The sequence below is a fragment of the Lynx canadensis genome, chromosome B4 (assembly GCF_007474595.2).
Source record: "Lynx canadensis isolate LIC74 chromosome B4, mLynCan4.pri.v2, whole genome shotgun sequence".
Taxonomy (NCBI): Eukaryota; Metazoa; Chordata; class Mammalia; order Carnivora; family Felidae; genus Lynx; species Lynx canadensis.
The window spans coordinates 78,362,955-78,432,671 of NC_044309.1; the positions used below are offsets into that span (position 1 = coordinate 78,362,955).

At 47.1% G+C, this 69,717-nt stretch overlaps 4 protein-coding genes across 4 annotated transcripts; all 4 read right to left on the reverse strand.

Annotated features, from left to right (window-relative positions):
* Positions 1–877: 877 nt before the first annotated feature.
* Positions 878–13,408, reverse strand: LOC115519018 (keratin, type II cytoskeletal 5-like). Its single transcript, XM_030322681.1, has 9 exons — positions 12,929–13,408; positions 10,916–11,124; positions 8,129–8,189; positions 6,961–7,056; positions 4,754–4,918; positions 3,857–3,982; positions 2,957–3,177; positions 2,360–2,394; positions 878–1,080 (listed from the first exon to the last, which is right to left on the reverse strand). Exons 1-9 carry the CDS (start codon positions 13,406–13,408, stop codon positions 878–880), a joined length of 1,596 nt encoding a protein of 531 aa, XP_030178541.1.
* Positions 13,409–15,062: 1,654 nt separating this feature from the next.
* On the reverse strand, positions 15,063–25,637 carry LOC115518122 (keratin, type II cytoskeletal 75). Its single transcript, XM_030321432.2, has 9 exons — positions 25,070–25,637; positions 24,350–24,564; positions 23,162–23,222; positions 22,711–22,806; positions 21,700–21,864; positions 19,689–19,814; positions 19,326–19,546; positions 17,943–17,977; positions 15,063–15,768 (listed from the first exon to the last, which is right to left on the reverse strand). The coding sequence occupies exons 1-9, from the start codon at positions 25,565–25,567 to the stop codon at positions 15,530–15,532; spliced, it is 1,656 nt and encodes a 551-aa protein (XP_030177292.1). The 5' UTR covers positions 25,568–25,637; the 3' UTR covers positions 15,063–15,529.
* An 18,009-nt stretch (positions 25,638–43,646) lies between these two features.
* Positions 43,647–48,918, reverse strand: LOC115518133 (keratin, type II cytoskeletal 6A-like). The gene is made up of 9 exons (XM_030321461.1): positions 48,379–48,918; positions 46,878–47,092; positions 46,485–46,545; positions 46,236–46,328; positions 45,947–46,111; positions 45,334–45,459; positions 44,267–44,487; positions 44,012–44,046; positions 43,647–43,900 (listed from the first exon to the last, which is right to left on the reverse strand). Exons 1-9 carry the CDS (start codon positions 48,916–48,918, stop codon positions 43,647–43,649), a joined length of 1,710 nt encoding a protein of 569 aa, XP_030177321.1.
* Positions 48,919–64,461: 15,543 nt separating this feature from the next.
* LOC115518127 (keratin, type II cytoskeletal 6A-like) lies at positions 64,462–69,682 on the reverse strand. The gene is made up of 9 exons (XM_030321447.1): positions 69,143–69,682; positions 67,731–67,945; positions 67,323–67,383; positions 67,070–67,165; positions 66,784–66,948; positions 66,162–66,287; positions 65,082–65,302; positions 64,827–64,861; positions 64,462–64,715 (listed from the first exon to the last, which is right to left on the reverse strand). The coding sequence occupies exons 1-9, from the start codon at positions 69,680–69,682 to the stop codon at positions 64,462–64,464; spliced, it is 1,713 nt and encodes a 570-aa protein (XP_030177307.1).
* Positions 69,683–69,717: the final 35 nt, after the last annotated feature.

The window sequence follows — 69,717 nt, forward strand, 5'->3', positions numbered from 1 at the left end:
TTCTAACACAGGCCAACTGGACTCCCTTACCTGGTGCACCTTCTGCCTCGCTGCCTTCCCACAGCCTGGCGTGAGCCTGCCTCCCTCCCACTCAGCAGCAGGGCGGTTCTGTGTGGGGCAGTAATTCTAATATTGGCTTCAATGAGGCTGATTTGAAGGCGTTTGGCTATGAACAATCATGGAACATAGTCCTAGGCCATGGACAACTTTTGGGTTCTTGATAAAATTATTCTATTTTAGCATGAATAATTGAGTTGGTAATGTTTTGTGTGGTGTTGATTTCTTATTCCAATATTCTGATGGTGGGAGTTGTCAGGGGAAGTGGCTGGTGGCTGGGTGGGGACAAGAAGGCAGGAGGTGAGGACACAATATGCCGGCCAGTTTGGCAACATTCCCTGGTGTGAGGGGGGCATGTAGGAGATGGTTCTGTGTGCAGTGAGAGAGCACACACGTGTGAACTCTGTCCGAGATTACACTCAACTTCTTTGGGGGTACCAAGGTCAATCCTAAGCTCACCCCTCCCCCATAAAGGAGTATGGGTGCAGTGGACTCGGCTTGGATGGGGAGAGGAAGACCCTACTTCTTCACCCTTGCTCTGGAAGCCACCGACGGGCAAAGTCCTAGCCTGGGTCTTGGCACAGAGCAGTTGAGTCAGCGTTAGTTGGATTGGATGCCTGGGGACTTTGGAGGGCTCTGGGATGAGGAGAAAGGGGGGTACCTCCTTGAGACAGAGGGATGGGCAAGGTGACCTTAGAACTCACAGACCACTCCCCTCGCCTCTGGCTGTTGATTGTGTGCATGGAGCATCAGCAAAGCGGCAGGCCTTAGGGTTGGGCATTGGGGACCTTGAGGGGGCAGCCGAGGCTGGCGGGGCCCTTTAGCTCCTGTAACTCTTCTTGGTGGATGACGTCTTGGAGATGATACGCATGCTGGAGCTGCTGCCACTCATGCTGCGGCCACTGGTGGAGCTAAAGCCGCCGCCCCCGCCGTAGCCCAGGCTGCTGCTGTAGCCGCCTCCGGCCACACAGAGGCCACCGCCACCTGCACTGTAGCCTGTGCCTCCGGTGGAGGAGACCACGGCTGTGGAGAGAAGGCACAGGGCACGCTGGCACTCTCCTCCGAGTCCCCAAGATCCCCTCCCTGGCTCTCAGCCCAGGTGGGCTCCCTCCTGTGGTGCTTTCTTAGGGAACAGGAATCTCCTCGGACCCGGGGCAGGGGTCAGAGAGGGTGGGCACGGACTCGCTGTCCCCGTCACACACTGCTCCACACTGAGCATTCCAACTGAGGGACTGCGCAGTTTTCAGAGCACCTTCGCAGCTGTGAGCACGTTGATCTCAACGTGCCCGAGAGGACACTATTACTCCCATCGCCTCCGTGCCACAGAGGAAAAACGGAGGCACAGAGACATCAGGCAGCCTGTCCAGGGTCACACCTGCTCTGTGCTCCTTCCTCCTCTCCATGGGCCTCTCCTATTGGATGGAGCACGAGTTCTCCTCTCCTAGGCGGGATCCTAAGCTCCCCACTGGAACAGGCCCAAAGGCCATCCAGATGAACCTCCCCCACTTGGAATCACCTATGCCACATCACTGAAAGTCAATGGTTTGTAGTACCTGCTCAAATATGTTCAGTGATGGGGAGCTCACTACCTTGGGATGTGGCTCCCCACCGCCTGTCAAACATTTGAAGATGCCTCTTTGACCTCCCCTCTGTGTGTCCATTTCTCCAGGTGAAGCAAACCCGTCCCTGTTATCAGCTGGGTTTGAGCTCTCCCTAGCCTGGCTTTCTGGCCTCCCTTGGTGGCCTGAGCCACACGGGGCCCAAGGAGACTCTAATTCTCGTGCCCAGGACTCAGTGCTCCCTGAATGTCCCCTCATCCTACTGGACTATTCTGTGAGATGATTCTTCCTGCTCTCCCCTCTGCGAGCCGAGGCCGAGCCGGGTCAGTCACTGCTCTACTTGTTTGGTGAATTTGCTTCAATTCTAGATATGCCTCCTTCCATTTAATCAGCTTGGTAGCCTCTTGTTAGCTGGGTGCGTTTGATTTCCTGCCAGAACTCGCTAAGCCATCACTCTGCGAGTTGTCTGTCCTGTCCTGTAGCTCAGGTCCTCTGAGACCACAGTAGAGTCCTTCCTGTGGACACGTGACCACACTGGGACAGGCCCTGGGGGGTGAGGTATCACCACAGGTCTCTCTTGACCCCCCAGAAAGGAAAGGCCAAAGAAGAAAGGGGTCTTCACAGAGCCCTTGAGAGTGTCTTAAAGGCATCCCTGCCCACATCTATCACCAAATCCCTGGTAGTGATGCTATTGCTTTCTGTTTTGACTCCCACTTTTCTATTATCCCAAGACATTTACTCACAGATGTTCACAGGTCCGACACCTTCCCCAGTGAGTCTGTTGCAAGGGGGAAGAGAGAGAGACATTTTAATTTGCTGAGAAGCTGATGAGCCCTGGGCTCTTTGCATTTATAGCTGTCAGCACGGAGTGCTTTCTGTATGCCAGGCCCTGTGCTTAGCAAGCCTTTTGTTCATCTAGCTAATATGAATCCGTGAGGGAAATCTAGAAGACAGACCAAGGGAAAGTGCATAGAGAAATGGGGAAGGACATGTGTTCACTAGAAAGGGGCAGTCAGATTGTAGGTATCTCTGGGCAAACACAGAGCCCCTGAGGTTCAACGACTGTGTGGCGTCATTTGTCATGGGTGTGGGCTGGAACGGCTCTGCTTATGGCCTTCTAGGTAGTCGTGGGCCACCTCTCCCCGACACCTGTCTCCTTGACCCTCTGCCGTGGGTCCAAAAGGAACTATAGGAATGGCTGAGACTGCAGGGTGCCTCTGGGGAGCAGCTGCGTTTTAACCTCGTTTCTGCCCTTGTACTTTCTGTCTGGGGCCGACACTGTAGGGGTCTTGGTGTCTGTGGTGTTTGTTGCCCTAGTGGCATCTGTTTGAGCCTCTCACCTGCACTCCTCGCCCTCCAGCAGCTTGCGGTAGGTGGCGATCTCAATGTCCAGGGCCAGCTTGACGTTCATGAGCTCCTGGTACTCCCGCAGCTGCCGGGCCATGTCCTGCTTGGCCTTTTGCAGGGCATCCTCCAGCTCGGCCAGCTTGTGCTTGGCGTCCTTGAGGGCCAGCTCCCCGCGCTGCTCGGCATCAGCGATTGCGTTCTGGAGTGTGGTACACTGCCAGGAGCACACAGGGGTTTGTGAGCTCGCCCATAGACAGTGCAGTAAGATGTGCGTTTTAGGTTAAAAATGTGGGAGGATTTCCTGAAATGGATTTCATGCAAAGGAGGTGGGAGCCTCATCATCTTTAAAAATAATTGGGGCATCTGGGTGGCTCAGTCGGTTGAGCGTCCGACTTTGGCTCAGATCATGATCTTGTGGTTTGTGAGTTTGAGCCCCGTGTTGGGCTCTGTACTGACAGCTCAGAGCCTGGAACCTGCTTTGGATTCTGTGTCTCTCTCTCTCTCTCTTCCCCTCCCCCACTCATGCTCTATCTCTCTCTTTCAAAAATAAATAAACATTAAAAAATTAAAATAAAAAATAAAAATGAGAGCAATCTCTGTCCTCCTTGGATAATCTGAGACTTAGCTATAATGGATAAAATGATTTGGGGGGGGGGGGTCTTTTCCAATGCCACACTTCTCTGGATAGTTTTGTTTTGTATGCCCCCAGAGGACAGACTCTTCCCTAGAGGGGGGCCCAATGTCCCTGGAGTGGCGGAAGACTGCACAGTTACATTCCTGGGCAGTCACGTATCTGGGGAGGCTTCTCTGTGCATGGGCTGAATTGGGACCAGGCCCAGGTCTGCCGGCGGGCAGGTACATGGATAGACTGTCCTCTGGGAGCTCAGCTTTACCTGTTTCTTCAGGTTATCAATCTCAGAGCGCAGCCTCTGCATCACACGGTTCAGCTCGGAGATCTCCATCTTGGTGGTACGGAGGTCGTCCCCGTGGCGGCCAGCAGACCGCTGCAGCTCCTCGTACTGGGGGCAGGGGAGTCAAGAGGCAGGGGCCGTCAGGCCAGAGAAAGGATGGCCGTGGCTTCTCAGGGCCCAACAGGCTTCCAGCACGCTGCTTGGCGGTGTCTCCCTTTGCCCCCACTGCTACTTTCCATCTAATTCCATCTGCATGGTCTCTTGGCTCTGCCCTTCACTCTCCATGTCCGCGGGCTCCAGCCCACAGCTGGACCCTTCCTGTCTGTGCCTGGAAGTCCCTCCACATCAGGGGTCTTATCCTCAGAAGCTCAGCAGCATACAGGCGTGCGTGTCACTCTCTGATTTTAAAGCTTTTTTCACATTTGTGACCCCCACCCAGCTCTAACCTGGAAGATCTTATTGTATAGCCCATGTCCAGCCTTTGCTCCCAGTCCCTCAGCCACTGCCAGCTGAACCTCTCTTCTCTGGATCCAGGAGACTAGGCCTTGCTCTTGTTCCCACCTTGCCTGTCTTGCTCCTGCTGGCACTGATGGGTGGTACCATCCAGCTGTCCCTTGCTGTCCTCCACAGGGCATTGGAGGTGTGTCTATCCTCCTCCCTGGCAGAGGACTGACCGCCTCCTGGCTGCATCTGGCTGTTCCCTCAGGTCCTGACAGTGCTGCCCAAGGGGTGCTCCCGATGGAGGGACAGCCCCAGGCTGAACGCATATCCCTTTGACCCCATCAGACTGGGACAGAGAGGACAAGGCTGTTGACCTAATTCGCCTTTGAAATCCCAGTTCTCTAAGATTATTTCATGGACTTGGCCTCGACCCCTCACCTTGATCTGGTACCAGGACTCGGCCTCGGCCCGGCTGCGGTTGGCGATGTCCTCATACTGGGCCTTGACCTCAGAGATGATGCTGTCCAGGTCCAGCTTGCGGTTGTTGTCCATGGACAGCACCACGGAGGTTTCTGAGATCTGGGCCTGAAGCTGAGCCAGTTCCTGTGTTGGGGGCCAAAATAAAGAGCTGAAGCAGGGTGTGTGTGTTGGGAGATGGTGGCCAGGGGAACAGACCCCGGCATCAAGGACCTCACTTGCACTGTTGGGGTGCAGCACCTTGTTTAGGCCCGAAGGGATGGGAGGGACATTAGGAAGATGGCTGAGTTTATGCCATAGCCTTATCATTACCTCATCTGCAGGCAGAGAGCAGCCTCACAGTAACTCTAGCCAGCATCCTCCAGAAGTCACTCCCACTATCAAGGGAGTGCACCTTGCTGTGACCTGTCAGTGCCAGGATGTCTCATGTTCTGAGAAAACACAGCCTTTCACACCAGAAAAAGAAATCCTCTCATGACAGAACACTGAGTCAGGAGGAGCCAGAAACTCTGCTGCGTCTCAATCCTGTTTCCCAACTTGGCTCCTTCCTCCCTTCAGGGATGGGAAATGGAAATCAGCTCGAGACAGCTGAAAGGGCACCGGAACAACACATTCGAGTCTCAGGTCTGCCAAGCAGGTTAGATGGCTTCTCTGAGTCTCAGAGGGGCTCATCCTAGAATTGCTTCATATGCTTTCCGTGAGGATTAAATCAACTCATATCCACATAACACGATTTTTGAAAAGGTAAACCACAGTTTGTTAATGATCACTTTCCAGGATCATCTAAGGTGGTGGTTCCCAAAATGGGATCCTCAGACCAGCAGCAGCAGCAGCAGCAGCAGCAGCAGCAGCAGCATCACCTGGGAACTTGCTCGAAGTGCAACATTTTGGGTCCCACCCTAGACTTACTGAATCAGAACTGGTGTTTTAACAAGATGTCTAGGAGATTCTGACATACTTTGAAACCTGCGAGTCATCGGTCCAAAGCAGAAATCTAAGTGAAACTATTCCTTTCCTTTGTTTATTAAACAGCGCCGCTGCTCCATTCTCCCCGCTCATGTATTTCCTGCTTTAAGAAATTATTATTTCATTGTTGTTTCACAATCCGTTTTTCCCAAGTAGTTTTCTGATAGCTGACCTAGCTCAGGGGGTCTCAGCCCACATGCTTGCAGCTGTCAGCATTGAAGTGAGTAAAAAAAAGAGAAAAATGATGCCTTTGTGCCTTATGTGGGCTGCAGGGTGGTCATTGAGCCTGTCCAACTACATGGAGCCCATGCTTCTGCTCCCAGAACATGACCAACTTCTGTTGGGCACCAAACATATGCAATGCACAGGCATATCACGGGTCCTTACCAGGCCCACTTGGAGGCACACAATGCACCCTGCTCCCCTGCCTTGACATCACTGACCCCATCTCTACCACTCTACCTCACTCACTCTCCTCCAGCCACCATGGCCTCCTCTTGGCATTCTTTGATCCTCAGTTCTTCAGTTTCTCTTCAACTATCACCCACCTCCTACCTGCTACGGTTCCTTGTTGTTTCTTTCCATTGCCCCTGCTATGCCTTAAATGGTATAGTTTTCGATCCTCTCTGTGCTGCCTGTCTCTCTTACTGTAACAGAAGCTCCAAAAATGTAGACGCCTTGTTGTGTCTGCTCAGCACTGCCCCTGTAGCCCCTAGAACAGTATCTGGCATACAGCAGTGCATGACAACATGTGTCTTCAGAAGAACCAGGCAGTTGTGCTGTGTGCTTCTAGAAGCACCCAAGGGCTCATTAATTGCAACCTGGTTTGTGAAATTGCATCACCCTACAGCCTCTCTAGGAAGAGTAGCTGATAAGTCTGAGCTGGACTGGGTGAGCCTGGCTGCTCAGATATGTCTGTGGAAATCACGTATAATTCAATGATAGGGATTTTTTGTCTGACCAACAGACATGTTTGGTCCAAATGGTCAAGGTGGAATTTCTCACCTCATCTGAGCCCCCAGCTGCCCTAGGGAACCTCATTTTGTTCCTTAGTAGGGAAGGCAGCCATCTGTTCCATGAATTCCAGCCCAGGGATGGGGTGGAGGGCAGAGAGAAGATGAAGGAAGGAGTTGTCAGTCTCTGTGTCCAGCCCAGGACCCCAGCCTCCAACGCTTGTGGGGAGAGCACCTGGCACTGCTTACCGCATCATAGAAAGCTCTCAGGAAGTTGATTTCATCCATTAAGGCATCCACCTTGGCCTCCAACTCCACCTTGTTCATGTAGGCAGCATCCACGTCCTGGGCACAGAACATGCTGTCACTCTGAATCCCATCCTTCGTGGGTCAGCCAGCCTCTCTGACTGGGAGTTAGGCTGGAGAAGTTCATCTCCCGGGGATGAGGGTGTTTCTTTGTTCCAGGATATGGGGTGGAACTTGCAGGAGGGCCCATACTCTGTGGGGACCAGGGCTCTTGGGGAATGCCCACTCACTCATCAGCTGGTGCCACATGAACAGATGTCTTTTGTCACCTGCATGTGATCAGGTCAACCCCATCCTGGCTCCTTGGGCCTCTGCTGCCTCTGGGCTCTCTCAGCCTCTCCCCACGCCTTCCGTGGCCTCCCCCCTTCCTCACACTCTCAGCAGCTCCCTGCACCTTACACACCGCTGCTCCATTCTCCCCGCTCTGGCTGGTATCCCTTCCCTCTGCCTGCCCCCGCTGAGCAGAAAGATCATACCTCCATGGAGCTGATCCCTGTCCTGCCCCTGTCCTCCTGAGCCTGACTTGATGTCCTGGAGACTCAGCTCAGCACAGGGTCCATTTTGCTTGTTTCTCCCCACAGGGACTCCACATGGGGAGGAGCTGGTGTCATGATTTACAGCTGGGACTTTGGAGTCCCAGATCCTGACTCACTGCTGATGATCTGGGTAAACTTGGGCAATTTACTTAACCTGCCTGAGCCTGAGTTTTCTCACTTCTAAAGTAAGACCTGCTTTGGGGCCCCTGGGTGGCTCAGTTGGTTAAGGGTCTGGCTCTTAATTTTGGCTCGGGTCATGATCTCACAGTTGGTTGGGTTGATCCCTACATCTGGCTCTGCGCTGACAGCATGGAGCCTCTTTGAGATCTCTCTCCCTTTCTCTCTGTCTCTCCCTCACCCACACGTGCACGTGCGTGCACATGCAACCATGAGTGTGCACACCACACACAATCTCTCCCTCTCTTTAAAAAACATTAAAAAATGAAGTAAAACCTGCTTCAAAAATTAGTTGCACAGATTAAACTTGTAAGGCCACTGGCTTCAGTGGCAGCTGTCACTCCCAGGAGGCGCTACCTGGGCTTCAGCGTCAGGAGGGAGAAACCCTGTCCCCTTACCTTCTTGAGCACCACAAACTCGTTCTCTGCTACCGTGCGCCTGTTGATTTCTTCTTCGTACCTGTGGGAAGGATCAAGAAGTGGGTTGTCAACGGTGACCATTTTGTAACATATAAAAATATGGAATTAACATGTTGTATACCTGAAACTAATATAATATTGTATGCTAATTATAAATCAATTTTAAAAAAGTGGATTGGTGTTAGGAGCAGGGTTCTGGGAGTGAGGTCAAACAGTGGGGGCTGTAGGTGGGTAGATAGTGTGGGTCTCCAGAACGGACATGGAGAACGTGCTACTGGAGCATAGCTCCCCTGTTACACATGCCCCACTCCCATCCCAGATCAATCACACAACCACCTCTGCCCAAACAAAAGTCAAACCCAAAACAACAATGAAGCAAAGTCACCCCCTCATTCCTCCTGAGATTGCATTTCTCAGGGCTCTGATCTTTAGAGGGCTGAGGCTGCATAAAGGGGCCAGCATGCCTCCTTTTTCACCCCCTTGGTATCGCCCCAAGCCAAACAGAAGAGAAGAACAGAGAGGATGGTCTGACCCAGGGCAGACAGTCCCAGGCCTTGGCTGGCTCCTGCGGCCTGTGTTGCCCTCATGTGGCCTTGCCGCTCTGTTCTTAGTTGCACTGAACCATGGAGAGGAAGCAGTCCCTCCCACCAGCAGCTGCCCAGGTTTCTCATTCTTCAGTTTGGCCCTCGAGAGCAGCCCCACTCGCCCCGCCCCCTTGGGACACTGGCCTCTGGGAAGGAAGCTCCCCTTCTGCTCTAGGTGATCCTTTTCCTCCCAACCCTCCTGAGCATCAGTGAACCCCACTCTTTTTAGCAGCTCTGGGCAGCTGGGGTTGGGGCTTTATCTCCTCCACCTACCAGCTGAGTCACCAGGGGCAGGTCACTTAACCTCTCAGAGGCTTTTTCTCATCTTTGAATGGCTTGTCCTTATTTTTTTAAAACCACCAAGCACTATCCTGCCTTATGTATATAACCAGAATCTCCCCACTTCGATGTTGCCTCAGCTGTCCAGCAGGATCTGAGGGAAGCTTTTTCCTGCCATTGAATTTCCAATACTATGCCTTCTCCCAAGTCCTCTGGGAGAACTCTTGTGGTTTTCCTTATTGCTTCCTCGTGCTGCCTTTTAATTAAATCTGAACATGTTTTCTTTCTTTTTTTTTTATTTTTTAACATTTATTTATTTTTGAGAGACAGAGAACGAGCAGGGGAGGGGCAGAGAGGGAGACACAGAATCCAAAGCAGTCTCCAGGTTCTGAGCTGTCAGCACAGAGCCCGACATGGGGCTCCAACCCACAAACTGTGAGATCATGACCTGAGCCGAGGTCAGTTGCCCAACCGACTGAGCCACCCAGGTGCCCCTGAACATGTTTTCTTCACCTAACTCCATGCAACTGTCCTTGTCTTCTGTGTTTCCCAGCTCACAGTCACTCTCCCTTCATGGGCCTCTTAGATACCTGCCACAGGAACATGGCTGTCCATCAGCCGGGAGCATGCTCTTCAACAGATCCCCAGCCCGCCCGCCCCAGTAGTTCTCCCCTGTGTCTCTTTCCTTCTCCACCTTTCTATCTCCTCCTCCGGGAAGCCTTCTTGGACTGAAACACGGTTACCTCGTGTTTGCATACATGTTATAAATTAGCCATCTGCAATTGCTTCTCTTGCCTATGTCTGCATCATTACATACCTAATCATCTCTATAATAAAAATAGTTAACACTTACTATGTGCCAGGCACTGGTCACCCTACCAAGTATTTCATATGCAAGTTTTGATATAATATTCTCAATTCCTATGAGGTGGGCACTATTAATATCCCCTTTAACAGACAAAGGACCTGGGTTCAGAGAGTCTGAGATCATTCAGTTAGTAAGCAGTTGAGCCAAGATTCTAAATCCACTGACTCTAGAGTCTATAGTGTTGTCCAGTAGAACTTTCTGCGACAATAGAGATGCTCTATATCTGCATCGGCTACGGGGCCCGTTAGCCACGTGTGGCAACTGAGCACTTGAGATGTGGCTAGTGTGACTGAGGAGCTAAATTCAAATTTTATTTAATTTTAATTAATTTAAATTAAAATAGCTGCATGCGGGTAGTGGCTACCATTTCAACTCAGTTCAGACCTGAACTCTCATTACATTATACAAAGCATAACCAAAACTGCTTATGAAATTACTTATTTTGTTTGGACCAAGAACATCAGAAATAAATGAAATCAATAAAAATAAGGAGCTGCTTGAATGTACAGGCATGAACATGCCATCATGTTTAGTGGTGTGTGCGTGTGTGTGTGTGTGTGTGTGTGTGTGGTTCTGTGGAGGAGGCAGAAGATAGGTCTCCTCTTGCTTTGATCCTGGCCTTGGCCAGGGTTGGGGTAGATGCCCAAACATTGTGCAAGTTAGCCGTGGGACTGAGTGGAATAAATGTGATGGTGAGATTCTAGAGGTTTAAGTCCTAACTCATGAGTTGCCACTTGTATCACATTGGATAAAATAGTTGCTATGTCAGAGCCTTACTTTCCGTCTGCAGACTTTACCAGATTGTTGTTCAAATCCTGCTGTTTGTGACCATGTCAGTTACCACCCTCTATAGCCCCACCCCTCCCCAGAGCCTCAACATTCTTGACCACAGGGTCCCCTTGTTTTTTCTGATTCCATCTCACTGCCCTGAGCCTGTGTCCCCTTTCTCCGCTGGACTGGACACTTCTAGAGAGCAGGGCCTCCCAGGAGCCTCAGGGCAGGGACCTCCCAGAAGCTGGTGGAGGGTCCACTCACTTGTTCTTGAAGTCTTCCACCACATCCTGCATGTTCTTGAGCTCCGTCTCTAGCCGTGCCCGCTCTCCACCCAGGCAGTCCAGCTGCCGCCTCAGGTTGCTGATGTAGGCTTCAAACATGGGCTCGATATTGGCCCTGGTGGTTTTATGCTCCTGCAGGAGGCTCCATTTGGTCTCCAGGACCTTGTTCTGCTGCTCCAAGAACCGCACCTGTCCCAGCCAGAGGAGAGAAACTGTGAGGGCTGCCCTGTGCAGCCTCCCCAGAGGGCTCTGGGATACAGGACCCACCAACAGTGCAGAGAGGCCCTGAAAGACCTTGGAGTCCAGGTAGCAGGCTCCTCTTCCTCATCCTGGAAGGAGCCTGGAATGTCAAGAGCCACCCAAATGTTGGTGCAATGGCCTGGGAGGCAGGTGGTGGCTTGGTTTGGAGATGGGAGAAGTGAGACCAGGACCAGAGAGGCTAGAAATCATCCATATACACCAAATCATGCTGATGTGTGGTAGCTGAAGGAAAGAACACTCCACCACCATGTTCCTGGGTGGGATTTTGATTCCCCTTAAATGGGCAGGAGGTTCTTGGCAGAAAATGTAATCTGTCCACTTCCTTTCTTACGTGATTTCTCTAGATCTAGAATCTGAACTCAATTGCCCATACAGTCCAAGAATGCTGAAATGGGTCACTCTAATGTCACGTTGAGGGGAACTGGGCACAATCCCAGCCATGTTGACAGCCAACTGTGTGGCCTTGCCAAGCCCCCTCTGCACCCAGGTCCCTTGTGGTCTTGTGCTACTTATTTGGTTTTCTTAAGTTACACTCATCTGCTCCTTTGTCTGGGAGGCAGTCCTGTGAATATGTAAATACTTTCTCGCTAAACAAAGTCCTTCCTTTGGGAGCAGCTGGAATGACACGCAGTCTCAGAATGAAGGAACAGAGGAGCTTCCCAAACAGAGAAGATGGCAGTGTGACTACAGAGAGCCTCTAACAAACACCCTACTTCCCCTTCCCACCTTTCTCTTCCTTTGTCACAGGCCGGAGGGCAATCCTGACTCCAAGTCCCTCCATAGCACATCCCCTTTTCTCCACTATCCTCCAGATAAACCAAGAAAAGGAGGGCCCACGGTTCCCCTCAGAGCCGGCCTCCTGGAAATCTCACATCTGTTGGTGCAAACCCCAGGCCAAGTGGGCTGGCATGGGTGATAAAACTCAAGAAGCACTGCTTCAACAGTCCCTTTGGTTAGATATGGGACCATATGATGAAGCATTTCATAGCCTGTTAGACATGCACAGTCACCTTGGAGTCTGTCTGTCCAACCCAACCAAGGCCCAAGAAGTTAGGGAACGTTCTCCTAGTAGTAGAGCCTGGGCTGGAAGAGTCTGGCACTCTTCTTTCCAGACCCTTGAACAGCTTCTTCCCAAACAAGAGCAACCAGCTCAGATGTAAACCGGTGGTGGTGCAAAACAAAATAGCTTCTTTCCCTGGACCTGGGGAAACCCCTAAGAGTCCAGGCATCCAGCAGGGTGCACTCAGGGCTGACATCACAGCTTAGCTCTCACCAGAAGAAAAGTGGGAAAGCCGGCCCCTCACCAGTCACAGACATACCCAAATCACCAGGGAGGCCACCACAGGAGGAACTGCCTCTATCAACTGCACAGGATAAAGTGACCCCAGCCCACTTCCATGAACTGAACTCATAACCTTTCTTTCCTTTGTCCTTTTCCCTTCAAAATGATCCATTTTTGCTGTCTAATTTTAAGCCAAGTATACATTCATTATCCATCAAAAGAACAATGTCCTTGCAGTAGGTCAGACAGCTCTAGAGTGTAGAGATGAACATTTTTCTGCTCCCACCGCAACAGGGTGGGAAATCACTCCCTCCTTCATCTGGCCGGCAGTCTCCCCAGCCCCCAGGATCACAGGTCCTGGGCAAGTCACAGTAGACCTCAGAAAAGCACAGAAAGGACACATACCCTGGGCACCAGCAACTTTCCCAGTGGGGACCACTTGCCTCTCACCTTGTCAATGAAGGAGGCAAACTTGTTGTTGAGGGTCTTGATCTGTTCCCTCTCCTCCTTTCGTACCCGCTGGAGAGAGGGATCTATCTCCAGGTGGAGGGGGGTCAGGAGGCTTTGGTTGACGGTGACCTCCTGGATGCCCCCAGAGCCAGGCATCATCCCAGCTCCAAATCCATACCCACCGAAGGCTCCCCCAACCCTGTAGCCCATGCCTCCGAGACCCAGCCCATAGCCAGCGCCCCCACCGCTGGCCCGGTTGGAGCGGTAGCCTCCACTGATGGAGATTCTCTTGCTGCCTCCAAAGTTGTGGAGGCTCCTGGTCCCGAAGCCACCCCCAAATCCACCCCCGAAGCTCCTTCCACCCTGGGAGACGGAGACAGAGCTGAAGCTGGGCCGGCAGCCTGGGAGGAGGCTGGCCGAGGAAGCACTGAAGTTCCGAGTGCCTCCTGACTTGATGGTGACAGAAGATCGTTGGGTCATGGTGGGAGCTGGTGCCAAAGAGGCAGAGGAGCGAAAGTATCAAAGGAACGAGGAGCCTTCCAAGTCTAGCTGTCCCAGGCTCTCCTTCACTTTTATGCCTTTCGAGAACTGGGCTTGGCCGGAGAACATCAAAGACCACTCTGTTGAGTTCATCTCAATGGCATGTCTGGTCACAGCCCATCTTCCTGCCCCCTAATCATCATGGGGAACACCCTACCCAGGGCAGGACCAGGCCTGGTCCAGGTCCTGCTCAGGACCAGGTCCTGAGCCCCCCACCCACCCAGGTTCTCAGGCTCACGCTGCAGACACTCCCACTCTTTCCCAGCTGCTCCTCTCTTTGGATTCCCAGGTCTTAGACTCTGAACTTGATTAGGCCCTTCCTGTCACCGGGAAAGGAAAAGAAACCTCCTTTACTGAGGATTCCATTTGTGCCAGGCCATGTGGTTGGTTATTGCCAGTGTTATGTCACTTGATTCTCATAATAACCTTGTGAGTGTGGATGACAATAATAATTGCCAATGTGTATTGAGCAGCTGCTAGAGGTGGCTGCTTTACACCTGTCTTCTCATTTAATCACCATGCAGCACCAGGGGTAGCCGTTATTATTCTTGTTTTGCTCATGAAGCTACTGAGGCATAGAGTCATTGAGAAACTTGGCTGAGGTCACGTGGCTCATGCCTGCTGAGCCGATGTTAGGGCGCAGTGGTCTGACAGCAGGTTACTCTGGATCTTTGCACCTGACACTGGTGGAAGAGAGATGGCTTATCTGAGGGTGGCAGGCACAGGATTTCTTGCCACATTTCCGTCCCCTCGTCTTCTCTTGTCCGTGAGGACCAGGGACATTTAACAATTGCCCTCAGAGTCATTTCTCTTCTTCCTGCCATCCCTCCCAGCCCTTCCTGATTTTAGCCCCTGGTTTTAGACTCGTCTTCTCTTGTCTTGGTTCATTTCCTCTCCCCCCTGCCACTTAGCTTCTTGTACAGCACCCTCATTGATTGTGGTTCAGACTCCCAGTTCCTAGCTCCCGCCAGTCCTTAGCGTGGTCCTGAGCCTGGAGCCCACTTCCTCTGAGCCCACATGGGCTGTCCCTAGTCTGGGTGATGCCGGGCTCAGGCCTTATGGGAGGGGTTCAGCAGACTAAACTCAGGAATGTGGGTTAGACATCCTGGATGTCTCACTGCTGCCTGCAATTATGGGCCTAAATGGCTCCCCTGCTTGGTGAAAGCATTGCCCCCAGGGCTGACTTTTAACTCCTCTCCTGGCCTGTTATTTCTCTGCTCAGGTCTGCAAGTTTGAAGCTGTCAGGGAACAATCAGCCCCTTTGCTGGAGGAGGGCTGGGCCGCCCACCCTACGTCAGTGTCCTCAGAAAACAGTCTGGTTTTGGGAGGGGATGGTATCGCCTTGAATGACATACAGAGTAGGGAGGATGGACACAGCTTCTGCCCAGGGGCTTGGGCTTCTCAAGGAAGGCATCCCAGCATGAGGCCAGAGGAAATGGGCAGAAAGACCAGGAAGGAATCTAGCCAGCAGTTGGTGCCCCCTCCATCCCTCCCATCTCCCAAGTCCAGCATTCTCCGTTCTGAGGGAAATGGGGAGGGTCTGATGTGCACTGGGGACTGCATCCCCATTCCAAACAGAGGGCTGGACACCGAACACATTCCACATGCATTTAATAGACACATTCCAGGGAGGGAATGTGTCTCACTCCCAGCAGGCAGCTCATAAGCACCATGAGACAGGTGGGGCTGACAACCTGGCATTGAGATGGCCTGGAAAACACTGACTTCCCTAACTCTGCAACCGGAAGGTGGGGAGAAGGAAGGAGGAGCTGAAGCAGGGGAGGTCTCTGCACGATAAGCTGAATGTGAATCTTGAAGGAGGGCGGCAGTGGCACAGGGAGGGGACAGGAGCACTGTGGGGACTGCCAGGAGGGCAGAGGCTGGCTTAAGTTGGGGAATGGGGTTTATCCAGGGCACCAGGCTTCCTTCCCAGCAGCATGGGCAGGCCTTGTGGAAGGGGAGAAGAAGAAGGACCCAGGTATCCTGTCTGTGAGTGCAGGCAGGCCAGGTCTGCAAGCAGGCAGGCTTCAGGGCAGGGGTGAGGAAGCGAGGTGGCCGCACTTAATGCTTGTAGCTCTTCCGGCTGGAGGATGTGGTGGAGACAAACTTGACACTGGAGCCACTGCCCCCGAGGCCCCGGCTGCTACTGGCACTGAAGCTGGAGCCACCCAGGCCTGCCCCCAGGTTGTGCCCGGTGCTGGTGGTGAAGGAGTAGCCGCTGCCCCCACCTAGACCCAGGCTTCCACCTCCAGTGCTGCTACCACCGCCATAGCCACTGGAAACGGTGGAGGTGACCACAGCTGCCAGAGGAGAGGAGACATAGTCAGAATCAAGGGCAGGAGAGAAGACACCTAGGGTGTCAGGGCCTGTGCCCTTAAGTCTGTGGGTGGGGGGTGGGGGTGGGGGTGGGGGTGGGGATAGGGTTGTCTGGTCAGGCGGCTGCTTTATTCCCTGCCCACTTGGTGAGATCTCTGTTCTGTGCTCAGCCTCGTTTTCCCTGGGCTGTAATGCCAGGCAGCCTTCCAGTCTGGAATGTCTTCCTGCCTCCCCTCTGCTATTTGGTGCCTCGCTTCCTTCCAGAACTTAATGGAGACTTCTGTCCTCCAGGCTGCTATCCCATCACACTCCCCTGTGGCTCTGTCCCTGTTTCTTTCCGTGGGCCTGGCTCTGGTGTCTCCTTTCCTTCTCAATGGCATGTACATGCCTCCTTTAGTGTTCGAGCCCCCACACCCTGAATCCCAGAGTGGGGCTGGAGTCATCTTGATAGACTGAGGGACAGATGACCCACTGGCTGGCCAACTCTGCTCCCATTCTGCCCCCAACCTGTCTTTTCCTAACTTTTATAACCACCCAATCACCTTCAATATTCAGTACACTATCTGGGGCTCTTCAGAAGGGAAACTAAAATAAAAATGGACTCTGTTATAGAATGAGTTGTGTCTTCCAAAAAAATGTGTTGAAATCTTAACACATGGCTGTGAATGAAACCTTATATGGAAATGGGACCTTGCAGACAGAATCAAGTTAAGAGAAAATCATTAGGGAGGGCACTACCCCAGTATGACTTGTGTCCTTCTAAGAAGAGGAAAGGCATCCATGTGAAGACAGACACATAGAGAAAGGGCCAGGTGATCACAGAGACAGCAATCAGAATGATGCAGGGCAAGGAACACCAAGAGTTGATAGCCACCTCTGGAAGCTAGGAAGAGGTGAGGAAGGAGTCCCCTCCAAGTGTCAGAGGGAGCAAGGCCTTGTCGACGCCTCTGCTTTGAATTGCTAGTCTCTAGAACCGTGAGACCCTACATTTCTGTTTTAAGCCACCCAGTTTGTGGTACTGTGTTGCTGCCCTAGATAACAAACAGAGACCTTCAGGTGCATTCAAGAGAAAAGAAACTTTAGAGGTTATACCATTCATCCCCAAAACTGGCTTTGAGGGTCTCTGGAGCCACTAGCCAAGGGTATCAGCGAGGGAGGACACCTGGGTAGTTCAGAGGGCTCTGGCTTCTAGAATCATCGGTTACAATAATCAGTGCTTTTGTGAATCCCGCATTAATGAAAACCAAACTCACTCATACACTGTGAAAGTCATGTCTGTTAGCCTCACGATGCCAGCACTGAGCTCTGTGAATGAGTGTTCTTCACACTGCCGGGCCATTCCAGCTTGCCAACACCCTTCCTTGTTCCTGAGCAGTGGCACCCAAATGCCCTGTCTTATGTGCTCTCACTACCTTGGAAAACCTTGGTAACCTTCTGTCGTTTATACTCTGCAGAGCATAACTGAGCGGTAGGGCTTCTCTCTACACTGTTCTGGAAAGGGGCTGCCTTACAGCAAGGACCTTGGACCCAGTGCAAAGGCTCCCTTTGAGGGCCAAGGGCAGACCAGGGTTTCATAAATCCCGTCTGTGCTAAATGCTCATCTCTGAGCTAGACCTGCACCCCCAGCAAGAAAGGTGTGGAATCCCGGGAGGTGGGGGGTGGAAGCTGTGTGTTTTCTAAACCCATGCAGAAGAGTTCCAGCAGACCTCCTATCACCCTCTCTGTGGTGTCTTTCACTTGCAAAGAGGTTAGACTTGGGACATCAAAGATTCTCTCTTAAAAAAAAATTGCAGGGGTGCCTGAGTGGCTCAGATCGTTAAGTATCTGACTCTTGGTTTCAGCTCCGGTCATTAACTCATGGTTCTGGAGTTCAGCCCCACACTGGGCTCTCTGATGTCAGTGGGGAGCCCGCTTTGGACCCTCTGTCTTGCTCTCTCCTCCCCTCCCCACCTTGCATGCTCACACACACTTTCTCTTAAAAAAAAAAAAAAGACTCCCAATATGGCTCTCATTTTAAAGAAGTTAAGACCTCAGACCTCAAAATGAACCTGATTCGTGGGCTCCCTTCCAATGCCACATGCACGCCCTCCACCCTCCCACACGATGCCTGTCCCCAACCACATGCACACCAAATGACGTGAGAGGATGTCATACTCACAGATGTTAACTGGAGAAACACCCTCACCACTCAGCCTGGTTGGGAGGAAGGGGGAGAAGGAAGGTTACTATTACGTCCAGCAGCTTGTGGGCATTTGAAACAACATTTCTGCAATTAAGTGCATTCAAGAACCCTTTATTATTTTTATTGCAGAAGTAATGGAGTTTGAAATTATTTAAATACTAGTAGTATTGAAAACAATAATCTAATGAATGAAATAATGTGGAGTTTGAGGTTCTTAGGAGTAAACCCTGTAATCTCAAAGACACATTTTTTTGGTTCAAACTAGGTAGACACCTGGAGAAAATTAAAGCTAATCATACACTAGGGTCAGTTGGAAAGGCAGGGCTTGTTAAGGAACAAGGAGATTTCTCTCTCAACAATGGACTGTTGTCATGCACTGGGCAGTGCTGAGGTGATTATAGGTGTGGAGAAGAGTCTGAGTCATAAACATAACAATAACAATAATCAGCCTATTATTGTAGCAACTAGAGTAATTTTGCTTTACCATGCTAAGGACAGAACTGGCATTCATTCATAAACACATACTTAGAACATTAAAAGGACCTGTTACCTACATTATGCTGTTTAATTCTCTCAGTGACCCCATTAAGTAGGTATTATGATCTCAGTTTGATGGATAGGGAAATGGAAGCACAGAGAAGCTGACAAAGTTGCCCAGTTTTGAAGCCAGACTCATTTGAGTCCAAAGCCCGTATCTCCAGCCACGAAACTGAGTGATTGCTAAGATTTTCTCAACACTTACTATGTACCATGCATTGTTCCAAGAACTTTATGTGCATTTCCTTGTTTCAACCCTCTGAATAATGTACGAGATAGAAACCATGGTTATCGTCATTTTACAGATGAGGAATGGAATGGTAAAGTAATCTGCCCTCAGTCACACAGCTGGTAATTGGCAGAGCGCAAAGGTCCCACCAAGCTTTGGGGCTCTGATGGTTTGGCCTCTTTATTCCATCACTGAATAAACTGAGGACCAGAGAAGGCATACTGACTTCCCTAAGGTTATGCGGCTAGTTTGTGGTAGGTCTGTATGCCCAGATCCCGGGACAATTTATTCTCAGCCCAGAGCCTTTCATACCACATATCCAGAACTGCCACATAACCCAAATTCTCCTTTGATAGAATTTGATTACCTAGGACCTGATCAGATCCTAGATTTCTACGGGGTGCCCAAAGCAGTTGTACTTCAAATAATGATTTACTGGCCTGGAAAGAAATTATGCCTGTTTGCTTTTTCTTTCTCATAGTCCAGTTCCACCTGCATTTTGCTCCCTTTTCCAGGAGAGAAGGGGGCCACAGCAACCCAAGCCCCTAGGAATGCTCCGGCAGCTGGAAAAGAGCAGGTGCATAGCCCCCCACCTGCATTCCTCGCCCTCCAGCAGCTTGCGGTAGGTGGCAATCTCCACATCCAGGGCCAGCTTCACGTTCATGAGCTCCTGGTACTCCCGCAGCAGCCGGGCCATGTCCTGCTTGGCCTTCTGCAGGGCCTCCTCCAGCTCTACTAGCTTGGCTCGCGCGTCCTTGAGGGCCAGCTCTCCACGCTGTTCTGCGTCAGCAATGGCCGTTTGCAGGCTGGAACACTATAAGAAAAGGAGGAAGCCGTGAGCTTTACTGACAGCCCCTGGAGGTGCAGCGCTTTTTGGGCAGGGGTCCTGGAAGCATGGCAGAACGACCCAGGAGAAATGAGTGTGCAAGGAGCTCTTGGCTCTGCCCAAACTCCACCTGCTTCTTGACGCTGTCGATCTCGGCTCTCAGCCTCTGGATCATCCGGTTCATCTCCGAGATCTCTTGCTTGGTGTTGCGGAGATCATCCCCGTGCCGGCCCGCTGTGACCTGCAGCTCCTCGTACTGATGGAATTAGAGCAGACTCAGTCACTGCATCAGACGCCTGGGCTGGGCACTCCCTGTGTGCACAGCCTGGCTCTCAGTGCCACCAGCAGGCCCACCCATTCACTGATCATTCACACATTCCCTCGCTCATTCACTGAGGTGCTACTTCTTAGGCACATCTACTTGCCAGGCATGTGCTAGGCTCTGGGAATATCAAAGAGAGCATAATCCGACCCTTGCTTAGAGTTTATTGGGGGAGATAGACCTTAAATAAATTAGCATATTATTGAGTTGATATTTCCAAATTGGGATAAGTTCCCCTTAGGAAGTGAACAGGGGAGTGTAACAAAGGAATCTGACCCAGATATGGAAGTTGTGGGGATGGGCCCAGGGAAGTCCTTCCAAAGATAGAGGTGCTCTGGCTGCGTGTTGAAAGATGGAAAGGGGTGACCTAAGTCACAGGCTGGGGAGAAAACATTCCAGACAGGGGAAATAGCCTGTCTGAAGACCCTACAGCAGGAAGGAGCATGGTGAACTGTAGGAGTGGGAAGGTGACTTGGTCACTGTCCTTGGGGCTTTCAGTCAAGGGGCATACATCCAGACCAACGTGACCGTGAATTTTGGTAGCCCTCCAGATGTCGGTGCTGGGGGAGCAGGGGTGTGCTGCAGGGAATCCGTGTTGGATGGAGCCGGGCCGGGGGGCACAGTTCTGAAGACTTTGTAACAAAATCCCGCATCTGAGGGAGCTCTCCATCTGGTGGTGCATATCCAGGATGCACTCATTTAGGAGAAACAAACGCCCCCTGTCTCTTGCCCACACCTTTACCAAGGAAGAAGAGTCCCTGCTGGAAGGAAGATCTGTCTGGCTTTGAAAGCGCTGAGTGGCCCAGCTGCTCTGTTTCTAGACATACACGGTTAAAGGGAACAACAGGCCCCGCCCCCAAAGAGAATAGTTCACTGTAAATCAGCTACTATGAATTTCAGCTTAAGTGCATCCCACCTCCACTCACTGTCTGTCTCTGCCTCCACTCTGTGCACACGTGGCACCTGACACCCTCTTCCTTCCTTCCTACCACGTTGCAGGGATAGGGGCTAAGGCAGTGCACTGAGCGTGGCACAAGATGGAATGCCACATGCAAGTGAGCTCCTGAGTCTGAAAGGGGTCTGGATTTGTCAGGGAGCTGATCTCATGGATTGGACCATTCAGTCTACCACACCCTCCAAAGCCAAACCTTCTTCTGGCCATCTGTGACTTTGGACAGTAGCTCTCCATGGTCATCCCCACACCCCTCTTCCTGATACAACCTCTCTTGCTTGGCTAAGTGCCCATTTCTGCCTTCTAGCCCCACAGGACTGCTTATTCAGCCTTAAATACCATCTCCGTCCTTGGTAAGCTATTGTCCCTGGATGCTTCCAAATGGACTGAAGACCCACCTCTTCTTGGAGGCTTTTTATTAACATGGTCTTTTCCCTTTCTTGACGCCCCCCCCTCTTCCATTTACTTCATGGTCTCTCACGCCAAAAATAAACTGCAGTTTATTTAGTTACAACTCTGTAACCCTACTTGACATACATGTGTCGAATGAATAAGCCATTTAGAAATAGCTTTATGACTATTTCTTGGTTGTTTCAGAGTCTCACCCAGCCCCAACGAAATCATAAGTGACGTGGGGACGATGGCTGTCCTGAGCACTGAACAATGCCTGACCACATATTAATGTGTATGGTTGGGTTTCCATACGCATTTCAGGTTGACTTTGCATAGCACCAGACACATCTGCCATGTTGAAATGAACAGAAATGCTCATGTATTTCCTGAGGTTTGTGGCTAATAGTTACATGCTTATTTGGGGCTTCTGATAACACTAGTCCCGGAACCTATCCTAGAGGTGCCCACACTCACCTTGGTCTGGTACCAGGACTCAGCCTCGGCCCGGCTGCGGTTGGCAATGTCCTCATACTGAGCCTTGACCTCAGCGATGATGCTGTCCAGGTCAAGGCTGCGGTTGTTGTCCATGGACAGGACCACAGATGTGTCACTGACCTGGGTCTGCATCTGGGACAGCTCCTGCAGAGCCAGTAAACTCAGTGTCGCCAAGGCATGAAAAGGAGGGATCTTGAAATCACACAATTGGCTACCCATCTAGGTCAGGAATCCTTTCTTTGGCATCCCTGGCAGGGATTCTTCCAACCCTTCCCTGGGCACTCACAGCTATTTATGGACTCCTATGCCAATCGCTGAGAAGCTTCTGGGTCACAGATCAGTGTGATGGGGGTGTGTCCCCCAGCATAGCTTCCCAAGACCCCTACCTGTGTGTTTTCCTTGGGCATGAAGGGTGGCTCAGTGTTCTCTGGTCCAAATTATACTAAGCTGAATATGACATGTTGATTGATATGCCAGCATAAAATGTTTCTTTAGGATAGAGTGAGGTTTAGGACCCTGTTGCCCCCCATACAATGTGACTTCATCACTCTCTACTTCTCTCTCCCCTTTAAAGACCCAGGTCTCTGCCTTCACAGTGGCAGTGCTGAGAATGAGGCATCTTCAGAGGGCAAGAAGCACCCTGACCAATGAGCTGAGGGGCAGTTGGCATTTTTGAACTTATTTGGGAAGGGAGAGGGAGAGGTGGTCTTAATTCTGTGGGAATGCTACCCAGGGACTTGGGATTCGAGAATTGGCACTCCCTCCTTGTTATGCTATGGGGTGGAGGTTTGAAGCCTTGGAGCTGGAGTAGGGTTTAAGGTGGCAAGATTTCAAGCAGTTCTCCCAGGTCCCCATGATCACCCCAGCCCCATCTTAGAGTATCTGGGCAAGATGCTGGGTGGAGTCCCTATATAGATAAAATTGTCTGCAGCATCTTTTTCTTTCCAGGCTCCAGACCCAGGAGGGACAAAAACATTTGCAGGCTCTTACCGCCTCAAAGAGCATCCGTAAGAAGTTGATCTCGTCTGTCAGAGAATTGACCTTGGCCTCCAGTTCCACCTTGTTCATGTAGGCTGAGTCCACGTCCTAGAACAACAGCACAGGATCCTTCTCTGACACCACAGCCCCAAGCAGTGAGTCCAGAAGAAGTTGGACGGACTCCTCCCTGGCCCTTCCAGGTTGGATTTTAGCAAACTCTGAGTCTGGGGTTTGGGGTTGGGGTGGGCGACTGCAGAGAATGGGAGCTTGAGTTCCCTGAGCTCACAGAAACCCAAGCAGGGTCAGTGGGGCCATAAATACAGAGGGAGCCTTTTGGCAGGTTTGAGCTCTCCAGATCCTGTCAAGGGTTATGGGACATTTCTTGGGAGTCCCAAGGGTTGAGTCACCCCACACTCCAAGATTCAGTTTCGAATCTTCTCCTTTGAGAGACTTTTCCACCTACCTTCTTCAGGGCCACAAACTCATTCTCAGCAGTGGTGCGCTTGTTAATTTCATCCTCGTACCTGTAAGCACAGAGAAGAGGAGGCGTGATGTTGAGCAAGTGTTCGGTTGAATTCTTCCAGGCTGAAATCTTCCCTTGCTTCTGGTGTAGCAAGAGTTCAGAGACCTCAAAGCCTTTCCAGCTCTTCCACTGACCTGTGTGTGACTTCGGGTGATTCACTTAACCTCTATTTCTCCTTCTATAAAAGGGGAAATCATTTCTTCTGCCAGATGTTTTTTTTTTCTTCTTTCTTTTGTAAGACTAGAAGGTGAGCATGGAACTTATAGGAATAGAAATGTGTACTTATGCAACTCCATCGTCTTAGAGATGCACAATTCCAATATTTAAAAAAAATTTTGTGGGGTAGGGGTGCCTGAGTGGCTTAGTCAGTTGAGCATCTGACTCTTGATTTCAGTTCAGATCACGATCCCAGGGTTGTGGGATGGAGCCCCGCGTCGGGCTTAAGATTCTCTCTCCTCTCTCCCTTTGCCCCCTCCCCTGCTTGTTCTCTCTCTGAAAGAAAAAAAAATTAATTTTATGAGGTAAAATTTGTCTGTTCAGGAAACTGTTCTGGAAGATTCTGATGAATTTTCACCAAACTTCAGAGCAGCCGTATAAGTAGTATGCTTTTAGTAAGTAGAGTAGTAGCTCCACCTCAGAAGCCAAGGGTAAGCCAGCTAAAGGGTTAGGGAGGATCATCCCTTTTCGTTGGATACCTCAAGTACTGCAGCCTGGATGATGGCCAGTGAAATTTTGCCTCCCCCAGGAGGATCGCCTTGTTTACCCTCAAAAGCGTTTGCCCTGGAAATGCACCATTTCAATAGTAGAGCCCACATCCAGCAGAACTAAAGAATATGCTGGCTGTGAAATAGTATTATGCTTTCCAGAGTAGCAGTGTTGTGTTTGATGATGCACACATCCCTTTGAGGTCATGTGGACAGATTAAAATAGACTTCTTGTTAATAGTGATGCATGAGATGGGAGTCCGTTTGTTATCCCACACCATGCTGTCTTCATCTCATGGGATATTGACTGCAGGTTCCAAATCACCCTGATGGCACTGGCATTGGCTCCTTTGCACCCAGCTGGTCCTTATAAATAGGAGCCCTGGGATGACTGTGTGTGACCAGGAGCCCATCTCCCACTTACCTGACTTTGAAATCTTCCACAATATCCTGCATATTCCTCAGCTCAGCGTCCAGCCTGCCCCTCTCAGTGGTGACGCTGTCCAGCTGCCGGCGGAGGTCATTGATGTAGGCCTCGAAGAAGGGCTCCAGGTTCTGCCTCACCGTCTTGGAGCCCTGCTCTTGGAGGAGCTCCCACTTGGTCTCCAAGACCTTGTTCTGCTGCTCCAGGAACCGCACCTGCAGGGAAGGAGCAGGACATCTTGAGAAACTGGGGAGGCAGAGCCAGACCCTCCAGTTAATAAGGGGGAGAAGAAAAATATGCTTTTTACCTGATACCCATCTGTCAGCTATATAACTGACATCTCCAAATGGAAATGAGAGAGCCCTTGAAGCTACCCCCACAGTTCTCTGGGGCTTCCATAGAACTGGTGTGCTCAGCTCAGAGGTCTCTTTGGGGAGACTCTACTCTTGGGTTGAGGGTCTGGACAACACTTGCTCTGGGTTAGGTTAGTTTGCTCAGTGGAAACTTCCTGTGGAGAACAAGTTAACTCTTTCTTCAGAGTTGGCTGAACCAGCCAGGTGGCTCCCAGGGAGGATGAGGGAAATTTCCACAAGGACCTGTGGGGTGATCTGGCCCCACTCGCAAGGGACCTGTCCAGCGGAGGGCTCCTCCATAGGGTGTCCTGGTGGGGGCCTGTCCAAGAGTTCCTGCTACCCTGCACAGATGCAGCCCCCGCCTCACCTTGTCAATGAAGGAGGCGAACTTGTTGTTGAGGGTCTTGATCTGCTCCCGCTCCTCTTTCCGCACCCGCTGGATGGAGGGGTCAATTTGTAGGTTGAGGGGAGTCAGGAGGCTCTGGTTGACGGTGACCTCTTGGATGCCTCCAGGGGGGCAGACGGGGAAGCCCGAGGCCCCATAGCCTCCTCCGGCTCCGCCCCCATTGCCAAATCCACTGGCGACCCCAAACCCGCTGCCGGCCCTGCCGCCAAAGCCACTCCGGAAGCTGCCGCCGCACCCCCCGATGGAGACCCGCCTGGTGCCCCCCAGGTTGTAGAGGCTGCGGCTCCCGAAGCCTGCCCCAGCGCTGCTCATTCTTCCCAGCCCCGCGCTGCCTCCCGTGGAGCGGGTCACGGAGACGGAGCTGAAGCGGGAGCGGCCGGTGGCAGGGGTGGTGGCCGAGGCTGTGCTGAAGCCCCTGCGGCTGCCGGTCTGGAAGGTGATGCTGGACTGCCTGGACATGGTGGCTGAGCGAGGCTGGCAACGAGAGCTCCCGACACGGGTGCGCGTGAAGGGGGATGGAAGAGACCGGGCATCTGGGGCGCCCCGGGCCGCCTGGGCTTTTATGGGTCTCGGGGAGGGGCGGGCACTGCTGATGGAGGCCTCTGATGGCATCCCCCAGGCATTCGCCAACCCTGAGCTCACCCTCAGCGCCCCTCGGAAACACCGGCAAGGCCACTGGTTGGTTCCCCTGGCATCCCTCCCCCACGTGGAAACTGCTTTCCAGTCGCAACTTGATCAGCAGACGAATGAGAGGCACGCTAATTGCTTTCAGTCATGTCCTAATCATGCATCTCCTAATGGGCTTTAAAAACACCACCTCATTTCTAAACCGCTTTCTTAGGCCTGGGACCCACTCCCTCCTGTGCAAACATTGTGTGTCAAAACAAGTGACTGCGATTCCCCTTCCCCGTTTCCCAGGCCTTCTTCCTTGGCCCGGCAGTCCTGTTCCTGAGCGTTTCCTCGGGAATTACCACCTGCGCCCCCTCCCGCAGCTGGCCTTCCAGGTCCTGAAAGGCCCACTGCACACATCTTTCTTGGGAAAGCACCCGGTTTTGGTTGCCCGTTCCTTTTCCTCAGAAGCTGCCCTCTCCATTGTGCAGGTCACACCTGACCTTCTGGAGCAGGAGCTTGTGCATGCACGCACACATACGTCCTGTCTGTTCCACTATGGTGCCCTCGGGAACAGACCCTCTGTCTGCTGGGGAAGGTTGTGGCTGGACCGAGATAGGTTTGAATCCCGGCCCGCCACTTACTAGTTGTGGCACCCTGGGCCAGTCATGAACCTCCTCCGAGCCTCAGTGCTGGTATCTGTGAAGTGGGGTCTGTGATGAGGATTCATGTGCGAAAACAGCTTCTGCAAAGCCTAGGGGCGTGCAAATGCTGAGTGAATGCTTGGTGAGTCTTCTCTCCCTCTGGGACCATCAAGCACAGATGAGAGGAGAGCCCATCCCATGGCAATTCTGGTGGGGATTCAAAAGGAACACAATATACATTCTTTTTCTTTAGTAACAGGCCCGTGGTCCTGCTGGGAAGACAGAACTGAAGCACATTAATGTATAAAAAGGTGCTTTTTCAATAAAAGTGTTTATAAAGCTCTCCCCCCCCCCCCCCCCCCCCCGGCTCTGTCTGAGGCTGCCTTATTCCAGAAGCCTCCCAGACTAGCCCCTGCTCTCTGGCACTCAATCTTCACCAGAAGAGCTCCAGTGGTTGCAGCGTGGAGGGGGCCCAAGACACCTGTGTTGTTTCCCCTGTTCATCTTGTTGACTGAACTGCACCTTCCCGTCAGTCTAAACCAATAGGAAGTCTCCAAGCTCCTTATCTCCTCCTTTCCTGTGCCTCATCTCTCTGCCTCTACCACAGGGGGAAGCCAGACAGAGAAACTGTTCGATTTTCTTTGATCTGGATGGCTTCTTGCTACTTGAAGTGGTTTTGAGAGATAGCACAGCGAGAGAGGAACCGAAATGCATTCAGTCTGCTTGAAACTGAGCCCCTGAATGGTAAATCGAGCAGAACCTGTGGTGCCTAGCTATGGAGAAGCAGATCCAGATTCCATGATCTTCCCACACAGGTGTCCTTCCAGAGACACACATGTGATGATGGCTTGGCAGACTCTCACCTGCCTGGAATGGCAGCTTGGCACTTGGAGCGGTGGCTCTCTGTTCTCTGAGCTATTTCCTCCTTGGGGCTGAGGCGGGAGGGGTGGGGGGGGAGGCTCGCCTCCATCGAGAGATTGTTTGAGAGTCTCAGTTTCCACAGGGAACCTATGAATCATAGCTTTTGTTGATACAGGGCAAGAGGAGCATAGGCGCTCTCTCACCTGGTTGCCAGTGTGCCTAGGTCCCAGCCGGGTGGTGCACGCATCTGGGGCGGAAAAAATAATTGTCTTTGTTTTCTGTATTCATTGCATGATAATTTTTCTCCCAGAGAAGAGGCATTTGTTTCCTGACCTGTGCTGAGTAAGCCCTTCAGAGCTCTCCATGGAACAAAGGCCGGTGGAGGGTCAGGGCTTAGGGAGTGCCTAGCACATGCCCATGGGAACGGGTCCCACCACCGCTTTTTCCCATCACGCTTCCTGTGTGGGAGCTGACTCCTATCTGCCTTCCTTCCTGGATCATTCCTTTCTTCCCCATGGCCTCTCCTGGGAGCCCTATTCCCAGGCATTGCCCACACATTTTGTTTCCGTTTGCCTCTCATCCAAGGCTGCCCACTTCTTTCTATTCCTCCTCTCTCTAATTTTTCTACTCGGACTGTTGTTTCCAGAGCTGGACTGTCTCGCTCACTGACTTTGGTGACATAGAAGGAAATGGATAAGTCTTTCACTTCTCTTCCTGGTTCACTCCCTTGTCTATGACCTTTGACCTTCAGTGTGACATTTTTCCCAAGTGAACAACATTGACATGAATACCTAGGACACCCCGACTCCCTGACGGCCTGCGTCACCGTCCCCTTTAAAGCCTCAGAACTTGAGACTATTAATACCCTCTTCTTTCCTTTCTGCCAAGGGAAGTTTTCTGTTTTGATTTTCACTTCGTTTATAATTCCACCCAAAACTCACCCCCAAGAAGGCTTCTCAGATAAACTGCACCCAAGTACTGACCCCTTTATGCCTGTTTCCTGAGACCTTCTGTGCTTGGCTTGCAGGTCAGTGTATTTTTCCACCGCTATGGTTTTCTGGTGATCTGGGGGCTGGTTTACCTCTGAGGGTTAAGGGTATTTTTCTTTCTCCCCAACTTGCCTCCTAGCACCCTAAATGGAATGTGGCAGAAGTTCACCCAAGCTAGGTTGTCTAGTTTTTTATTTTTATTTTTTAAAGTTTATTTTGAGAGGGGAGGGGTAGAGAGAATCCCAAGCAGGCTCCACTCTGTCAGCACAGAGTCCAACACTGGGCTTGATCTCATGACCATGAGACTATGACCTGAGCCGAAATCAAGAGTCGGACGCTGAACTACCCAGGCTCTCCTAGGTTCTCTAGTTTAGAGAAGAGCTACATATTTGTCTCTGTTCAGCGATTCTCCAGGGTCTCTCCAACTCAGTGTTACTGGGTCTGTCCGGAAGAATTTTCTTGAAGTTTTGGGGAGTGCTGGATCAAGAACTATGATGTGTGCTCTGGTGCCCCAGGTTGGGAGGCCAAACTCTGTGATTTCCCTGTTCCCTGCCCATCTTGCTCAGGTTTGTCTCTCCCATCCCCTAGGTGACACGGAGGCCCTTGGCTGTGGTGAATTTCAAGGAGACTGGGCTGGGGTGGCAACCAGGGCTGTGGAGTTGGGTAGAGAAGGAGAAGAAGGCATGGAGGCACGCCTCCCAAGGCCAAAGGAGTGGGGAGAGGGGCACCCCAAGGAGCTTTGACTTCCAACCAGGCCAAGGTCAGAGAAGGGCAGGCTGCATGGGGACAGAGAGGATTAAGTCATTCCTTACGGCAGACTGTTTTGATGCACAGAGCCAAGTCCCTGCGTACAGTATCAGAGTACCCAGGCCCCAAGCCACCCAGCCCCCATGGCTCAATACACTGGGATGGACCGCTCCCACTATCTTGGGGAGTCCCACCTTTAGTTAATGACTATTTATTAGTCCCTACCACGTGCCAGATGCTCCCTGTACCTACTATGTGCCAGATGCATGGGAGGTACATCAGTGAACAAAGCAGACACAATCGCTTCTTCCTGGAGTATACACTGAGGCAGAGAGGGGAGCTGAGGCTTCAGGGGCAGTCACAGGTGGCTCTGCCAGTTACAGCCCCCAGGGGCTGAGAGGAGAGAAGATAATTCTGTTGTCGCAGTGCCTGAGACAAAGCAAGCAGGAACACTTTCCCACCTTGGCTATTCATGCATGCCAGGGCAGCTGACTTCCTTCATGTTTGGTACCTCTAAGAGGCACCACCTGACCTGCCTCTAAGGGGGTCGGACCCTCCACCCCACGGCTCCCTTTGCTCCTGCATTCAGTGGCAATAATTGCTCTCCAAAGGGCACTGCATGTGGCAGTCAATCTTAAGAAATCACCAAGATTCACGACTTGGGACATCCACTTGGGACAAAACCTTGTTTGACCTGCTCCCTTCTGCCAACATACCAGGCTGTGGTTTGATGGGCAGATGCATAGCCTTGTGCAGGTGGGCAGGCAGCCCTCAAGTCCCCTTCTGTCAATTTTAGCAAGAAAATGGGGTGTTCTTTTCATTCAAGCTTGTGGCTGAGAGAAGATGGATCAGCCCCCTTCCCTCCACAATCAAGTTCTTCAGGCACATCCAACAGACATGCAAAGCATGGACACATGGACACACATGTCTTAAGAACGTTCACAAAATAACGGTCTGGTTGCAACATGGCGGCAGTTGGGTGCATCTGGGTAGAGAAGTGACATGAAGGGGCAGAGTCAGGCATTTGAGGCCTGAAGGAACCTTAGAGATGAGGAAGGAAACCCAGGGCAAGAACTGTCAAAAGCCATGCAGCCATTTGGTACCCAGGCTGGAATTCTGATTCCTTTGGACGCTCACATTTGCCTGGAGCTTCGCTCACATCATAGCCAGTGCAAAAAGCACCTGTTGCCTGGGAAGCATACTTGGGGCCCCTCCTGGAGGGAGGGGGTGGTGTGATGCCAGCGTCTCAAGGGCCCCCCCCACCCCCGCCGTGGGCCCCCGCAGAAAGCAGGTGAAGGGATTTAGACAAGAACGGCTTCAGGTATGTCTTGGCCAGCTGCCTCCGACCACTTTAATGGCTTCATTTGTTCCCAGGATCAGGGTGCTTCACCAAGTCTCTCTGGCTGGTGCTGAAGAGGAGCCTCCAAACAGGGACACTATTGCGAGAGGAAAGTGGGGGACAAAAGGAATACCCCCGTAGCTCTTCCTGGGCCTCTGTGAACAGAGAACTCGATACCTAGAGACCCCGACCAGATGGACATGGCTTGCAGCCTTGGCCTGTGGACATAGGCTGGGTGGTCTGGGTGATACTGGTGCATGGCAGGAGGCTGTTGACACCATCCTCTGGCTCCTTCCAGGGCTCGGGGGTGCCCATTGAGGTCTGGGGTGTGTGTAATCTGCTGGGCAGTAGCAACCAGAAGCCATACCGGGCTTGGCATCACCTTTGTATCTCATAAACTTGGACATTACAGAAGCTCTTCCCTACTTCTTGCTTTCTAGTGTCATTCTCTTACCCCAAGTGATCCCTGGGAGGCACTGCTGACTGGAGACTTCATACAACACGCATCTGTTCATTTGCTCATTTATTCTTTCAACAAATCTTCATGGGGACCCACGATGTATGAGGTCCTGGAAAAGGACCGTGAAGGAGGCGCCATCATCAGCACTGTTTCAGGGAAATAAACCATTATGACAGAGGGTTACCATATGCATATGAGTAGGTGCAGCATGTGCATGGGGAGCTCAGAGACACCTGGTAGGGACACGTCCTCCTCAGAGGCCAGGTGTGATCTGGGGTTGAGACCCCAGGCCCTTGCTCTTCACCTTCAGCTCCAGAAAAGCTCACAAAGTGCACCTTAAAGAGGTTCTCTATTTCTGGATAAGGAGAGTGAGGCCCAGAGTCCCATAAAGAATTGAGAGTAAAGCTGGAGCTGGGACTGTTGTCTCCTGTCCCCCCGCACAGAGCTTGGGCCACAATGCTCCCTGTGTGCCAAACATACAGTCCTTGTTCTGTATGCTTCTCACCCCCAGGGGCCTGCTGGGCTTCAAGGAAGATCATTCTTTTTATATTGTTTTATAAAGTTTTAGCCTCTTGGAATAACTTGCAAAACCAGGAGACAATATCTTCAATCTGTTTATATTTTTTAAATAAAATTTTAGCCTCTTGGGATAACTTGCAAAACCAGGAGACAATATTTTAATTCGGGCTGTGAGAAAGGTAAGATGGACACATATGGCACAGTGAAAGTCGTCTTAGATGCCATATAACAGAATTTAAAATATGCAGTCCATGGGGGAAAGGGATGGGAAAAATAGTTACAGACAGAGAGGGAGGGAAGCAAACCATAGGAGACTCTTAAAAACTGAGAATAAACTGAGGGTTGATGGGGGGTGGGGGAGAGGGGAAAATGGCTGATGGGCATTGAGGAGGGCACTTGTTGGGATGAGAACTGGGTGTTGTATGTAAATGATGAATCACGGGAATCTACCCCCAAACCAAGAGTATACTGTACACTTTGTATGTTAGCCAAGTTGACATTAAATTATATTTAAAAAAATGCAGTCCAGACAGTGAGTGTCCTGAATGATCGCAGGATGGACCTTGAGGGTTTCACATGTGCCTTACTCTCCCTGTTGGCTCCAAAGGCCACGTTTCTGGCACACACACATGAGGATACAGCCTGAGCACAAAGGGAGAGGCTGGGGGAACTGGCTTGGTTTAACATTTCTCATGGATAAATCACAGAGTGAATCCATCCATGGATACTTAAGGTGGGATTGCATTTATCTGTTGAACACACACCCACCTTGTCTGTAAAGCTGTGTTCCTGTCTGAGACATCTCTGATGCATCATTTACCTGGGACTTTCCATGGGCAGGAGCTTCTGGATGTGGGACTGTGTTTTCCACCATCCTCTGGAAGGCCGGGCCCATGGTGCATCCATCTGTGGCCTAGGAGTCCCTGCCTCATGACATGTGTCATGCTGGGCTGCCTGACACCCAGCTGACCTGTGGGCCCCACGTGAGCACACACGGATGATGAGGACAGTGACAATGATGATGATGTCGGGAAACCGAGAGCCATTAAGCTGGGAGTGATTGACTCAAGGTAAACTGGAGAGTGGGTATCTCTCCGTGCTCTGTTTTAAGAGGGGTAAACATTCAAAAGCCCAGAGACAGGCGGTGAAAATTTAAGCCCAATTAATGACTCATTATTACAAAAGAATTAATCTCTTTGAGGAGCCACTCAGCGGAGGACTCTGAATTAGCTGGCTCTCTTTGCACTCAAAGAGCAATGGATTGATATGTAGCTTTGCAGAGGGGCTTCTCGGGTGCAAAACCAGGCAGATTTCTGGAATCCAATGGGATGAAGCAGGTTCCACTGAACGGGCCAGCACCGCATGTGATGCAGCCAGGACACTGCTGTCACCTCCCTTCCTGGAAAAGGACTGAAAAGGGGTGTGACCTCACAGGCAGGTGTCTCAGCGGCCTCCAAGTGATTTCCTCCAGTAGGTATTCTGGATATGCTCCCATGGGGCCAATGAGAGACACTAACTCCTTTAAAGGAATGTGTCAAAGTGCTTTTCATTCCCTCCTCCCCTTCCCCCGTGAGGACTGGTTTATTAAGCAAGAGTTGACCAACTTGGAGTGAGCCCAGAGTCTAATGAATATGAGCAGGGAATTGGGAAATGGGAGGTGTGGGGAGCAGGGAAGGACATTAGGGTAGGAGACCAGTCAGTTTCTTGGTTGTTGTTGGAGCCACCAGTGAATACACTTAAACCTCAGTGAAAAGAATTCAACTCAGAATCAAAGGGCCTCTGTGCTTTGATGGTAAACAGGGAAATCCTCTCTCCAGAGAAGGGGTGAGGTTTCTGTAGATTCTTTCTGGAATGATTTAGAAGGTGTGATTCTGCAACAAATGGAATTTTGTTTGTTTTGTTTAGTTTTCGAAGCATTTGATGTCTCTATAAGATAAGTACCTATACTCTGTACCCTGATAAGGTTCTTTAGACATCATGGTATTTAAAGATTTAGTTTTAAAATATGATTTTCCTACATCTTTAAAAATTCCCCCTTGAAGGAACCGACCTCCACTTGGCCTCTCCAAAGTGGATCTGCCATGGTTCACACACCTTCATACTTTGCACACATTGTCCTTGCCTTCTGGTTTGTGTGTGTGTGTGCATGTGTGCACGTGTGTGTGTGTGGGGGGGGGGAGGTGTTCTCTCTCTTATGAGTAAGAGGGGCTTTTTTGAAAGGTAAGCACACAATTCCATTGAATCCAACATGAACTTAATAGTGTATCCGCCTTTTTAAAAATTATTTGCAGTGTCTACAACCCAGCTATGCCACAGATCATCTTAAACTGTATTGCTGGGTAACTTTGCTGGGTTGCTGAGTCACATGGGACATATATACAGTTTGGAAGACACTTTCTGAGGCAAGGGTAGCACTGGCTAAAGACAGTCACATTCCACTCATCACTCCCTCATCACTAAAGAATGAATGAAAAGTCTGAGTAGAGGACATAATGCTTTAGAGACTCATAAGGGCTCTCAGGAAAAGGCAAGGCAAAATAAAGCTTGGATGGAGTCCAGAGCTGGGGGAGGAGAGACCAGTAAGCTTGCCAGCTTGGGCAAAAGCAGTCATTCCTCTTCCTTCCAGTGTGGGCTGGGATTCTCAAGCTCAAGGGCATCACTGCTTGGTGTTTGCCCTCAGCGTGTGAGTATGTCACCAGCTGATGTCATCATATGGTAGATGGGGACAGATGCCCCAACTAGGTGAGGCAGCACCCCAGTGTAGTGGCACCCCCACCAGAGGGCGAGCAAAGCAAGGAAGGGCTGGAGTGGTGGGGGAATGCCAGGTCGGTTCCTCCTTTCCTGCACCTGTCCCTGTGGCCAGAGGGGGAACTGATGGAGCTGGAGTCCTGGGCAAGACTGCACGTACCTCCCTAACACCAGCGAAGAGTCAGGTTCTGAAAGGGGGCAGATCGGTCCTTGGATGCTGGTTCTACTTCTTACTCATTTAACCTCATCACTATAACCAGGATAAAGTTTAGTGATGTAAGTGGGTACAGAAATCAGTAATTCTCATGCACTGCCTTTCAGTAATTAGAAAATATGACAGAAAAGAAAGGGTTCTCATTCATCACAAAAACTCGGAGGTAACTAGGGCTACCTGACAGTAACAGTTACAATAAAACAAAATGCTCAAGAATAACCAGAAAACATTAAAAGCAAACAATACACAAAGAGTAGAAATTGCTGGGTTAGAAAGCATCATGGAATAGGAAGCGTTAGTAATTACAGTGGTGTGGTCATACAAAGAGACCAATGACCAGAAGAGAAAATGTATGAATTCAGCATCTAATAAAAATGGTATTTTTCACTTTTAAATAAAGTAAAATTTAATTTTTACTTTATTTAAAAAATATGCGTGAGTGGGAATGAGGATGTTTATCTTCATGTAGCAGAAAAGTACAAAAAGGAAAAGAGCAATTACCAAATTCCCACTTTTTAGAATCGATCACTATTATTATTTTAACTTACTTGCTTTCATCCTTTTTTCCACATTAACATCTTTTTTTAATGTGTTTTATTTATTTTGAGAAACAGAGAGAGTGGGGGGAGAGGCAGAGAGAGGAGGAAAGAGAATCCGAAGCAGGCTCTGTGCTGTCAGCACAGAGCCCAATGCGGAGCTCGATCTCATGAACCATGAGATCGTGACCTAAGCTAAAATCAAGAGTTGGATGCTTAACCAACTGGGGCCACCCAGGTGCCCTTCGTGTTAACATATTTTAATAAATCATATACATAATAAATAAACGCAGTGTCCTTTAAAAACAATTCATGACTCAAGTTCCTGCTAAGATGGCCAACCAGCTGGTCCTGGTTTGTCTCTCTCCCTCAGGATCAATGCTAAGAAATTATAGAAACACATGGAAGGCATGGATACTAAGAACTACCAATGACAATTGCAAAAACTGTGAGAAAGCCCAAGGAGGGTCCGAAGTTACTTGAGCTGATTATAGGGGCAGGTGGGTAGTTGCAGCCTGGAGCCCAAGCCTGAGGTGGCAAGGAGAGGGTAGGGTGGAGGGAAAGGCCTTAAGTTTGGTTCTCGCCTACTGTCTGCCCTTTTACAGTAGAAATTCAGAGCAGCAACCCATCCACTAGTGAGTGCCCTTGTCTATAGTTCAATAATAATGACAGATCTACTTCACAGGTAAGGTTGCCAGATTTAGCAAATAAAAACACATGATGTGCAGTTCAATTTGAATTTTAAATAAATGACAAACAATTTTTTAGCATAAGTATGTTCCATGTAATATTTGAGACATAATTATAACATTTTTAACGTTTATTTTATTTATTTTGAGATAGAGCGTGAGTGAACACATGAGCAGGAGAGGGGCAGAGAGAGAGAGAGGGGAGAGGGAATCCCAAGCAGGCTCCATGCTGTCAGCACAGGGCCCGATGCAGGGCTCAGTCTCACAAACCATGAGATCATGACCTGAGCTGAAATCAAGAGTCAGAAGTTCAATCGACTCAGCCACCCTATACTAAATTTTTTATGTGGTTTACGTGAAATTAAAATTTAACTGTATATTGTGTATTTTGTCTGCGTGGCCCACTCATAGGCGACTGGAATAACAATGCCTGCTAGCATATAGTTGGCCTCTATAGAACCGGGGACTCATCTGGTCTTTACTCAAGGGTGTGAAGGAGGCCTGTAGGTAACTGCTGTCCCGGAACTTCTCACGTGGGGAGGGAGAACCAGAGTCTGAGCCTGGCTCATTGGGAAGTTTCCCTGTCAGCTTTTGGGATTTTGCAGGAACTGTAGCATGGCAGTTCCTAAGCTTTTCTTCCACCATGTCCTTGTCCTCAAACTCTAGAGCTGCATAATAGAGTGGTAGGGAGGTAACTGATATTCAGAAGCCTCCCCCAGTTACAAAATTTCTGCCTAACAACATGTTCAGCAGCCAGACCATTGCCCACGTGTGGACAACCATGGAATAAGGCTAGACTGCCATTTGATTCATGACCCAGGGGGATGGGTCTCTGCCATGGCTTCAAATTAGCAAAATATTATTAGAACAGCATTGGTTATTGTTTTTCTTGTGGAAGTTTTTCTTGCATTTTATTTAGCATATAGCCAAGCCATAGGAGTAGCCACTGTCTCCACCCAGGCCTAAGCTATTGCCCACACTGCCGGCACTGCCATGGCCACCAGAGATGGTTGACTCCACCACTGTTGTGAAGGGAAGGGGGACAAGGACACACAAGACACAGTGAGTTCATTCTGCCAGCCTGAGTCCTGTCAGAAGAGTACAAGGGCAAGAAGGGGAGGCAAACAAAGTTACTTACAGATGTTGACTTGTCCAATACCTTCCCCATTCAGCCTAGGGAGGGAGAAAACACACAGATCATGAGACCTCAGACAGCCACCACTGGGCCAAAGTGGGAAGCCTTGATGTGAAGATAACCCATGGAGAAATTACCTTTTAAATGATTCCCTGAGAGTAGTACTGTGGCCATAACTAGAGTGCTTTCAACTTGTGCTCATGGCCAGATATCCCGGACATGCATCCAGATGTTTGAGGAGCTTGTGTGAGTTACTCACCTGGACTCCGCGCCCTCCAGCAGCTTCCTGTAAGTGTCAATCTCCACATCCAGGGCCAGTTTGACATTCATCTCCTGGTACACCTTCAGCAGCCGGGCCGTGTCTGCTTGGCCTTCTGCAGGACATCCTCCAGATCAGTCAGCTTGTTCTTAGCATCCTTGAGGGTCATCTTTCCGTGTTTCTCACTATCAGAAATGGTGGGCTTCAGGCTGGTACACTGGAAGGGGAATAGACAGAATGAACTTACAATCTGGACTTCTGGGGGGGACTAGTGAGGAAGAGTCCTAGGGTGTAGAATTGATGGAGAGGGAACTCTGAATCTTCCTGTCTAGATGTTTGACTATCTGCTTACTTTTTCAAGTCTCTGAGCCTGTTATCAAAGTCCTACACATTTTGTATTCACCACCTGCATGAGAATGTGGGTGGTGACTGATGCAGAACCCTACAGTCCACACATTAGAAGAAATGGATAACTGAGTTTGTTGTTGTTTTTGAGTGTTATCTTCAAAGTCAAATCTGGATCACAGACAGCTGTGTTTGGCATGACCAAATTTGCACATTACAAATATGGTACATTGAAAAAGTGAACTTTCCATGAGACTATTGAAAACTTGCCCTCCTCCTACCTCAGAATTACATATGCTTTGGGGAGAACAGTTCTCTTGTTTCCTTCCTCCCTCTTTTCTTGAATCATGAGCAGATTTTCAGCATCTTTTCTTAACTCTTATGGCCAGCCTTTCCTTCCCTTTGTTCCTTTGCAATTCTCAGTACAATTATTTCTCTTAGACCAATCCTATTTCCAAACAGGCCAGGGTGGTCTCCATGGTATTGGGCTACTAAGACAATGCTCAGTTTGCTCTCTACTAAGAGAGGCTCAGTTTGGGAAGTATGTTCCCCTCCAATCTTTTTCCTTCTCAACCCACAGATCTCACTGATACAATTCCCCCAACAGACTTTTGAGATGTTCCTTCCCTAAAAGTTACCATGCCCATCACTTCTTCTCCTTCTCTTGACAAGCAGAATCCCAAATATAATTTAAAATAGTTTTTATCTGATACACTGTTCAAAGCTTCTATTTTACAAAGATGTCAGTAGAGGGATGTTGAATGTTACCTAATGATTCAATTCTAATCTAAACTTCTATTTAGTGCAAGTATCTCTTTTGAAACATTCTTTTTTATTTAAATGTTTATTTATTTTTGAGAGAGAGAGAGAGCAGGGGAGGTGCAGAGAGAGAGGGGGTCAGACGATCTGAAGCATGTTCTGAGCTGTTAACAGAGAGCTTGATGCGGGACTCAAACTCATGAACTGTTAGATTATGACCTGAGCTGAAGTTGGATGCTTAACCAACTGAGCCACCCAGATGCCCCTCTTTTAAAACATTCTTGAGGGGCGCCTGGGTGGCGCAGTCGGTTGGGCGTCCGACTTCAGCCAGGTCACAATCTCGCGGTCCGTGAGTTCGAGCCCCGCATCAGGCTCTGGGCTGATGGCTCAGAGCCTGGAGCCTGTTTCCGATTCTGTGTCTCCCTCTCTCTCTGCCCCTCCCCCGTTCATGCTCTGTCTCTCTCTGTCCCAAAAATAAATAAACGTTGAAAAAAAATTTTTTAAAACATTCTTGATAGATGGCCAATGCCTGCTTCTAGAATAAGTTTATTTTTAATAGATTATAAATATTTTTGCACCTCATATATTTTTTCTCATTTGGCTAGACATGGGTCCTGAAGAGAAGGCTGAAGAAAGTGTGAGAGGCTGGAGGGTGGAGTTGAGAGGAGGAGGAACATGAAGTGGCTTCCAGCAGCCACTGTACAAATGCCATATGATTTCACTCATATGTGGAATTTAAGAAACAAAACTGATGAACGTGAGGGAAGGAGGAATAAAAGAGGAGAGAAGAAAACAAACCACAAGAGACTTTTAATGATAGAGAACAAACTGAAGGTTGAAGGAGAGATGTGGGTGAGGGATGGGCTAGATGAGTGATGGATATTAAAAAGAGCATGTGTTATAATGAGCACTGGGTGTTGTATGTAAGTGATGAATCACTGAAGTCTACTTCTGAAAGCAATATTTCACTGTATGTTAACTAAGCAAAATTTTAAAAAGTCCAACTTGAAAACCACTTAGAAATTGAAAAAGAAAAAAAAGAAAAAAGGAAAAAAGAAATGCTCAAGACAAGTCCCCTGCCATGTAACTGAAGATATTTCTGTGCTTTGGAGGGACTGTGTGCGTGTGTGTGTGTGTGTGTGTGTGCGTACACACTTCCTTTGGGTGTTCCAATTATGTTTGTGTTGGACCAGCTTGGCTTCTTTATTTGTGTATCCTTTATTGTACACCCTTGACTCTCCTTTAACTGTCTTTGACACCTCAGTTCATGCTATTCTGTTTTCTCAATATTCTCCCATTTGTTCTTTATGGTGCATTTAGCACACCTATTGCCTTTTGTACTGATATTAATTTGGACTTCATTTGCATTGTGGTTTTATTTTTCTCTCTGTCTCATATCTGACTTCTTTTTTTTTTTAATTTGAGAGAGAGAGAGGGAGGGAGAGAGAAAGAGAGAGAGGGAGAGAGAACATGAGTGGGGAAGAGAACCAGAGGGAAAGAGAGAGAGAGAGAGAGAGAGAGAGAGAGAGAGAGAGAGAGAGAATCTCAAGCAGGCTCCATGCTCAGCATGAAGCTGTCACAGGGCTCAATCTCATGACTGAGATCGTGACCTGAGCTGAAATCAAAAGTAGGATGCTCAACTAACTGAGCCACCCAGGTATCCCATATCTGACTTCTATAAGTAATGTTTTAGTTCTTATCCTCTCATTATATGGCTTTTATTCTCAAATTTTAAAAAGGGTTTATTTTATTAATTTTGGCAACATTTTATAGTGACTTTGTTCTGATAAGTGATCATTATCTGCCTTTTGTTTTCCATATTCATTTCATTTTTGAACATGTATTATCTTTTTGGGGTCCTAGAATGGTCCCTTTTTGACTACAGCTCATCCATGAATAAGATGAACTCTTTCTTGACCAGTCATTTATAGAAAGTATTCTGGGGGAATGGGGTGGGCAATATGTAGGCTAACAGATTGGATGAATAATTCTTACTCCTTAAAACACCCTACCCAACAACCTCAGAGTGGCTTGTTCCCAGTCTCTCTACTTTTTTTTTCCCCACCAACAAAATGCTGTCAATAGGCCTTGACTTTGATTTTTTTTAAAAAAAATATTTATTTGTGGCGCCTGGGTGGCTCAGTCGGTTGGGCATCTGACTTAGGCTCAGGTCATGATCTTGTGGTTTGTGGGCTCAAGCCCTGTGTCAGGCTCTGTGCTGACAACTCAGAGCCTGGAGCCTGCTTTGGATTCCGTGTCTCCCTCTCTCTCTGTCCCTCCCCTTTTCATGTTCTGTCTCTCTCTCTCAAAAATAAATAAAACATTTAAAAAAATTTATTTATTTTCGGTGGAGTGCAAGTGGGGGAGGGGCAGAGAGAAAAGGACAGAGGATCCAAAGCAGTCTCTGTGCTGACAGGCTGACAGCATTAAGCCCAATGTGGGCTCAAACTTATGAACTATGAAATCATGACCTGAGCCGAAGTTGGACGCTCAACCGACTGAGCCACCCAGATGCCCCTTGTCTTTGATTTTTTATTCAGTTCTACCTTCAAGGCTTCTTGAAGCTTCCTGCCTCAGGTCACACTCCTAGTTCTGACTGTTGCAAACAAGGGATTCTTGGATTTGCACCTGATGACTTATCCTTCACATTGACTTACTTATGATAAGTGAGTCAACAGTGCCTGACACATAATAGAACTTCAACATCAGGCTGCTTCTTTAGCTTGTGTTCAGCTATTGTTTTGACAGATAATATTTTGTGTTCCAGGAGCTGAAACAAATAACAACAATAAAAAAACCAAAATAACAAAACTGAGAAAACCTCATCTCTTGATGTTTGCCTATTGTCGCTGAGATGGGACACTCCTTTACCACTTAGCTAGGCTTACTCTGAACCTAGAAATCAGCACGAGGTGAATACCTAAAATCTTCTCAAGACTTTTCTGAGCATGTGTCTTCCTGGATACATGTATGACTTGCTAAATTCTCTCACACACAGAACTACTTTGGGAAATTTGTCCTAATTTTCCAAAGAATTTCATTCCAGCTTAGCCGCTAGACATCAGATTGTTAGATGGTCTATTGTGTGTTTCCTCCTATAATCTCTTACTCCAGGTCTCTGTGGGTTATAGTCTTGCAGTTTTTCCTTGCTATGTCTCTTGCTTCTCTTATCTACATTTGGATTTATGTGAAACAAAGAAAAGAACCTTGCCTTAGTTCTTCAGAAATCCTCCAGTCATGTTTGAAGAGACTTGCGCAGGGTCTTGCATAGGGTCTACAGCTGCTCTGTCAGGTTCAAGGCATATGTGCTGAGGGGGCTAGAGGCAGAGGGTGGGAAGTAAGCAGAGGGTTGAAGGGTAGGAGTGGGGTTGAGAAAGAATTCAGGAACAGGCTACTACTTACTCAAGACCAAAATTGAAACAGTTAGAGTGTAGGGCAAGTGCTAAGAAAAATGTTAAAAAACTTTGCTATAATTTTGAAGGTGCATATTCTTGATTGGGCATTTGTTTGGTTGTTGTAAATTTTTGACTGTTTCCTAGAGCTCCTACAGAGTTTACTCAGATATTTTCTGGTTGTTTTTTGATGTTTCTGGGCAGAAGGAGAGATTGGGGTTTCCAGTCTGCCACTTTGTTATCATCACCTGTACAGTAAGATTTTAAATAAATCCATGTATATATACTGTTTTTGCAAGATGTTCTGTTAGATGCTTACCCTATACAATTTTCCAGGTTAGTTGTTTCCTTTCCATTATTCCTCATGGGTGCATGATAATATGAAAGTTAAATGGACTTAGATTTTGAAACCCAGTCATCACTTTATCTGTTGTTAGGAAGTTCAGTCAGAGGATGAATAGGTGTCAATGTTAGGGTTGCCCATGTTGCTGGGGGAACACTCAGAGGAGAACACAGGAGATACTGATACAAAAGGATCCAGAAGCACCCTATATATATTATTGAAGTGAAGAAATTTTCTCTTGTGATGTGAGAGCCTGGTAGCCAGGAAGATAATGATCACTCACAAAGAAACAGGGACTGATGTGGCCAAGGGCAGAATTGAAGGATGAAACTTGCACCATATCCTGAGTTTTCATTTCCCATTCATAGAAGTCAAACTTGGCCATGGCATACCAGAGGGGAGATGTGGAAGCATCTCTTCCAAGCACCAAGGACTCAGCTTCATCCATTTCCATGAGAGTCTTAGGATGTGACAACCTGGGAATTTCTATTCTTGTTTTGCTTTTACACTTCAAGAAATAAGCATATGAGTTTTATGCCTGAGTCTTTGGATTCTTAATTTGAGAACCTGTAGTATTTTCAGTTTTTCCATGTTGTGAAGATTGTTTGGATTCACATCCATGTGCATACAACTTCTGACATTTGTGCTATTTCCTTGGAATACATTTCTAGAAGTATCATTGCACTTTGGAAGTATGTACACTTTAATTTGTCTTGATACACCTTGTAAGGCAAGTTTCTTGGTTATGAAGCTAATTTCAAGCTAAAAATCAAATATTTTATCCCTTGTTGAATGTTCTTTGTCTCTGATCAGCCAGAAATATATTTCCCCAACTGAGAATTTAGAGTTCATCTCCAGGCCATGTAGTAAAGTGGTCTTAGAGATGAAGGAAGTGAGACTAAGCCACTACTCTCTGGTACAGGCAAAAAAAGCAGAGTATACAATGATGGTGGACCAAATTCTTCCCATTCTACTTACCAAACATTTAAATGTAATCTTATCTAGGAAGAAAATCTGAGTGTCAGGATGCCAAACTATAGGCTTTTGCACCTCTCTCAAGGAAGAGAGTGAAGTACTTGGAGATTGGGAGTGTCTTTATTATTTTTTTTTTATTTTTTAAAGTTTATTTACTTATTTTGAGAGTATGTATGCACAAGTGGGGAAGGAACAGAGAGAGAGGAGAGAGAGAATCCCAAACAGGCTCCACGCTGTCACTTTAGAGACTGACACAGGGCTCAATCTCATGAACTGTGAGATCATGACCTGAGTTGAAATCAAGAGTGGGATGCTCAACTGAAGGAGCTACCCAGGCACCACCAGTTTTGGGAAAATCTTTAATACATGAATATACATTTGTCCACTGAAAGAGCTCAAGAACAACTGATGACAAATCAAGACAACAAAATGATAAATTATACGATAAATTTGTTTTATTTAGCAATTAGAAGAGAGCAAGGAGCAGAGGGAATGTCAGAGGGATACAGATTTCTGCACTGCAGAACTAGTCACTTGTGCTTTCACAACCACTACAAGAGAGGAGGTGCCCAAAACAGAGAATATGGGAGAATTCATGGGTGTATGGAAACAAGGAGAAAGTGCACCATTCAGGAGTAGGACCCAGGCAGGTTTCTGTATTGAAAATGGGCAGAGGTAATATCCTACTAATGCTCAGCCTACTAACGGAACAAAGAGGCAAGAGTAATGTTTTGGTAACAAAGTGAGGCCCCAGTTGTGGTTGTATTAAGGTATAAATCAGAGGTTGAATTTCTATGCTGAGCAATGGAAACTTAGGTGGAGCAGGTATAGGCAGTGATGAGAAATGAAGGCACTCAGCAGGTTCCGCTCAGAGTCAGAGAGTAAGAAACCAGAGACGGGAGAGGAGAAGCAGCCTGAGAGAGGGCAATCCAGTTGCAGATGGGACAACGTGGGGCCAAGAGCTGATGGCAGGACTTAGTGCTTGTAGCTCTTCCTGCTGGAGGATGAGGTGGTGGTGTATTTGATGGTGGAACTGCTGCCCCCAGAGGAGCTGAAGCCACCCCCAATGCCTCTGCCGCTGCTGGAACTGAAGCCAGCTCCCAGGCTGTGGCCGCTGCCATAGGAGTAGCCGCTGCCTCCGCCCAGGCCTGAGCCACTGCCCACACCGCTGGCACTGCCATAGCCGCCAGCGCTGCCATAGCCTCCGGAGACGGTGGACTGCACCACAGCTGTGAAGGGGAGGGAGACAAGGACACACAGGACACAGTGAGCTCATTCTGCCAGTCTGAGTCTCATCAGATGGGCTAAGGGCAAGGGAGAGGGGCAAGCAAAGTACTTACAGATGTTGACTTGTCCAACACCTTCCCCACTCAGCCTAGGAAGGGAGAAAACACAGGGACCGTGAGACCTCAGACAGCCACCACTGGACCAGAGTGGGAAGCCTCGATGTGAGGATAACCCATGAGCAAACTGCCTTTTAAGATTCTCTGAGAGTCATGATTGTGGCCATAAGTAGAATGCCTTCAACTTGTGCTCATGGCCAGACATCATGGACATGTATTCAGAGGTTTGAGGAGCTTGTGTGAGTTACTCACCTGCACTCCTCGCCCTCCAGCAGCTTCCTGTAGGTGGCAATCTCCACGTCCAGGGCTAGCTTGACATTCATCAGCTCCTGGTACTCCTTCAGCAGCCGGGCCATGTCCTGCTTGGCCTTCTGCAGAGCATCCTCCAGATCAGCCAGCTTGTTCTTGGCATCCTTGAGGGCCATCTCCCCACGCTGTTCAGCATCAGCAATAGCGGACTGCAGGTTGGCACACTAGAGCAAGAAGATAGGCAGAAGGAACTCGTAATGTAGTTCTCCAGGAGAGTAGCCATACTTCTTTCTAGTGAGGAACAGTTCCAGATACCAGATACCATAGAAAGGGACTTCTACCACATGTTTTCCAGTCTTTTTCTCTTCTGCACAACTTACCCAGACTGGGAGCCACTTGAGAACACCTGTGCCGTTTTTAAACCACCCTCCATGAGGGGTGGGTGGGAGACCTTATGTTGGACCAAATACCAGCATACTTGGAAGAAATGGACCCATTCATTTGTTTTGAGTGCTGCCTCCAAAGTTAAACCAGCACCTTTTCTGATTATCTCATGGGGATGCCCCATTAACTTACACAAAATCACCAACATCCGCACCTAAGGTATGAGTTTCATTGCTAGCTGCTGAGATCTTGTCTTCCTTACTCCTAAGGGCTTCTAAAATGCTTGGGAAATGGATCTTCATCCTGGGTCATTGCTCAACACTCTATTTCAATTGAATGTTGAACAGATTTGGAACAGTCTTGCCCCACTCTGGAACTCCCCTTTTCTTTCCCCACTTGTTTCTTCTACTCCTAAACCAATCATTCTCCTTAAATAATCTCTTTCCAAAGTCCCTGGACAATCTTTTTACAGTCTAATTGAAATTGTTCCTGTCATGTGATTGTATCATCTGTAGGGTTGGCATCCATCTGTCCTAACATGTGGGAATTCATTGAGGGTGGGAGCCGCATGCACCCCTCTCTTTGCTCTTCCCCCAATTCCCAGCATTTCCCAAATGGTGGCTGATGGCTGCCTGGTGGTTGAGTGAGGAAGCGATGCTTATCTTCTCCAGAAGCCCCTACCATACCTGCTTCTTGACACGGTCGATCTCAGATCTCAGCCTCTGGATCATGCGGTTGATCTCAGTAATCTCCTGCTTGGAGTTGCGCAGATCATTCATCAGTCTGCCTGCGGTGGCCTGCAGCTCCTCATACTGGAGTCCAGAGGGAGAGAAGGTGGTGCATATGGGCTTTCATGACTTGAGTTCTCAACCAGGCATTTAACACTCCTGGAGCTAGTGACTTCTCACCAAGGCATTTTAGAGAAAGTTGACGGGGCAAGCTCACTGAATACTGTACACTGATCACAGACCCTCTTTTTAATGGAATGCTGGCTGCCTAGTTCAGTTGAAGACCAGCAATGTTCTATATTATGTTTCTGAGTGAGTCAGCATCAGAGTGAAGACAAAAGCAAGAATCACTAGATCCTTATCTATGTAGCTAGCCTCCTGCAGTGGGGTTCTTTGACTTAATTGAACTTGGACATAAATTCTGTGAATGCCTGCTCTGTGAGTGCAGGGTTCACACCTGTGAGAAATCATCAGCTTCCTTGAGGTGATTTTCCCAGCGAAGCGGGTAGGCTTGCTGGTGTCTAGGAAGAGGACACAGGCAATCCTGGGCACCTGTCAACTCAAGGCTCACCTTGCTCTGGTACCAGGACTCAGCCTCAGCCCGGCTCTTCTGAGCAATCTCCTCATATTGGGCTTTGACTTCAGCGATGATGCTGTCCAGGTCCAGGTTACGGTTGTTGTCCATGGACAGGACCACGGAAGTGTCTGAGATGTGGGTTTGCATCTGAGCCAGTTCCTGCAGAGCATAAGATCATCAGATCATCTTTCCCTTGGCCTTACAGACGTACCCCACCCCAAGATCCTCCACCCTTGGCAGAGCCCCATCACAACAAAAAAAGAGGAGTGGAGATGCTTATTGCTTCATACAAGGCTCTGGTGAAGTTGATCTCCTCTTTCAGAGCCTCCACGTTGGCTTGGAGATCATCATTATTCATGTAGGCAGCATCCACATCCTGGGGAACAAGCCAACACCATGGAGTCAGCTGAGCCTTCCTTCCCAGTCTGAACACCTTTTAGTCTCCCCATCTACTCCCCTCTTGGATGTGTGCAGGGCCAAGAGTCCTTTCTTTCTAGAAAGGAACATGAACCCCTGATCTTCAGCAGCTCACCTTCTTTAGAGTCACAAATTCATTCTCTGCTGCTGTGCGCTTGTTGATTTCATCTTCGTATCTAGACACAGAAGAGGGTAAGACATAATTGAGCCAGTGGCAAGGATGATACAGAGAAAGTGTCCTGGAATCCCAACTTTGCATAAGAGAGATATACCCAAAAAGAGCTTCCTGTCAGTGAGCCACAAAAATGACTTTTTGTGGTTCCTAAATTGTTTTCTCTCCCTATCCACCTCCATGGCCCTTTGTCTTTTGGGTTTGTTTTAGGTAATAATTGTGATTTTCATTTCCATGGATGTGTTTTGCTATGGAATCACGCCCACATCTTGACCTGGTCACCCAATAATCTTGAAGACTTTGGGGAACTGAACTCCTTTCTCTCCTTGAACTCACTTGTTCTTGAAGTTCTCCACCATATCCTGCCTGTCCCTGAGCTCTGAGTTCAGTTGGACGCTCTCCCCCTCTAAGCTCTCCAGGTGTCTCCTGAGCTTGTTGATATACTGCTCAAACCAGGGCTCCAGATTCTGCCTCACAGTATTGGTGCCCTGCTCCTGGAGCAGAGTCCACTTGGTGTCCAGGACCTTGTTCTTCTGCTCCAGGAACCGCACCTGGAAGAGACAAGATGATTATTTGCCAGAGAGAGCAAAGGTGAAAGAGATGTTACTTGTCAGGTGCCCAAGCATGTCTGGGTAGTCACCCAGGTGGGTTATTATGGAGCATGTACAGAGGGTCAGGCTGACAGTGTTGCGCCCCCAAACCTATTTCCTTCCCACCCTAGCAGTCCTAGTGTGAAATTCTTCCAGAGACCTATGATGTCTTCTCACTGACTAAGCTATATAGCGCATCAGTGACTTTGACATTTCTTCTCTTTCTATTGAAAAGCACAACCATACATCTAGTTAAAAATAGTATTTCTCCAGGTGGCTGTATGGCTCAGTCAGTTACATGTCTGACTCTTGATTTTGGCTCAGGTCATGACCACCCTGTTTTTAGATTGAGCCTTCTGTTGGGCTCTAGGCTCTCTGCCTCTTGATCTGCCCCTCTCCTGCTCTCTCTCTCTATCTCAAAATGAATCAATGAATGAATGAATAAATAAATAAACATTAAAAATATTATTTTCCTATTCCATTGCACAAAGTTATTTTTTTTAATTGTACCTCAGTTAAGGGATTGTTAAATGTGCAGAAACTAATGATTTAATCCAATTCAGCTAATGATTGGATTCCATTAACTTCTGCTTTAGTGCATGATTTTCCTGTACAACAAATGCCCTAATAGTCATGCTCTAGTTCTATACATTTAGTATTTCTATGATATATAAACATTTCTGAGTCTTTTTTTTCTAATCCAGCCAGAAATCCTTTCTTTTCTTTTCTTTTCTTTTCTTTCTTTTTTTTCTTTTCTTTTCTTTTCTTTTCTTTCTTTTTCTTTTCTTTTCTTTTCTTTCTTTTCTTTTCTTTTCTTTTCTTTTCTTTTCTTTTCTTTTCTTTTCTTTTCTTTTCTTTCTTCTTTTCTTTTCTACTCTTTCACCCTTTTCCTCTTGTCCAGAGCCCTAGAACAGTTTTCCACTGGAATTATTATTTAATCTCTTAGAATAATCAGCAGGTAAAGCTGACCGATTCTATTCTCTCATTGCCTTATTTTGCTTCACGGATAACACAAGTTGAGTATTGTTCCCTGGCTGGGTTGAAGGACATTTAAGAGACCCAGTGGTTTCAAGTGATTTCCATCACCTTCTGCGTGTTGTCAACATGGAGGCCATCTGACATCCCAGGGGAGAGCTCCTCTGAGTCCCCTTCTCCCTCCCTCCTGAATCTCACCCCAGTAGGACATTCATTGATTGTCTAGTCTGGGGAGCCTGACAGCCCAGTGGAGGCAGGTGTTCCTGGCTCACCTTGTCGATGAAGGAGGCGAACTTGTTGTTGAGGGTCTTGATCTGCTCCCGCTCCTCAGTCCTCACCCGCTGGATGGTGGGGTCGATTTGCAGGTTCAGAGGAGTGAGGAGGTTCTGGTTGATGGTGACCTCTTGGATGCCTCCAGGGGGGCACACAGGGAAGCCAGAGCCCCCATAGCCACCAGCAAAACCAGCTCCACCACCGAGCCCAAAGCCACCACCAGCTGCGGCACCAAAACCAAATCCACTGGCAGCGCCACCTCCATAGCCAAAGCCACCTCCAACTCGGCCACCATATCCGCCACTGATGGCACAGCTGCCCCCTCCGATGGAGATCCTCTTGGAGCCGCCCAGGCTATAGAGGCTCCTGCTCCCAAAGCCAGCTCCTCCACACACTCCACCGAGGCCACCAGTGCCCCTGGAGCGGGACACAGAGACACTGCTGAAGCCAGAGCGGCAGACCCCTGGGACTCTGGCTGAGCTGGTGCTGAAGCCACGGTAGCTGACGTTTTGGCTCCTCACGGTGGATTTGCTAGACATGATTCCTGAAGAGGGGAAGGCTGAAGAAAGCGTGAGAGGCTGGAGGGTAGAGCTGAGAGGAGCAGATCTGTGAGATGAGCCTCCCGGCAGCAGTTTATATATGGTGAAAATGGGCTGGGCTCCGTCCTGGAAGGTGAGTTTGTAGATTGGGAAGGGTTGGGCATTTACAAACAGTAATGTCACATCTGGATTATTAGAAAAGTATGAAATAATGAAAATTTCATTTTTGGCTTCCTTTAGTCAGGGAAAATATCTCCAGTCTTCCAGCTTTGACTTGATCTCAGTATAATGTGACTATTCTCAATTCACTGAGGTAGGAGTAGTTACTGTCTCAAAGTTCTGCATGTTATGCTCGTGTATGAGAAATTAAGTGCACTCCTCTCCACCTGTGTTGTACCCAGCAGAGATAGGAGACTGAACTAATCTATTTCATATGCCTTCATAGTAACATTCTCATTATTTTTCATTATTACAGAAGTTAAATATGAATTTTCTTTTGCTCTTATGTAAAATTTCACCCACATAAAGGAGTAACATAACAACATAATCGGTCCCTATATTCTTATTACTCAGCTTTATAAAAGTCATTATCTCAAAACCAGTATGACAGCTTCCATATTCCTACCCTATTCCTTGATGACTGTAAATTATTGGAAAACAAATGTCAGAGATCATGTTGTCTCGTTTGTATATAATTCTGTATTTATGTCCGAATGAGAGACGCTTAAAAATATAACCAAAGTACCACTTTCATATATTAAAAATGTATATATTCATTAACATCAACAGGTATGTATTCAGTCTTCAATATACCTCTTGGTGTTATTTATTTTTTTATTTTGGTTGTCAGAATCAGGATCCAAATATGCTCTATATCTGTTACTTGTGTGTGAAATGTCTTTTAGATAATATCTTCTAAATCATTTAAGTCAGTATATCCTTCTTCATTTTTTTCCATACAATTTATTTGTTAAAGAGACTGGGTTCTTTGGCAGGTGCAGTGTTTCATTCCTTGGATTTTTCTAGTTGCATGTTCATGGTGCCTCATTGAACATCTTACTGTGTCCTTTGTATATCCCGTAAAGTGATAGGTAAAGCTAGAAACTTAATGTGCTATCTGTTTAAACATTCCAGATGTAGATGTATAGACTGCCTACTCATTTATTGAGCATTGTTACTTACACACTTGCTTCAATGTTTAGATGTTGAAGGAGAATGTTGAAGACGTTCAAGGAATAAAATATACATTCAAGGTCATTCCCCAAGCAGCCAATTCCTATATATGGATTCAAGCGGTGTTCTCAGTTCCTGTGTATCTTTGTAGTATCCTCATTTGGGTGTTTCTGTGTTTTTCCTGAGGTATGTGGTGTGTGTGTGTGTGTGTGTGTGTGTGTGTGTGTGTGTGTGAGACAGAGAGAGAGAGAGAGAGACAGAGAGAGAGAGAGAGAGAAGAAAGAGATGGAGAGAGATATTGGGGCGAGTGTATATGTACAGAGGGTGCCCATATTGTTAAAAAGTATATATTTTATGCATATCCATGTTTGTATAATACCCACCTTTATATCCTCTTTTCAGTTACGCCTGTGTTGTATTTCTTATGTGTTTACTCCTCATCCTCCTTTAACGCTCAGTGATGGCTGTTTCATACCTGCAAGCTCTTCTTTCCCTCTGTCTACCTCCCTTTCTGTGTCCATTACAGCCCACTCAGCAATGTCTTCACCTCCCTGTCTGCTTTCAGCATGGCCTTCATTTCTAGTGTGGTTTTGTCTTGTTTCTTGGCTCTTTTTCTGAGCTCCTCCAGTTCACTTTCTCCTTTATTATCTCATTCAATTGCCCCATTTGTTCTCTGATTTTATCATGGTGTCTATTTCATCGAATTTTGGGAAATATACTATTGGAATTTTTTTCTGTTGAGTGTTTTTCACATGCCTCTTGTTTGTCCCTGTGTTATTTAATGGAAGGTGCCTATTGTGATCCTGGAATGCTTCCTTTATCTCTGCCTTTGTTTTTTAATGAGTGTTTATTTTTGAGAGAGAAGAGAGAGAGAGAAGAAGAAGCAGGGGAGGAGCAGAGAGAGAGAGGGGGAGACACAGAATCTGAAGCAGAGAATCCAAAGAAGGCTCCAGGCTCTGAGCTGTCAGCACAGAGCCCAACACGGGGCGGGAACCCATGAACCGTGAGATCATGACCTGAGCTGACGTTGGACGCTTAACCAACTGAGCCACCCAGGCGCCCTGGAATGGTTCCTTTCTGACCAGTGCTCATCTGTGAATGAAGCAAGCCCTTTCTGGCCCTGCCATTTGCAGGAGGTATTCTGGGAGGGGGGCCAGGGCCATATCCAGGCTAATAGGATTTCTCATTATGACACAGGGCTGTGTGAATAATTCCTCTAAGCTTTAATTCTGACAAGCCAACAAAGGTCACCACAGAGTGGCTCACAATTTCGTCTCTGCTTTCTTTGCTTCACCAACAAAATGCTGCCAATAAGCCTGGACTGATTCCTTATTCAGCCCAGCCTTCACAGTTTTGTGAAACTTCATGACAAATGGGGTCCTGCCTCCAGCCCACACACCCAGTTCTGATTGTTGCAAACAAGGGATTCTTGGATGTGCACCTGAAGAAGTGTCCTTTATAGGGACTTAGCAGCAGTGCAGTGAGTCAACAGTGTCTGGCACGTAGGAAAACCTGTGTTGGCTTTGTTTGGTGTTCCTTCGTGGTTATTGAGTTGTTTGGTTTGGATTTGTTGGTGTTGAGTGTTCTTCCCTGAGATCTGCAGCTGTGGGCATCTTCTCTCTGAGTTTCTTAACAACTGTCTTGCATTTTTCTATGTCTGTGAGAATATTCTTCTATTTCTTTTAAGGTTTCTATATTTTGAGAGGGTGCAAGAGGGGAAGGGGCAGAGGGAGAAGGGGACAAGGGATCCAAAGTGGGCTCTGGGCTGCAGCAAGACCCATGTGGGGCTCAAACTCACAAACCATATCATGACCTGAGCAGAAATCAGATGCTCAACTGACTAAGCCACCCAGGTGCTCCTTTTTTTTTTTTTTAATGGATTTTAGATAGATTCATGTTGGTGGTTGAAGGTGGAGTTTAGTTTTATGTTTCTTGTTCTTCTTGTTTTGGGATAATTTTTGAGAAAGTGCACAAATTAAAAGAAATACAACTTAAAATAACCAATATTGTTTTAGCATATGTCCTTCATTTATTTCTCTCTGTCTCTGTCTCTCTCTTTCTCTACCTTAGTTGTTGTATAATTTTGTTTACAAATTTGGTATTAGTTAAAAATATAGCTGTCACTTTGAGTCCCACACCTTAAGCAGTTTTTGTCATAAACTTTTCATTTCAGAACAGTTTTAGATTTACAAACAGTTTCTAAAAGTAGTACAGAGAGGTCCTGTAGACCTCACACAATTTCTCTCTTATTAATACCTCATGTTAGTATGGTACATCTGGCACAATGAAGGAACCAATACGAATATACTAGTAATAGTTGTGTTTATTTGGATTTCTTTAGCTTTTATCAATGTTCTTTTTTTTTTTTTTTCCTGTTCTAGGCTCTCATCCAGGATACTACATTACTTTTAGTCATTATGTCTCCTTAACTCTTGTTTCCTGAGACTGGTTGTCAGGTTTTCCTTGTTTTGATGACCTTGAAAATTTCAAGAGCAGTGGACTGATATTTTCTAGAATTTCAGATTTCGGTCTTGTCTGATGATTTCTCAAGGTAAGACTGAGTTACAGGATTTTGAGAGGAAGATCACAGAGGTAACATTCCATTCTCATCACATCGTATCAAGGGTACATGCTTTGATGTGTCTTATTACTATTGTTGTTAACCTTGATCACCTGGCTGAGGGAGTGTTTGTCAGATTTTTGGAAAGTTATTATAAAGTTATTCTTTTACCCTTTTTCCTCCATACTCTTTGGTTTTTTTAAATATGAAATTTATTGTCAAATTGGTTTCCATACAACACGCAGTGCTCATCCCAACAGCTGCCCTCCTCAATACCCATCCCCCACCCACCCACCCCTCCCTCCCACCCCCCATAAACCCTCAGTTTGTTCTCAGTTTTTAGGAGTCTCTTATGTTTTGGCTCCCTCCCTCTCTAACCATTTTTTCCCTTCCCCTCCCCCATGGTATTCTGTTAAGTTTCTCAGGATCCACATAGGAGTGAAAACGTATGGAATCTGTCCTTCTCTGTATGACTTATTTCACTTAGCATAACACTCTCCAGTTTCATCCACGTTGCTACAAAAGGCCATATTTCTTTCTCATTTCATGTAGTATTCCATTGTGTATATAAACCACAATTTCTTTATCAGTTTGTCAGTTCATGAACATTTAGGTTCTTTCCATGATTTAGCTATTGTTGAGAGTGCTGCTAGAAACATTGGGGTACAAGTGCCCTTATGCATCAGTACTCCTGTATCCCTTGGGTAAATTCCTAGCAGTGCTACTGCTGGATCTTAGGGTAGGTCTATTTTTAATTCTTTGAGGAACCTCCACACTGTTTTCCAGAGCCACTGCACCAGTTTGCATTCCCACCAGCAGTGCAAGAGGGTTCCCGTTTCTCCACTACCTCTCCAGCATCTATACTCTCCTGATTTGTTCATTTTAGCCACTCTGACTGGCATGAGGTGATATCTGAGTGTGGTTTTGATTTGTATTTCCCTGATGAGGAGCAACGTTGAGCATCTTTTCATGTACCAGTTGGCCATCCGGATGTCTTCTTTAGAGAAGTGTCTATTCATGTTTTCTGCCCATTTCTTCACTGGATTATTTGTTTTTTGGGTGTGGAGTTTGGTGAGCTCTTTACAGATTTTGGATACTAGCCCTTTGTCTGATATGTCATTTGCAAATATCTTTTCCCATTCCGTTGGTTGCCTTTTAGTTTTGTTGATTGCTTCCTTTGCTGTGCAGAAGCTTTTTATCTTCATGAGGTTCCAATAGTTCATTTTTGCTTTTAATTCCCTTGCCTTTGGGGATGTGTCAAGTAATAAATTGCTACGACTGAGGTCAGAGAGGTCTTTTCCTGCTTTCCCCTCTAGGGTTTTGATGGTTTCCTGTCTCACATTCAGGTCCTTTATCCATTTTGAATTTATTTTTGTGAATGGTGTGAGAAAGTGGTCTAGTTTCATCCTTCTGCATGTTGCTGTCCAGTTCTCCCAGCATCATTTGTTAAAGAGACTGTCTTTTTTCCATTGGATATTCTTTCCTGCTTTGTGAAAGATTAGTTGGCCATACTTTTGTAGGTCTAGTTCTGGTGTTTCTATTCTATTCCATTGGTCTATGTGTCTGTTTTTGTGCCAATACCATGCTATCTTGATGATTACAGCTTTGTAGTAGAGGCTAAAGTCTGGGATTGTGATACCTCCTGCTCTGGTGTTCTTCAAAATTACTTTGGCTATTCGGGGCCTTTTGTGGTTCCATACAAATTTTAGGATTGCTTGTTCTAGATTTGAGAAGAATGCTGGTGCAATTTTGATTGGGATTGCATTGAATGTGTAGATAGCTTTGGGTAGTATTGACATTTTAACAATATTTATTCTTCCAATCCATGAGCATGGAATGTTTTTCCACTTCTTTATATCTTCTTCAATTTCCTTCATAAGCTTTCTATAGTTTTCAGCATACAGATCTTTTACATCTTTGGTTAGGTTTATTCCTAGGTATTTTATGCTTCTTGGTGCAATTGTGAATGGGATCAGTTTCTTTATTTGTCTTTCTGTTGCTTCATTATTAGTGTATAAGAATGCAATTGATTTCTGTACACTGATTTTGTATCCTACGACTTTGCTGAATTCATGTATCAGTTCTAGCAGACTTTTGGTGGAGTGTATCGGGTTTTCCATGTATAATATCATGTCATCTGCAAAAAGTGAAAGCTTAACTTCATCTTTGCCAATTTTGATGCCTTTGATTTCCTTTTGTTGTCTGATTGCTGATGCTAGAACTTGAAACACTATGTTAAACAACAGCAGTGGACATCCCTGTCCTGTTCCTGATCTCAGGGAGAAAGCTCTCAGTTTTTCCCCATTGAGGATGATATTAGCTGTGGGCTTTTCATAAATGGCTTTTATGATGTTTAAGTATGTTCCTTCTATCCCGACTTTCTCAAGGGTTTTTATTAAGAAAGGATGCTGAGGGGCGCCTGGGTGGCGCAGTCGGTTAAGCGTCCGACTTCAGCCAGGTCACGATCTCGCGGTCAGGGAGTTCGAGCCCCGTGTCAGGCTCTGGGCTGATGGCTCAGAGCCTGGAGCCTGTTTCTGATTCTGTGTCTCCCTCTCTCTCTGCCCCTCCCCCATTCATGCTCTGTCTCTCTCTGTCTTAAAAATAAAATAAACGTTGGAAGAAAGAAAGGATGCTGAATTTTGTCGAATGCTCTTTCTGCATTGATTGAAAGGATCATATGGTTCTCATCTTTTCTTTTATTAATGTGATGGATGTATCATATTGATTGATTTGCGAATGTTGAACCAGCCCTGCAGCCCAGGAATGAATCCCACTTGATCACGGTGAATAATTCTTTTATATGTTGTTGAATTTGATTTGCTAGTATCTTATTGAGAATTTTTGCGTCCATATTCATCAGGGATATTGGCCTGTAGTTCTCTTTTTTTACTGGGTCTCTGTCTGGTTTGGGAATCAAAGTAATGCTGGCTTCATAGAATGAGTCTGGAAGTTTTCCTTCCCTTTCTATTTTTTGGAATAGCTTGAGAAGGATAGGTATTATCTCTGCTTTAAATGTCTGGTAGAATTCCCCTGGGAAGCCATCTGGTCCTGGACTCTTATTTGTTGGGATATTTTTGATAACTGATTCAATTTCTTTGCTGGTTATGGGTCTGTTCAAGCTTTCTATTTCTTCCTCTTTGAGTTTTGGAAGTGTGTGGGTGTTTAGGAATTTGTCCATTTCTTCCAGGTTGTCCAGCTTGTTGGCATATAATTTTTCATAGTATTCCCTGGTAATTGCTTGTATTTCTGAGGGATTGGTTGTAATAATTCATTTTCATTCATGATTTTATCTATTTGGGTCATCTCCCTTTTCTTTTTGAGAAGGCTGGATAGAGGTTTATCAATTTTGTTTATTTTTTCAAAAAACCAACTCTTGGTTTCATTGATCTGCTCTACAGTTTTTTTAGATTCTATATTGTTTACTTCTGCTCTGATCTTTATTATTTCTCTTCTTCTGCTGGGTTTGGGGTGTCTTTGTTGTTCTGCTTCTATTTCCTTTAGGTGCACTCTTAGAGTTTGTATTTGGGATTTTTCTTGTTTCTTGAGATAGGCCTGGATTGCAATGTATTTTCCTCTCAGGACTGCCTTTGCTGCATCCCAAAGTGTTTGGATTGTTGTATTTTCATTTTCATTTGTTTCCATATATTTTTTAATTTCTTCTCTAATTGCCTGGTTGACCCATTCATTCTTTAGTAGGGTGTTCTTTAACCTCCATGCTTTTGGAGGTTTTCCAGATGTTTTCCTGTGGTTGATTTCAAGCTTCATCGCATTGTGGTCTGAAAGTATGCATGGTATGATCTCAATTCTTGTATACTTATGAAGGGCTGTTTTGTGACCCAGTATGTGGCCTATCTTGGAGATGTTCCATGTGCACTTGAGAAGAAAGTATATTCTGTTGTTTTGGGATGCAGAGTTCTAAATATATCTGTCAAGTCCATCTGATCTAGTGTATCATTCAGGGCCCTTGTTTCTTTATTGACCAAGTGTCCAGATGATCTATCCAATATTGTAAGTGGAGTATTAAAGCCCCTTGCAATGACCACATTCTTATCAATAAGGTTGCTTATGTTTGTGAGTAATTGTTTTATATATTTGTGGGCTCCTATATTTGGCGCATAGACATTTATAATTGTCAGCTCTTCCTGATGGATAGACCCTGTAATTATTATATAATGCCCTTCTTCATCTCTTGTTACAGCCTTTAATTTAAAGTCTAGTTTGTCTGATATAAGTATGGCTACTCCAGCTTTCTTTTGACTTCCAGTAGCATGATAGATGGTTCTCCATCCCCTCACGTTCAATCTGAAGGTGTCCTCAGATCTAAAATGAGTCTCTTGTAGACAGCAAATAGATGGGTCTTGTTTTTTTATTCATTCTGATAACCTGTGTCTTTTGATTGGAGCATTTAGTCCATTTACATTCAGTGTTATAGAAAGATATGGGTTTAGAGTCATTGTGATATCAGTAGGTTTCATGCTTGTAGTGATGTCTCTGGTACTTTGTCTCACAGGATCCCCCTTAGATCTCTTGTAGGGCTGGTTTAGTGGTGATGAATTCCTTCAGTTTTTGTTTGTTTGGGAAGACCTTTATCTCTCCTTCTATTCTAGATGACAGACTTGCTGGATAAAGGATTCTAGGCTGCATTTTTTTTTTCTGTTCATCACATTGAAGATTTCCTGCCATTCCTTTCTGGCCTGCCAAGTTTCACTAGAGAGATCCGTCACTAGTCTTATCATTCTCCCTTTATATGTTAGAGCACGTTTATCCCTAGCTGCTTTCAGAATTCTCTCTTTATCCTCGTATTTTGCTAGTTTCACTATGATATGTCATGCAGAAGATCGATTCAAGTTATGTCTGAAGGGAGTTCTCTGTGCCTCTTGGATTTCAATCCCTTTTTCCTTCCCCAGTTCAGAGAAGTTCTCAGCTATGATTTCTTCAAGTACACCTTCAGCACCTTTCCCTCTCTCTTCCTCTTCTGGAATCCCAATTATGCATATATTATTTTGTTTAATTATGTCACTTAGTTCTCTAAGTCTCCCCTCATACTCCTGGATTTTTTTTATCTCTCTTTTTCTCAGCTTCTTCTTTTTCCATAATTTTATCTTCTAATTCACCTATTCTCTCCTCTGCCTCTTCAATCCAAGCTGTGGTCGCCTCCATTTTATTTTGCAGCTCATTTATAGCATTTTTAGCTCCTCCTGGCTGTTTCTTAGTCCCTCGATCTCTGTAGTAATAGATTCTCTGCTGTCCTCTATACTTTTTTCAAGCCCAGCGATTCGTTTTATGACTAATATTTTAAATTCACTTTCTGCTATATTGCTTAAACCATTTTTGATCAGTTCATTAGCTGTCGCTACTTCCTGGAGTTTCTTTTGAGGAGAATTCTTCCATTTTGTGATTTTGGATAGTCCCTGGAGTGGCAGGAGAACTGCAGGGCTCTTCGCCTGTGCTGTCTGGAGTAACTTGCGTTGGTGGGGGGGGCCGCAGTCAGACCTGATGTCTGCCCCCAGCCCACTGCTGGGGCCACAGCCAGACTGGTGTGTACCTTATCTTCCCCTCTCCCAGGGGCAGGACTCACTGTGGAGTGGTGTGGCCTCTGTCTGGGCTACTTGCACACTGCCAGGCTTGTGGCGCTGCTTCGATGGGATCTGGAGTATTAGCCGGGTGGAACCAAGAGATGCACAGGGGCAGGAGGGGCAGGCTCAGCTCGCTTTGCCTTTGGTGGTGCGCTTTGGGAGGGGCCCTGTGGCACCGGGAGGGAGGCAGACCCGTCGGAGGGATGTATCCACAGAAGCACAGCATTGGGTGTTTGCGCGGTGCAAGCAAGTTCGTGACGGGAACTGGTTCCCTTTGGGATTTTGGCTGGGGGATGGGCAAGGAAGATGGCACTTCCCAGCGCCTTTGTTCCCCGCCAAGCTGAGCTCTGTCCTCCAGGGCTCAACAAGTCTCCCTCCCATTGTCCTTTAGCCCTCCTGCTCTCTGAGAAGAGCTGTTGACTTACAATATTCCAGATGTTAAGTCCCACTGGCTGTCAGAACACACTCCGTCCGGCCCCTCCACTTTTGCAAGCCAGACTTGGGGGCTCTGCCTTGCCAGTTGGGCTGGCTGCCCCTCCACCACCCTGGCTCCCTCCCGCCAGTCCGTGTAGCACACACTGCCTCTCCACCCTTCCTACCCTCTTCCGTGGGCCTCTCGTCTATGCTTGCTCTGGAGAGTGCATTCTGCTAGTCTTCTGGTGGTTTTCTGGGTAAATTAGGCAGATGTGGGTGCAATCTAAGCAATCAGCAGGATGTGGTGAGCCCAGCATCCTCCTACGCCGCCATCTTCCTCCACCCATTTCCTCCTCCATACTCTTTGGAACAAAGTTATTATGCCCAGTCTCCACTTGGGAGGGGAGGAGTTATTCATTACCTGCTGGAGGGTGGACCATGTAGGAAAATAATTGGGAATTCTTCTGCATAAGAGTAGTCTATCTTCCTTCACTAATAAATCTAATCATTGATTCATATCAGTATGGGCTCATGAATATTTATTTTATATTTTGCATTACAACCCAGTCTCCCTCCCTTCCTTCCTCCCTCCTTTCCTTCTTGTGTCCCTCTCTCTTTCCTTCCTTCCTTCCTTCCTTCCTTCCTTCCTTCCTTCCTACTGGCACAAATTGTTCCAGTTTGGCCACTGGAACTCTTTCAGTGAGCTTCTTGATTATTTCCTAAATTTGGCCCTGAATGATGCAGTAGGGTTATCTTGTATATTTCCCACCCCAGTCCTACAATCAGTTATTTCTCCAGGAAGACTTCTTCGTTCCTAATTGTATTATTTGGGGTTTTCCAAAGAAAAAGAACCAAGGAGACAAGAAAATATATTTATATGCACATATACATACATATATATATATATATTTATATTTATATATATATATAAACATCCATGGATTTATAATATATACAATATATAATAGCATATAAATACATAATAATTATATATCATAAATCTATAATAAATAAATAGTTTTATATATATGATACATAATCAGGTGAGCCAATTACTTATGATAAATCTTCTAATACATAAACATTCCTTATAATAAATATAAATATTTATAATAAATAACTATATATATATTTCCTTTGTATGCATGTATATATATACAAAAAACAATTTATTTTAAGGCATTGGCTTGTGTGATTATGGAGGCTGGCAAGTCCAAAATCTGCATAGCTGTGTTCCAGTTCAAGTCTGAGGGCAGCCAGGCTGTTGCAGAGCCAGGAAGTGCCAATGTCCCACTTCGAAGGCCATCAAAACAAGAGAATTGCTTATTTAGGGAAGGGTCAGCCTTTTGTTCTCTGCAGGTCTTCCATGGATTGGGTGAGGACCACCCACAATATGGAGGGCAATCTACACAAAGGACCAATGTAAATGATAATCTCATCTGAAGTCCTGACAGAAACACACAGAATAATTTTTGCCCAAATACTGGCTATCTTGTGGCCTAGGCAAGTTGACACATAAAATTAACCATCACACTAATATTGGGTCACAGTATTAGAAACCAAGATCTGGGTGCTAGATGTGCTCACTGCTCCTGGAGTGTCATTGTTTCTAGGTGCCCTTAGGTGATAGAGCAAAAAACCGATGTATATATTCTAGCCCCTCCCTGTGTATACACACATCTTTAAATGTGACCATATGTAAAACCATCTGTATCTATCCTACACTAGCCATAAGCTCATGTTGATGTCTACAGTTCCAATTCAATATCACAAGGACCTTTTTTAACTTTTGCTTATATGTAAACTTGCACCAACAGTGAGAAACCAGGCTCCAACCATGTGCCATCCATTTACTTGATTTTCCAATCACTGTGTATGTGTATAGTGGTATCCCAAGTATTACACCATACCTCTGTGGGAATCAACCTTATCAACTACAATGTTTGTGTACAGTTCCTGTTGCCTTTAGTCTTACAGATTCCACTCATTTCCAAAGTTACTTCGGTCAGCCTTTTTTATCCTCATTCCTTTCCATGAGGTTGTTTCATACATTTGTAATACAGTAGTTTTTTTTTTAATTCTACCTTCTAACCTGGGATTCCTCAATCTTAAGAATTATTCCTTTTTAATTTCACATATTAAGGTTCAGTCTTGTGCTACAAAATTCTGTGAGATTTGACAAATTCAGAGTTTCATGAATACACCATTGCAGTATCAAACAGGACTAAAGTCCTTCTGTGTACACTTACTTAACCTTGCAAGTCTTTTGCCTTTCCCTATAAACTTTGGAATCAACTTGTTGATAACCTACAAAACAGGTTGCTAAAATTTCAGTTGAGACTGTGTTGAATCAATAAGGCAAAATTGGAAAAATTGACGTCTTAATAATATCAAATCTTCTAATTCATGAATATGCAGTATCTTTCATAAATATCAATATTTTATAATTTTCCACAAATAGGTTCTCTTCACATTTTATTAGATTGATGCTTAAGTATATTTAATATTTTGGTACTACTTATAAATGATAATTTTTTAAAATTTCAACATTCAGGGAAAAGATATTTACAAATAACATATCAGATAAAGGGCTAGCATCCAAAAATCTATAAAGAACTTACCAAACTCGACACCCAAAAAACAAATAATCCAGTGAGGAAATGGGCAGAAAACAAGAATAGACACTTTTCCAAAGAAGACATCCAGATGGCCAACAGACACACGAAAAGATGTTCAATGTCACTCATCATCAGGGAAATACAATTCAAAGCCACACTGAGATGCCACCTCACACCAGTCAGAGTGGCTAAAATGAACAAATCAGGAAACTACAGATGCTGGCGAGGATGTGGAGAAATGGAAACACTTGCACTCTTGGTGGGAATGCAAACTGGTGCAGCTGCTCTTGAAAACAGTGTGGAGGTTCCTCAAAAAATTAAAAATAGATCTACCCTATGACCCAGTAATAGCACTGCTAAGAATTTACCCAAGGGATACAGGAGTGCTGATGCATAGGGGCACATGTACCCCAATGTTTATAGCAGCACTTCCAACAATAGCCAAATTATGGAAAGAGTCTAAATGTCCATCAACTGAAGAATGATAAAGAAGATGTGGTTTATATATACAATGGAATACTACTTGGCAATGAAAAGAATGAAATCATGCCATTTGCAGCAACATGGGTAGAACTGGAAGGTATTATGTTGAGTGAAATAAGTCAGTCAGAAAAGGACAGATATCCTATGTTTTCACTCATATGTGGATCTTGGGAAACTTAACAGAAGACCATGGGGGAAAGGAAGGGGAAAAAATTAGTTACAAACAGAGAGGTAAGGAGCCAAACCACAAGAGACTCTTAAATACGGAAACCAAGGGTGTGTGGGGTTTGGGGGAGATGGGAAGATGAGTGATGGGCGTGGAGGAGGGCACTTATTGGGATGAGCACTGGGTGTTGTATGTAAACCAATTTGACAATAAGTTATATTAAAACAAAACAAAACAAAAATAAAAAAGCAAATGACTTTTTAAGTAGTAATCTTGTGTACTACAACTTTGCTATACTGGCTTGTTTATGTGAGGAGGTTTTCAGATTTTCTACATAGACTATCATGTCATCTGAGAATAAAGAGAGCTTTATTTCTTCACTTCTAATTTGTATAACTTATATTGCTTTTTCTCATCTTATTGTGTAGTTAGAACTTCTAGTACACTGTTCAATAAAAGTGGAGAGAAGAACACATGCTAATCTTATTCTTGACCTCAGAACTATAGGGTCCAGGGGTGCCTGAGTGGCTCAGTTGGTGAAGTGTCTAACTTCAGCTCAGGTCATGATCTCAGGGTTCATGGATTGGAGCCCCATTTCGGGTTCTGTGATGACAGCTCAGAGCCTGGAACCTACTTTGGATTATGTGTCTTCCTCTATCTATGCCCCTCCCCTGCTCATGCTCACTCTCTCTCTCTCACACACACAAAAATAAATAAACATAAACAAAAAGAAGTAAAGTGTCCAGTCTCTCATCAGTAAGTGTGATGTTAGCTACATGTTTTTTAAAAAATATTATTTTCGAATATGAGGAATTTGCCTCTATTCATTGTTTGGTGAGTTTTTCACTTAATCATGAATGGATATTGGATCATGTTATTTAATTTTTTTCTGCATAAACTATTACAATCATATGATTTTTTCTTCTTTAGCCATTTGAAATTGTGGATTAAATTGATTGATATTGAATGTTGAATTAGCCTCGCTTATATGCATTAAATCTCATTGATTGCGGTGTAGAACTCTTTTTATACACTGTAGGATTCAATTTGATGATACTTTGGTGCCCTTCATATCCATGATCTGGGATCACATATCTGGTATTAAATAAATTCTGTGTAGTAAGTTAGTGCCAAAATGGAAGGCTGACACTGTTCCTTGTGGGAATGGTTACAAGTGAACACAGCAGGGTACTGATATAGTAGGATCCAGAAACATCTTTATAAATTAGCCAATCCATGAGAATTTCCCTTGTGCTGAGTTGGGGTTAGGGGCATGGGGAAAACAGGGACTGAAAACGGTGACTGGTGGTTGGGAAGCGGAAGTTAACAGACCATCCTTGCACTGTATCTCGAGTTTTCCCTTAACCATTCTTAGAAACCAGAGCAGGCCAGGGCACAGCTAGAGGGGATGCAAGGTCATCTCATCGGAGCACAGAACTTGACTTCTTTGAGCCTCTGTTAAGAGGTTTAGGAGGTAAAGAATAGGGAGATTCCATTCTTGTTTTGTCTTCAGACTTTAAGAGGTCACCATCTAAGATTTGTGCCTGAGTTTGTAGATCCTTAATTTACTCAGATCTAGTGTTTTCAAGTTTTTCGTGTTGTGAAGATTATTGGAATTCACATCCGTGTACATATAACCTCCTGCATTTGTACTAGTTTCTTAAGATACATTTCTAGAAGTATACTTCTGGTTCAGCAGTATACACATATTAATTGCTGTTGTCAGGCACGTTTCTGGGTCATGAAGGCAATTGCAAGTAAAATCTAATCTCTTATTCTCTTGTCACTATTCTTTGGCTCTAACTGGACAGTACTATATTTCTCTGGGCATTATGGGTGGCTGCTTGAGCAGGTGGCAGAGAATATTACAGACCAAGTCAAAGAGGCTAAGATGCTACTCCCAAATACAGGCAGTGAAGACACTTTACATTGATGGTAGACCAGATGCCTTCCACTCCACTTGACAAGCATTTACATGGAATCTAATCTGGCAAGGAATCCTGCACATCAGGATGCGAGACGGAGGTTTGATGAAGCAGTCTAGAGGATGGGAGTAAGTACTGGGGATTGGGAGTATTGTTCACATGATAAGGCATGTGTCTGATGAAAACACTCAGGACCCAAAGGTAATGAAGCAAGTCACTACTCCACCATGAATTATATTATAAATCTGCTTTATTGCATTGGAAGAGAGCAAGGAGAAAAACACATGACAGGGACACAAACCCTGTTTATCATAGAGCTGATCACTTATGCTTTCACAAGCACTGTGAGGGAAGGCCTCACTACTTGAGAGATGGGGAATTCATGGGCCCGTGGAAGCAAGAAGAAGTTGCTGTGTCCTGGAGTAGGACCCAGGCAGTGACCTTTGGATGGTGAGCAGTGGAAGCTCAGGTGGAGCAGGTATAGGCAGTGATGAGAAATGAAGGCACTCAGCAGGTTCCGCTCAGAGTCAGAGAGTAAGAAACCAGAGACGGGAGAGGAGAAGCAGCCTGAGAGAGGGCAATCCAGTTGCAGATGGGACAACGTGGGGCCAAGAGCTGATGGCAGGACTTAGTGCTTGTAGCTCTTCCTGCTGGAGGATGAGGTGGTGGTGTATTTGATGGTGGAACTGCTGCCCCCAGAGGAGCTGAAGCCACCCCCAATGCCTCTGCCGCTGCTGGAACTGAAGCCAGCTCCCAGGCTGTGGCCGCTGCCATAGGAGTAGCCGCTGCCTCCGCCCAGGCCTGAGCCACTGCCCACACCGCTGGCACTGCCATAGCCGCCAGCGCTGCCATAGCCTCCGGAGACGGTGGACTGCACCACAGCTGTGAAGGGGAGGGAGACAAGGACACACAGGACACAGTGAGCTCATTCTGCCAGTCTGAGTCTCATCAGATGGGCTAAGGGCAAGGGAGAGGGGCAAGCAAAGTACTTACAGATGTTGACTTGTCCAACACCTTCCCCACTCAGCCTAGGAAGGGAGAAAACACAGGGACCGTGAGACCTCAGACAGCCACCACTGGACCAGAGTGGGAAGCCTCGATGTGAGGATAACCCATGAGCAAACTGCCTTTTAAGATTCTCTGAGAGTCATGATTGTGGCCATAAGTAGAATGCCTTCAACTTGTGCTCATGGCCAGACATCATGGACATGTATTCAGAGGTTTGAGGAGCTTGTGTGAGTTACTCACCTGCACTCCTCGCCCTCCAGCAGCTTCCTGTAGGTGGCAATCTCCACGTCCAGGGCTAGCTTGACATTCATCAGCTCCTGGTACTCCTTCAGCAGCCGGGCCATGTCCTGCTTGGCCTTCTGCAGAGCATCCTCCAGATCAGCCAGCTTGTTCTTGGCATCCTTGAGGGCCATCTCCCCACGCTGTTCAGCATCAGCAATAGCGGACTGCAGGTTGGCACACTAGAGCAAGAAGATAGGCAGAAGGAACTCGTAATGTAGTTCTCCAGGAGAGTAGCCATACTTATTTCTAGTGAGGAACAGTTCCAGAGCCCAGATACGATGGTAAGGCACTTCTACCACACTTTTTCCCAGTCTTTGTCTGCTCTGCACAACTTATCTAGTCTGGGAGCCACATGAGAACATATATGCCTTTTTTAAACCACCTTCTCTGAGGGCTGGGTGGGAGACCCTATACTGGACCAAATACCAGCATAGTTGAAAGAAATGGACCCACTCAGTTTGTTTTGAGTGCTGTCTCCAAAGCCAGACCAGAACCTTTTCTCATGATTCACGTGGATGCCCCCTAATTTATACAAAATTACCAACATCTTCACTTAAGGCTATGAGTTTCATTTCTGGCCATTGAGATCTTGTCCTCCTCACTCCTAAGGTCTTCTAACATGCTTGGGCAACACCGATCTTCATCCTGGGTCACTGCTCAACTTCTGTTTCAATTCGATGTTGAGCAGATTTAGACCAATCTTGCCCCCCCCCCACTTTGGGCCTCCCCTTTTCTTTCCCCACTTGTTTCTTGTATTCCTAAACCAAGCATTCTCCTTAAGTAATCTCTTTCAAAAGTCCCTGGATGATCTTTCTACACTCTGACTAATTGGGATTGCTCTTGTCATGCGGTTGTGTCATTCTGTAGGGTTAGCACTCATCTGTCCTCATATGTGGGAACTCACTGAGGGTGGGAGCCACATGCACCCCTCTCTTTGCTCTTCCCCCAATTCCCAGCATTTCCCAAATGGTGGCTGATGGCTGCCTGGTGGTTGAGTGAGGAAGCGATGCTTGTCTTCTCCAGAAGCCCCCACCGTACCTGCTTCTTGACATGGTCGATCTCGGATCTCAGCCTCTGGATCATGCGGTTGATCTCAGCAATCTCCTGCTTGGTGTTGCGCAGATCATCCCCGTGTCTACCTGCGGTGACCTGCAGCTCTTCATACTGGAGTCCAGAGGGAGAGAAGGTGGTGCATGTGGGTTTTCACATGCTAATGGTGACCTGACTTCTCAATCTGGCATTTAACACACCCAGAGCTAGTGACTTCTCACCAAGGCATTTTAGAGAAAGTTGATGGGGCAAGCTCACTGAATACTGTACACTGATCACAGACCCTCTTTTGAATGGACTGCTGGCTGCCTAGTTCAGTTGGAGGCCAGCAATGTTCTGTATTATGTTTCCAAGGGAGCCGACTCAGGGTGAAGACAAAAGCAAGGATCACTAGATCCCTATCTATGTAGCTAGCCTCCTGCAGCGGGGTTCTTTGACTTACTCAAAAAGCACATAAATTCTGTGAATGCCTGCTCTGTGAGTGCAGGGTTCACACCTGTGAGAAATCATCAGCTCCCTTGAGGTGATTTTCCCAGCGAAGCGGGTAGGCTTGCTGGTGTCTAGGAAGAGGACACAGGCAATCCTGGGCACCTGTCAACTCAAGGCTCACCTTGCTCTGGTACCAGGACTCAGCCTCAGCCCGGCTCTTCTGAGCGATCTCCTCATATTGGGCTTTGACTTCAGCGATGATGCTGTCCAGGTCCAGGTTACGGTTGTTGTCCATGGACAGGACCACGGAAGTGTCTGAGATGTGGGTTTGCATCTGAGCCAGTTCCTGCAGAGCATAAGATCATCAGATCATCTTTCCCTTGGCCTTACAGACGTACCCCACCCCAAGATCCTCCACCCTTGGCAGAGCCCCATCACAACAAAAAAAGAGGAGTGGGGATGCTTACTGCTTCATACAAGGCTCTGGTGAAGTTGATCTCATCCATGAGAGCATCTACCTTGGCTTGCAATTCAACCTTATTCATGTAGGCAGCATCCACATCCTGGGGAACAAGCCAACACCTTGGAGTCAGCTGAGCCTTCCTTCCCAGTCTGAACACCTTTTAGTCTCCCCATCTACTCCCCTCTTGGATGTGTGCAGGGGCCAAGAGTCCTTTCTTTCTAGAAAGGAACACGAACCCCTGATCTTCAGCAGCTCACCTTCTTTAGAGTCACAAATTCATTCTCTGCTGCTGTGCGCTTGTTGATTTCATCTTCGTATCTAGACACAGAAGAGGGTAAGACATAATTGAGCCAGTGGCAAGGATGATACAGAAAAAGTGTCCTGGAATCCCAACTTTGCCTAAGAGAGATATACCCAAAAAGAGCTTCCTGCCAGTGAGCCACAAAAATGATTTTTGGGGGTCCCTAAATTGTTTTTATCTTGTTCTCTCCCCATGCACCTCTATGGCCTTTTTGCTATTTGGGGGTTGTGTTCGGCAACAATTGTGAGTTTCATTTCCATGAACATGTTTTGCTATGGAATCAGGCCCACATCTTGACCTAGTCACCCAATAGTCTTGATGTGTGCACTTCAGGGAATGGAGCCCTTTCTGTCCTTGTGCTCACTTGTTCTTGAAGTCCTCCACCATGTCCTGCATGCCCCTGAGCTCTGTGTCCAGGCGGCCCCTCTCCCCCAGGATGCTGTCTAGCTGTCTCCTGAGGTTGTTGATGTACTGCTCAAACAAGGGCTCCAGGTTCTGCCTCACGGTCTTGGTGCCCTGCTCCTGGAGCAGAGTCCACTTGGTGTCCAGGACCTTGTTCTGTTGTTCCAGGAATCGCACCTGGAAGAAGACAAGATTATTATTTGCCACAGAAAGCCAGGGAGAAAGAGATGTAACCTGACAGGTGCCCAGGCACTTTGGGTAGTCGCCCAGGTTGGGCTATTACAGACCATGTACAGAGGGTCAGGCTGACAGTGTTGCACCCCGAACCCTATTTCGTTCCAACCTCACTGGTCTTAGTGTGAAATTCTTCCATGGACCTGTGACATCTTCTCACCAGCTAAGCTATTCGACCTATCAGCGTCTTTCAACATTTCTTCTCTTTTTATTGAAAAGCACAACCACACATCTAGTTAAAAATATTTCTGGGGTGCCTGGGTGGCTCATTCAGTTAAGCTTCTGATTTTTGATTTGGGCTCAGGTCATCATCTCAGTGTTGGGAGATCTAGCCCCTGTCAGGCTCTGTGCTGTCTCTCTACCTGTAACCCTCTCCTGTTCTCTCTTTCAGTCTCTCTCTCTCTCTCTCTCTCTCTCAAAATACTTAAATAGACATTTGAAAACATAGTATTTCTCTGTTACAAAGTGGAAAGTTATATTTAAATTGTACCTCAGGTAAAGGACTGTTAAATGTGCAGAAACTAGTGATTTCATCCAATTCAGTTAATTACTGGATTCCATTAACTTCTGCTTTAGTGCATGATTGATTGCCCTGTATAACAAATGCCCTAATGGTCATGCTCTAGTTCTACACATTTTGCATTTCTATATTTATGTAAATGTTTGTGAGACTTTGTTTCTAATTCAGCCAGAAATCTTTTTCTTATTTCTATCTTTATCTAAATATTTCTGACCCTTTTTTTAATTCATTCAGAAATCTTTTTCTTTTCTTTCACCTTTTTCCTCATGTCCAGAGCCCTAGAACAGTTTTCCACTGGAATTATTATTTAATCTCTTAGAATAATCAGCAGGTAAAGCTGACCGATTCTATTCTCTCATTGCCTTATTTTGCTTCACGGATAACACAAGTTGAGTATTGTTCCCTGGCTGGGTTGAAGGACATTTAAGAGACCCAGTGGTTTCAAGTGATTTCCATCACCTTCTGCGTGTTGTCAACATGGAGGCCATCTGACATCCCAGGGGAGAGCTCCTCTGAGTCCCCTTCTCCCTCCCTCCTGAATCTCACCCCAGTAGGACATTCATTGATTGTCTAGTCTGGGGAGCCTGACAGCCCAGTGGAGGCAGGTGTTCCTGGCTCACCTTGTCGATGAAGGAGGCGAACTTGTTGTTGAGGGTCTTGATCTGCTCCCGCTCCTCAGTCCTCACCCGCTGGATGGTGGGGTCGATTTGCAGGTTCAGAGGAGTGAGGAGGTTCTGGTTGATGGTGACCTCTTGGATGCCTCCAGGGGGGCACACAGGGAAGCCAGAGCCCCCATAGCCACCAGCAAAACCAGCTCCACCACCGAGCCCAAAGCCACCACCAGCTGTGGCACCAAAACCAAATCCACTGGCAGCGCCACCTCCATAGCCAAAGCCACCTCCAACTCGGCCACCATATCCGCCACTGATGGCACAGCTGCCCCCTCCGATGGAGATCCTCTTGGAGCCGCCCAGGCTATAGAGGCTCCTGCTCCCAAAGCCAGCTCCTCCACACACTCCACCGAGGCCACCCGTGCCCCTGGAGCGGGACACAGAGACACTGCTGAAGCCAGAGCGGCAGACCCCTGGGACTCTGGCTGAGCTGGTGCTGAAGCCACGGTGGCTGACGCTTTGGCTCCTCACGGTGGATTTGCTAGACATGATTCCTGAAGAGGGAAGGCTGAAGAAAGCGTGAG

Bases quoted from the DNA above. Each gene is read 5' to 3' on its own strand.
- LOC115519018 (XM_030322681.1), bottom strand. From the start codon at position 13,408: ATGACCCAACGATCTTCTGTCACCATCAAGTCAGGAGGCACTCGGAAC. The intron at 11,125-12,928 runs GTGAGAGGCAAG...TGGCTGGGACAG, and splicing joins TTGCCTCCTTCATTGACAAG to GTGCGGTTCTTGGAGCAGCA. The intron at 8,190-10,915 runs GTGAGTGGACCC...TCCTTCCCACAG, and splicing joins GTGGAAGACTTCAAGAACAA to GTACGAAGAAGAAATCAACA.
- LOC115518133 (XM_030321461.1), bottom strand. From the start codon at position 48,918: ATGTCTAGCAAATCCACCGTGAGGAGCCAAAACGTCAGCTACCGTGGC. The intron at 47,093-48,378 runs GTGAGCCAGGAA...TGTCTCTTCCAG, and splicing joins TCGCCTCCTTCATCGACAAG to GTGCGGTTCCTGGAGCAGAA. The intron at 46,112-46,235 runs GCAATAAGCATC...TATGCTCTGCAG, and splicing joins TCACCAGAGCCTTGTATGAA to GAACTGGCTCAGATGCAAAC.
- LOC115518127 (XM_030321447.1), bottom strand. From the start codon at position 69,682: ATGTCTAGCAAATCCACCGTGAGGAGCCAAAGCGTCAGCCACCGTGGC. The intron at 67,384-67,730 runs GTGAGCACAAGG...TTCTGTGTCTAG, and splicing joins GTGGAGGACTTCAAGAACAA to ATACGAAGATGAAATCAACA. The intron at 64,716-64,826 runs GTAAGTACTTTG...TCCCCTTCACAG, and splicing joins TGTTGGACAAGTCAACATCT to CTGTGGTGCAGTCCACCGTC.
- LOC115518122 (XM_030321432.2), bottom strand. From the start codon at position 25,567: ATGTCCAGGCAGTCCAGCATCACCTTCCAGACCGGCAGCCGCAGGGGC. The intron at 19,815-21,699 runs GTGAGTGTGGGC...TAATTCCATCAG, and splicing joins AGTCCTGGTACCAGACCAAG to TACGAGGAGCTGCAGGTCAC. The intron at 15,769-17,942 runs GTGAGTATGACA...CTCCTCTGGCAG, and splicing joins TGTTTCTCCAGTTAACATCT to CTGTGGTCACCTCCACCGTT.